This window comes from Oryctolagus cuniculus, unplaced genomic scaffold (assembly GCF_964237555.1).
Source record: "Oryctolagus cuniculus unplaced genomic scaffold, mOryCun1.1 SCAFFOLD_50, whole genome shotgun sequence".
Classification (NCBI taxonomy): Eukaryota; Metazoa; Chordata; class Mammalia; order Lagomorpha; family Leporidae; genus Oryctolagus; species Oryctolagus cuniculus.
The window spans coordinates 198595-270683 of NW_027208298.1; the positions used below are offsets into that span (position 1 = coordinate 198595).

A 72089-nucleotide genomic window follows, 5' to 3' on the forward strand; every position below is an offset into this window, starting at 1 on the left:
AGATGGGGTGGGGGGAGGGCTGGGGAGAAGCCCTCCCCCTGCTGGTTCACTCCAAACATGGCCACAACCTCAAACAGTATTATCTCATGGGTCTTCACTCCATGGTGTCGAGGGACAGGCAATGTCATCTACTCTTTGTCATGTGAACTTTCTTGGGGTCATAGACCAGATTGTGCTGACACATTTCTTAATTGATTTCAAAGAAAGAGTTACTGAGAGCAATTGGAAGAGCAAGCGTGACACCATCTTCCACCTCCCCTTCTCTCCTTCACTCTCTGTGACTCTGCTCTCCAAGAAAAGCAAACCCTGCAACACACAGCTTTGCTTTCTCATCCCCACAAACTGCCCGTGGTCCCCGTGCGCCTGGCTCCAACCTTCTGGATGACAGTGGTGCCCAGTGGGAGGCAGCCTCACCCAGGAGAAGGGGAGGTGGAGGCAGCTGGGACCCCATCCACCGCTGGCGGGCTGCGTCTTCCACCTCACCTCGCTCTGCTTTGCCCACCATTGCAGCAATCTGGCGAGTGAACCAGCAGATGGAAGACCTACCACTTTGGAACTCTACATTTAAGATAAAAGAAATACATCTTTAAAAAAAAAAAAAGGCGTCCCACCTGCTCCTGGCTTCGGTTCGGCACATTACCAGCCCTAGCAGCCATCTGGGGAAGCGAACCAAAGGAGGGAGGACTTTTCTATTTGTCTCTCTCTGTCTCTGTCTGTCTACTCTCTCTCTCTCTCTCTCTCTCTCTCTCTCTCTGTGTGTGTGTGTGTGTGTGTGTGTGTGTCTATAAATCTATCTGTCAAATAAATAAACAAACTCCTCCAGAGGCCGGTGCTGTGGCATAGCGTGCAAAGCCGCCGCCTGCAGTGCCGGCTCCCATATGGGCGCCGGTTTGAGTCCTGGCAGCTCCATTCTGATGCAGCTCTCTGCCATGGCCAGGGCAGGGAATGCAGTACAGGATGGCCCAAATGCTTGGGCCCTGGCATCCTTGTGCGAGACCCAGGAAGGCTCCTGCCATTGGGGAGTAGACCAGCAGATGGAAGATTTTCTCTCTCTCTCTCTCTGTCCCTCTCACCCTCTCTCACCCTCTCTCCCTCCCCCTCACTCTCTTTCTCTCTCTGCGCCTACCTCTCTCTATGTCTGTCAAAGAAATAAAATCACTCTTTGCAAACAATAGGTATCCTTTTTTGGTCATCTGCAAGGTGCCTTTTGAAATGTATGCTTGGGATAGAAAAGAAATAGAACACACACACAACTCATTTTTCTGTTGTATTCCAGCCAAAGTATCCAAGTAGCATCCTGAGAAACTAAGGCATCACACGTTGTGACTCTCTCCCCTTTTTCTGAATGCTCAACCCAGGGTGTAGATCACAAAGAGAGCACATCTCCATAGAACATTTGCATACCAAAATGTGTTGATAGGATTCACAAGAGTTACAAACACGAGAATGATTGTCTATGGGCAAACTGTCTCATGGAGCGGAACATGTTCCAAGGACTGCGTAAGTCTCAGTTCTTGATGGTGGCTTTTCCACAGAGACAATGGCAGCGCACAAAATTCTCATCCAGATACAGCAGAGGAGACAATCCTCCCAGCGGGTCACAGTTGGTGAGTTCTCTCACTGTGGAGTGAACTTGGAGTCTCTTCTTTCAGCCACTAACAAGGCAAGTGCTAGGAGCCTTTCCACCATCTTCCCCAGCCAGCACAACGGGAGGGTCGCTGGCAGCATTCCACCCCCACCCTCTCCCCCACCCCCACTCCAGCGAATCCGGAGCTCCACTTCTCCTCCAAGCATCTCCAGCTGGTGACAGTCTGGCGAGAGCCCACGGCATTTCTCCACAGCCCCCCACACCCACAGTGTCCCCCTCGTTCAGCGGGGCGTGAGGTCAGGGAGGCGGCAATCCCAGAAGGGGCAGGTGTCCATGGTCTTGCTGTCAGCTTGTCTGCAGTTTGTGTGGGGCCTGAGGGCTCCCGGGGGTGGGGGGCATCAGTGTTGGAAGAGACGTCTGCGCGCCTTGCAGCCTGGCCTGGGGCGGGCCTTGATGGGAGGGGCTCTGGGCCCTGGGCTGGGAGAGGGAGAGGGAGGCAGAGGTCTGAGGGCAGAGCAGGCCAGGGGTTCCAGGCCATGGAGACTCAACTGGAACTCAGCTGGCAGAGGATGCCTCTCCGGGTGAGGCTTGGGCATGTGGGAGGAGCCCCGAGGGGCGGCGGCTCTGTAGCTGTAGCGAGGGGTGAGGAAGAGGGTGTTTGGGTGGCCAGAGGAGCGGGCTCCTGGCGCTGCATTGGCTGGGCGTGCCGACGGTGGCTGGGGGCCGTGGGGAGCACCAGCCGCCCTGTCTGCTCCCTGGGGAACGGCAGACCCGTCTTCCATGCTGATCTCCCAGGTGGGGTCAGCACCTGTGAGCAGGAGCCAGCGGGCCTGGGCAGGGAACCAGAACCCCTCTGCTGCTGTCAGGACGTGCTCAGGGACCACCACGACCACCACATGGCCCAGCGTGAGCTGCAGGGCTGTCTGTGGGGCCAGCACCAGGCCCTCAGCTCCCAGGCGAAGCTGCAGCTCTGTTCCTGCTTCCAAGACCACCACGATCATCTGGGCGCTGGCACTCTGCGGGCCCTGGGGAGGAAAAGCCAGCAGTTAGGGCTTGTCGTGCAGTGGCTGGCAGGGCACAGGCCAGGGCACAGCCCCAACTGCAAACCCAGCCCCCAATCCAGCCCTGCATGGCCACCCAGAAACCTCACCGTCCTGACACCCTCAGCGAGCTCAACCAATGGACTTTCCCTACACCTTGGATCCCAACAAGTCACGTGGACCCCAAAACTTACCCTCGAGCTTCCACGGGGCACCGCTACAGCATGGCATGGACACGGCCGCCATTCCTGGGCAGCTTCTGCACCTAGGGGAACACGGAGTGTGTTGAGGGGAGGCGGCTGTCCCACAGGAGTCCCAGTGGAGGGGCATAGTTGCTCCCAGCGCGGAGGTGGCTGCAGGCCTGGGCATCCTAGAGAAAGTCCCTCCCCCGTTCCAGTCAGCCTTGGAAGGGGGAGCCTTTCCTAGTGGGGGCAGTCAGGGGAGAGCATAGAAAATGCCTTACCTGGCCTGGGACCCTGCTGCAGTCTCTGCCGTTTGGGGAGGTTGCCTTGTGTCCCGTGTGGCCTGCAGGAGAATGGGACTCAGTCAGCTGAGACCAGCGAGACCTGTTACACAAAGCCCCTAACTCATTGCAGCCCTGCAGCCCTGAGCCCATCCCAGTCCCCCACATTCAATGCCCAACGCTGGGGCTGCCCGAATCCCTCTTCTCCCCTGAGGGTGGGGACTTCTGATCTGCGAAGACCCATGTGGATATGATGGTAATAATGAGGATACTGAATAAACAAAACTCTCTGCTATCCAAATATGCAAAATATTTAAATATAAATATTTTGAGTGTTAAATTTCTAGTCAAATATTAGTTATAATATTTAACCTGTATAGTAGTATTTTATGTGATATGAATTTTACATGACATTACTTAATGGATTGCTTTTTAATGACTATTATCTTAAGTGTCTATTTCATAAACCATTTTATATTGCTTTTTAAAAATATTTTCTAAAATTAGTCATTAATTATATTGAACAATGATAATATTCTCTAGTGCTTTAATTGCTTTGCTAATGAGTACACTCATCCCAGAATCTTTTACAGTTACACAAATACTAAAACAATTGAATAAAACTTCCGTTGTTCTTAATTGATTAAAGTCTATTAAGATAACCTGATTATCTAAATCATTTTTAGATGTCAATTTATAGAAACAGAGGGAAGCATACTTTTAGAATTCTCTATGTAACGTCTAAAGTAAAACGAACATATATTTTAAATAGAGATGCGGCTCAGGGATATGGATGACCATGGCCTGGGCTTACAGCCTACTTGACTTCCTGTATCCTGTGTGTCCCCAGCTCACTGTGGGAAGGCTCACCTCTGTTGAGACTGGCTACCACTTGTGCCCAGGCATGAGTATGCTCTCGATAACATCTAAATCAGTGTTTACTTTTTCTCAAGGACAGGGATGAGAGTAGATATCCTTCCTGCACACCATGAGGTGGTCAGGGCAAGTCTTGTTCTGACCACACCATGCTCATAATGCCGTGCTGTCTTCCAGAGTTGCCTCCCACTTCACCCACTTATCCTGTCATGTGGTCCCCCAAAGGCCGTCTTGTCATATATCCGGGTCTTTAAAAAGCAAATCCTCTCCAAATCTCTCAGTTCAAGCCCTTTTCCAATAAAAGGTCCTGTGCTCAGAAACTGTTGACCCAGAGAAAGCCCGTTGACAATCATAACTTAGGATATTGGCAGGCAGGAGGCTCCAATACTCAGGTAAGCTCAATAGGAGAGGAATAGAACCCTTGGACCTTGGGTACAGTCAGCCCTTCACACATCCTGGTGAAGAAAAGTCAGAACCATGCACAAGGACAATTCAAATCCTGGCATCAGGAGAGACAATGCACGGATGTTAACCTCCACACATCCTTTACAATTTATTTCCCAGTCACAGTGCAGAGCATCAGGGCTGGGGGTTTCCCTGACTTCCTGGGATGGAGAGGGATATAGCAATAAAAGGACACAGAGTTCTGACCTGCTCTGACCACAGAGACACATAGGCGAGGTCTCAGCACTGTGACTGACTTAGAAATCTCTCCCTTTGGCTTCGAGCTGTGTCCTTGTCTGGATCACCAGACTGTGACATGCATTCTGTAGGCTGTGGACACAGCAATCCTGGGATTGGTTGTGCCCTACACAGAGACTAGTTCTCCCTGCAGAGGGCTGGCCCTGCAGACAGTATCTACCCCATGTTCTCCCCATTTCAGCTGACACTCTGGTCTCTAACTCTATGCTGAGGAGATCTTGACATGTCATCATCTCTGTATTTTCTTTGCCTGCAACTCCAACTCTTGCACACTTCACTGAATATGTCAGTCTGCAGCTACCAAATTTATCTGAGGATAAATGTCTACACAGAAAGTCTACCAATAGAGATACAACCAGACTCTAATGTTCAAACCAGAAAATACAGTGTCCTCATCTTGGTAAGTTCAAGGTTGTGTGTATGTGTTAAGTATCATTGTGACTGCAGGTGAGTGTATCTTTGTGCCTTTGTGTATTCTGTCCCTATTGGCAAATCTGACAAATGTATGGCAGAAAGGCAGATGAATGAAAGCAGAGGTCCTCACCCTTGTTCTGCCTTCCATAGAATTTTGTGTTTGCTCCCCAGCCTTTCAGAGGTAGAAGACAGGCATCAAGATTTTTGGGCTCACCCCATAAGCACATCCCCTGATCCAACTCCAGGGTCTTGGCATGGATGAATTTTGAGACCCAGGACCACTACTGACAATGCGCAGATGTGTCTGGAAAGGTGCCTAGGTATTCTGATGCATGCACTACCTCATTCAACCTTGCTGCCTTGCTTATCATTCCTCCATCTTATATCTGAAATTAATTTCTTATCGGAAGACAAGAACCTCTATTTCACTTTGTCAGCCTTTGGGATGAGCTTCTTTCACTGCCCAATATTTTCATTTTTTACCCATGTTGTACTGTATCAGTGAGAAGTATACTTTTTTCAGAACATATACATGGACTTTTTGTATTAGTATATTTTTGGTTGCTTATAATAAGGTGGGAATTTTACAAGTATTTGTTCTTGAGTCTTTGATTTTTCTTCCAACTTTGTGCACAGTACAGAACTTAATAGATGACAGCTTCATATTTTGGAAAAATATTAAGGTACTCAATATTCAGCTGATTATCAGTGCTATAAATAACCCAGGGGTGAACAAATATACCCATCATAATGGCAAAGTATATCACTAGGGTAAAATGATTTTATTTTATTTTTTAATTTTATTTAATAAATATAAATTTCCAATTACAACTTTTGGATTACAGTGGCATTCCCCCCTCATAACTTCCCTCCCACCCACAACCCTCCCGTCTCCCACTCCCTCTCCCATTCCATTCACATCAAGATTCATTTTACTGCGCCATAAACAAGAGTGTCAACTTGTTAAGTCAACAACAGGAGTCACTGAGCACTTACTCCTCATGTGGGATCTCTGTCCTTAGTGTGCTGTACATTGAGATTTAATGCTATAACTAGTACTCAAACAGTATTTTACAATTTGTGTTTCTGTGTGGGTGCAAACAGTTGAAATCTTTACTTAATATATACTAAACTGCTTTTCTGTATATAAAGATAATTGAAAATGAATCTGGATGCATATGGAATGGGAGAGGGAGCGGGAGATGGGAGCGTTGCTGGTGGGAGAAGTTATGGGGGGGGAGCCATTGTAATCCATAAGCTGTACTTTGGAAATTTATATTTATTAAATAAAAGTTTAAAAAAGATGCATTTTTGATTATCTTTATATACAGAAGATCAATTTAGTACATATTAAGTAAAGATTTCAACAGTTTGCTCCCACACAGAAACACAAAGTGTAAAGTACTGTTTGAGTACTAGTTATAGCATTAATTCACATTGGACAACACATTAAGGACAGAGATCCTAAATGGGGAGTAAGTGCACAGTGACTCCTGTTGTTGACTTAACAATTGACACTCTAGTTTATAGTCTCAGTAATCACCCTAGGCTCTTGTCGTGCATTGCCAAGGCTATGGAAGCCTTTTGAGTTCGCCAACTCTGATCTTATTTACACAAGGTCATAGTCAAAGTGGAAGTTCTCTCCTCCCTTCAGAGGGAGGAGATGGAGGTTTGATGGCTCATTATTTCCACTGTGATCTCACTCGCTGAGATCTTCCATGTGGGTTTTTTTTTTATTTTTTGTGGGTTTTTTTTTTGTTTGTTTGTTTGCTTTTTGCCAGAGTGTCTTGGCTTTCCATGCCTAAAATACTCTCGTGGGCTCTTCAGCCAGATCCAAATGCCTTAAGGGCTGATTCTGAGGCCAGAGTGCTGTTTAGGACATCTGACATTTTTATGAGTCTGCTATGTATCCTGCTTCCCATGTTGGTTCATTCTAGTCTTTTTAATTCTATCAGTAATATTATCAGACACTAGTCTTAGTTATGTGATCCCTTTGACTCTTAATCCTATCATTATGATCAATTGTGAACTGAAACCGATCACTTTGAATAGTGATATGGCACTGGTACAGCAAAATGATTTTAAATAATTTAATTCACCACTCTTATCACTCAATTACTCAATGGATCCACAGCATAATTTTTGCACCAGATATATTTAGTGTCCCACAAGCGAGTCCTCTCTGTGATCAGAAATCCAATTTGGTTCAGGTGTGTATGGAAAAGGAACACTTGTTTATATGTTTATACCACAGGAAAAATTTTAGATTCATGTGGCAGGATAATATATACAATACAGTGTGACAAAATAGAAAAGTACCTTATATTAAAAATGAAACACTGCCATTTTGAAACTGTGAATATACTATATGAAGTAATGAAAGTTTTCTAAAAAAAAAAGAGAAATGTATCCCTTTCTTATTTGATACCATAGCTTACATGTAGAATATATTTAAGACCTTGTATATCCATGTACATGGGACAAACACATTAATTAAATTAGTTGGAGGAATTAAAATCTGGGGAAAAGGCAAATAACCATATGTAAAAATTATCCTGGAAAGTTTCTTTCACCATCTAATTTCTCTTTTTATGTATAGTAATATTGATTGAAATGCTCTGTGTACCAAAGAATCCTTAGAAAAGAATGAATTATGGGGCTGGACTGTGGTGCAGTGGGTTAATGCCCTGGCCTGCAGCACCAGCATCCCATATGGGTGCCAGTTTGAGATGTGGCTGCTCCACTTCCCATCCAGCTCTCTGCTGTGGCCTGGGAAAGCAGTGGAAGATGGCCCAGGTCCTTGGGCCCCTGCACCTGTGTGGGAGACCCAGAAGAAGCTCCTGGCTTCAGATCGGCACAGCTCCAGCCATTGCGGCCAACTGGGTAGTGAACCATCGGATGAAAGACCTCTCTCTCTCTCTCTCTCTCTCTCTGCCTCTCCTCTCTGTGTAACTCTTTCAAAAAATAAGTAAATCTTAAAAAGGACTAAGAGTCAAAGGGAGCACATAAACAAGTCTAGTAACTGCTAATACTAACTGATAGAATAAATAAAGGGGAGAGTGATCCAACATGCGAAACGAGATACTCAGCAGACTCATAGAATGGCAGATGTCCTAAATAGCACTCTGGCCTCAGAATCAGCCCTAAAGGCATTCGGATCTGGCTGAAAAGCCCATGAGAGTATTTCAGGCATGGAAAGCCAAGACACTCTGGCAAAAGATCTCTGCGAGTGAGATCCCAGTGGAAAGAACAGGTCTTCAAAGAAGGAGGTACCTTTCTCTGAAGGGAGGAGAGAACCTCCACTTTGACTATGACCTTGTCTAAACAAGATAAGAATCGGAGAACTCAGAGGGCTTCCATAGCCTTGGAAACTCATGACTGGAGCATAGGGAGACTACTGATGCCATAGACAGGAGTGTCAATTGGTAAAGTCAACAACAGGAGTCACTGTGCACTTACTCCTCATGGAGGATCTCTGTCCTTAATGTGCTGTGTATTGAGATTTAATGCTATAACGAGTGTACTCAAACAATATATTTCACTTTGTGTTTCTATGGGGGTGCAAACTGTTGAAATCTTTACTTAATGTATACTAAACTGATCCTCTGAAAAAAAAAAAAAGAAATTATCAACTCCCAACTTGACTCTCACTGGGATTAACATGACAATAGGTCTGATCTGATTTCATCTTCATTTAAAAAAATCATCTATTATTTTTCACTTTATGTTTCTGTGTGAGAGCAAACTGTTGAAATCCTTACTTAATGTATACTAAGCTGATCTTCTGTATATTAAGATAATAAAAAATGAATCTTGATGTGAATGGAAGGGGAGAGGGAGTGGGAAAGGGGAGGGTAGTGGGTGGGAGGGACAGTATGTGGGGGAAGCCATTGTAATCCATAAATCGTACTTTGGAAATTTATATTCATTAAATAAAAGTTAAAAAAAAAGAAGTGAATTTGTCAAAAGGTTCCAACAATATATTCCTGATATACGCTATATTAAGCATCTTGTGACCCAGAAGACAAGGGTTAGCTAACACTATAGATGATTTCAAAACAATGGGAAGATTTGGAAGTTTTCTTTTTGGTCATACCCTGAACTTATAATACCAAAAGAAATCACATTCTCACAAAATAGTCCAATGGTAGAGACAGAAGAAAACCTGAGTAATATGTATACATAGAATTGCATTTATACATTTTTTGTAAGTTTGGGTCTACCAAGTAATACAAGGTGCCTATAAACAGAAATTGTGAATTCTGAAAAATCTATGGTGGATTTGTAATTGTGGAACAAAAACACAACTTGAATTTCATTTTTTGAACTTAAATAGAATTATTTTAAAAAACTTAATCCTGTATGTACACAGTAGTGCAACCTACCCAAAAATCATACAAACATCTCCATCCATGTTTTGCTTATGTTATTGAAGTACTATAATTAGCTAACATAAAGTTGCAACAAAACCTCCGTGGGATGGGTTCCAGAACAGTCCATACCATAATCACCCTTGCAACTACTTCATAGACTTTTCTTGATTGAGTTAAAGCAATTCCCAATTTGTTGAAAGGATGCATGGACAATCAATTTCTCATCATTTAAACTCATGAGATGGTGGCCACCAAAAACAAAAGACTAAGCTTCTACCCAAATGAAACCTTTAGGATAGGGAGGTTGAGGAAAAATAAGGACTGCTGAGTACACATGCACCTCCCACCTCTCATTTGAGTGCTCTCTCTCTTTCCAATTATGCCTGTCCTACAGCTTCAGCAACTTCCAAGGAAAAGCAAATTTGCAAACAGTGCTGGGGATAACATATTCTTCCATGATTCAGGCACTGTATGACACACTGTGATATCCAGAGTGTGTGTATTTTCCTCTGGGTCTTGGGTTGTTGGCTAAAATTGGAGAGTTCCCCTGCCAAGAGTGTACATGAATAAGTCTTGGTCATCAATGCACAGATGATAGAATGGCCTCCTGCATTCAAGGATGTGTCATTCTATGAGAAGAATTAGAAAGAGAGAGGTGGGAGGAGATGATATGTGAAATTTTAAATATGCATTGAATTCTCATTTCACATGTATGCATAAAGTATGATGTTCCTCACACATGTCCTCAGCCACTGTCTTTCATATGTGCAAGTTTGTATCAGCAGCTGAGAGAACGGTAGGAGCAAAGTTAATACATGGAGAAAGAAGCAACTTAAGAAAACAGAAGCACAAACACACACACACATACACAGATGCTACATATATTTCTTTATACATTCTAAATCATTTAGTCATATATGGTGAGAATCTTTGCTGTATTTTTATATACTTCAAAATCAAGCAGATTACACAAGAAGTTGAGTAAAAGGATTAATTTTGTGGATGTGTCAGTAGGGGGATGAACTTCTGCCCTTCTCTGGATATGCTTACACATTGGTAAATCATGAAGCCCATTTCTCCATTAAAGTTCTGTAGGCCTGAGAGAGATATTAGACAAAGCCATGAAGAGACTTCCTAGGGTACACATAGGGTCATCAGTGGTGAATGTGACCTTTCACCTTCTCGATGAAGGATCATGTGAAATGATGAAACTGGATGTGTTTTTTTTTTAATTCAAACACTAATTCTTTCTACAATTGCCAAATCCCAAATTCCCATTACATCTACTGATGTAATGACCCTTGCCTCTGTGCACGCAGGTTACAGAGTTCTTTTCCAGCAATGCCCTAGGGAGGAATGAGAGTCCAAATCATGTTTTTCCAAAGCTGTTTTTATGCTCATAGAGAGTGGCAGACGCATAGCCTCAGGGCAAGGTGATGCCTACAGTTCCTGGATAGGGCAGAAGTGAAGCAATGAAAATCAGATCAGCTGATCTGATCACAGGGACATTAAGGCAAGGCCTCAACCCTGTGACTTCCTTTGAAATGTCTTCCTAGTGATTCTAGCTGTGTCTCTGTGTGACTCAGTAGATTAGCACACGCTGTCTACTTGTTGAGAGCATACAGCAATACTGGGACCAGCTTTGCCCTACACAGAGATACTCCCCTTGTAGGGAGCTGAGATAGCAGACATAATCCAGTCTATTTTTTCCTAATATCAGTAGAGACTTGGGCTTTTAACTTTATGTTGGGTGGACTTGACCTGTTTTCTGTGATTTTTCTCAAATTACTCTTGAATCCTATATGCAGTTCACAAGACATTCCTCCCTTGATCTGTTATAATTTCATGAGGCCAAGTGTCTACAGAGATGGAGACTTGCTATTGGGTGGGTTCCCCCCCCCTTTACATCCTGGAACGAGAAACAGACATGGTCTGGTTACCTTTTTTATCAGGGCCAAAGTATAAAATGTCAGTTAATTGGTAAGTCCAACATTGAGTTATGTGTCAATTGTGGTTCAGACTGCAAGTGAGTGTGTGCTTGTATTGGTTAATCTGCTTGAGAATTCTAAAAAATGTACACAGAAGTTGCAGCAATGCAGATCAAAGAACTCTGGAGTTCCTTCCTTTCTTTTGCCTTTCACAACGTTCCCTTTCCATTTTATTTTGCTCTCCACTCCTCTAGAAGAGAAGAGAGAGAGATGGACATATTTTATATCCACTCTATTAATCTGATATCCTAATCAGCCTCTGAGAATCTTGAAATGAGTGGACTAGTGGAACTCCAGCCCCCATCCTCGCCCCCACCCTTGTCTGCCACAGACAAAACCCATGGAATAGAGAATGGCCTGAGGTCAGTGTTAGGTCTAAGACACTCACCCTGGGTGTCATTGCTAACAAATATGCCTCATGTAGAAGCTATTATTGTCTGAGATCCACCACCTGAAATAGAGCCTGTCCCCCCATACATTGCATTCTACCTACTGTTCAACTGGCAAACAATGTCCATCTCCATTCTATGCAGAAGAGAGTCAGTCATCATGTGTGTCCATCTGATGTCTCAGGAATTACTGTGCCTAGATGTAGAAAAGTCCTATATGGGCACAAACTGCCAATTCTATGTGTCATTAGACTTCCACATGACGCAATATGCCATGAAAGTATTTCCCCCTAACTGATGGACATTATGTTATGGCCACCAAGTGTCATTTCATATGCATAACTCATACTTGTTTACCCAATATTGAATATTTGGAATGTCACTCATTTCTTGCTTCTCGATGTAATATATTAATGATAATTTTATTTGTATATTTCTCTGACTGAAATAATTGGGGCAAATTCTTGGATCATGAGGTATATTTCTTTATAAAGCTTATGGTACTTCTTGACAAATTCTTGCTGATAAACCCACAGGTTTCCATTACCCTCACAAATCCCCACACCCATTGTCAGTGTGTCCCCATACTCAGGCCTTCCTCCTTCCCAGCACACCCCCAGTTCACCTTGTGTCTCTATGGGTCTGCTTGTTGTGGAGACTGCATATAAACTGATTCATAGCCTTTGTTATCATCTGTTGATTGGCACCTTTCACTGCACAATGTTTTCAAGTCTTTTCCATTTAATGGCTTGTATCAACCTGTAGCATAATTTTCTCATAATATTTTTAAAGATTTATTTATTTATTTGAAAGTCAGAGTTACACACAGAGAGAAGGAGAGGCAGAGGGAGGGAGGGAGAGAGAGAGAGAGAGAGAGAGAGAGAGAGAGAGAGAGAGAGGTCTTCCATCCATTGGTTCATTCCCCAGTTGGCTGCAATGGCCAGAGCTGTGCCAACCTGAAGCCAGGAGCCAGCATCCTCCTCAGGGTCTCCTACACAGGTGCAGAGGCCCAAGGACTTGGGCCATTTTCTATTGCTTTCCCAGGCATAACAGAGAGCTGAATTGGAAGTAGAGAAGCCAGGACCTGAACTGGCACCTATATGGGAATACAGCAGTGTAGGAGGCAGCTTTACCAGGTACGCCACACTATCACCCCCCTTCTCATAATAACTTAATAGATAGGTCTACATTTGCTATCCAGATGCTTGTGTTTACTTATTATTGATATAAAATTAGGAATATATGTTTTTCTTTGTTATCAAAATTCTATTCTTTTTTTTTTACTTACATAACTTATTTCACATGATTTATATCTCACAACTTGGAAAACCTAAACTTTATGAATTTTAGAATATACTGAACAAAATATCGGTTATTCATCAAATAATTTACCGAGTACCTCTCATGTGCCAAACTAAACATGCTATGCATGGTTATAGTACAAATCATGAAATCACTGGATGTCTACATGTGAGACAGATATTTTTTATCTAAAATGATCACACATTCTGGTTTGCTTCCTACAGCCAATTTATGCAAATAATCCTTGAGTATTCATTAATGTCATCCCATCTTGTTGTTAAAAGTGTATCAGCTTGGAATGTCAATTACCTGGTCACTGTAGACTTGGAAGGAGTATGAGAAATGTTTATAGACAGGTAGGAGATATAAATCCTGCCTTTGCCTTCTATCTGTTTATTACATCAAACCTTATATTCTTCATCTGCTAATTAAGAATATTACTACTGCAAAACAAAATTCTTATTATGATAGCATTAAAGGTTTATAAAATGCTTGTCCCCCCTCCCTCAACTGTCCAGCATCCTTGTAGATGAAATGAAATTACTTAATATGTTTTTTGCTAAGAATACATGCTTTTCAATCTTCTGGATAGAAACTTTACCATTGGTGTTATCTATAACTTAAATATTTGGCAAATTGACCAATGAAGCAATCAGAGATCTTGTTCTGCCTCCAGGCTCCAGAGATTGTAGAATCAATCTGCTTACTCAGAAGTGTACCTAGTCATACTGATTTTTGGATATTATTTTTTCTGGCATGTAAAATCTACTCAATTAAGGAAAGACACATGTAAAATAGTCTCAGGCATACACATTCTCAAAATAATTATCAAATAAAAAACTGAATGGCAAAGATTTCAGAGGAAACAATTCAATAAAGAGAGAAATGTTCGGAAGCATATATCTGGTGATGAATGAAATTTAAGCGATCAGGTACCCTCATATTATTTGTTACACAGATGAAAAACCTCTAACGAGCATCATAGAAACTCCAAATTGGGTGCCTAGGTAAAATCAAGGAGATACAGATAAAGATTGGGAAGGACACAGTGATGTCCTTGGGGGTGATGAGGCAAATAGTCATCCTATCACAGTGCCTAATGTCGTGCAAAGCAATCATCATCATTCTCTTTTCTCCACAGACTCCTCAGTCTTTGTGTAGCCAGAGGTGTGGTCCAGGATTCAGGAAAATGACACAGAAAGGAAGACCTGTCTGCTGCTATACTTGTGTTATTTGTCCAGAAAGAGACATTTCCAATCATACAGGTAAAAACCCTAGAACTGACCTATGAGAATCCAGCCTCTGAACTATCTCTTGATAAAAAGGAAACCAAGAATATTTGCATTGGGATCAGAGTGCCCTATTGTTCTCCATGCACACCTTCACTCACTCTTTCCATACCCTTGTTGTATGCTCACTATCACCATCTCATTATGTATAAGCTGTTGTCTGACGGTGCTCATCCTCTCTAGCTCAACTCTGAAACTGATTCTATCTGGTGTCCTTCTTTCCCATCCAGTCCTGGAGGAGACTGTCTCAATCTGAGGCCTAATGTCTAAACAAGAAATATAATATTTATATTTGTTAAGGCTCCCTTTGGATTTCTAAAGGGCTTGAAATCAGAACTTTTCCATACACAACTGATGAGCAGGGCGCTACTTCACATGAATTGTGATGGGAATACTGTGTTATTTTCTGTGCTACATCTTTGACACTGTGCATGGTGTGCAGTACACATAACGAAGGCCACCACTTTGTCCTTTGGATGTATATACTAGAAGAAGAGGAAAATCAATGTGAAATGTAGAGACACAAAATCCTAAAAATGATACAACTTGGTAACCCCAAAAACCATTGCAAAAGGTCAACATTTAAGCAATGTTAAATATTAAAGCCAATCATTTTGAGAAATGTAAAAATGTACTAAGTCTCAATGATAAATATTTCCACTGTTCAATGCTGAATAAATATGTTTATAATAATTTGAATTCTTCCAAAAGTATATTTAATTTCCATAATCTTAGCTCTAGAAATATTTTTATTGCAGTATCTTCAAATAAGGTCTATATAGTTTCCTTTATGAGGAAGATAACAAAAATGACTTCAAGTTTTGTTAAAATATTCAACATGCAGTAAGTTAGTGAAATAAAGAAAACTAAAGTACCATGCATTGACCCATTGTGCAATGTACACTTGCCTATGTGTGTCCAGTGCATCTCTGATACGGGTGCCAGAAGCACCTACATTCTATAAAAAGTAAAGGGTGCACGTTGAAAAGAATTGTAAGAGAGAATTCTTCAAATATTTACAGATGCTTATATTCTCTCTCTCTCTAAAATATTTTATTTCTCTGTTTGAATGTGAGTTACAGAGAGAGGTAGAGCCTAATAGAGAGAGAGAGAGAGAGAGAGAGAGAAGTGAAAGATAAGATCTTCCATCAGGTAGATTCACTCCCAAGAGAACTGCAATGGCTCGAACTGGGCCTGGACAAAGCCAGAAACCAGGAGCTGCTTCCAGGCATCACAGAGGCCCAAGTATTTGGCCTTCCTATGATGGTTTCTCAGGGACATTGGCATGGAGTTGGTTTGGAAGAGGAGCAGCCAGGACGTGAACTGGTGCCTGTATGGGATGCCATCATCCCAGGCTGTGGCTTTTCCTCCTACATCACAACTTCAGTCCCTGAAGCTTGTATTCTTGCATGAACACCAAGGATAAAAACTGAGTAGGACTCTTACTGCAAGTGTAGCCCTACTGATAGCATTTTCTTGATTTTTCAGAAAAGATTTATTTATTTTATTTGAAAATCAGAGATTCAGAGAACAGAGGGGAGAGAGAGAGAGAGAGAGAAAGAGAGAGAGAGAGAGAGAGAGAGAGAAAGAGAGAGAGAGAAAGTATGAATGTAATTGCTCATGCCCCCAGTGAAATCAATGGCACTGGCTGGGCCAGGCAGAAGCCAGGAACCAGGAACTTCATTTGAGTGTCCCACATGGGTTGGGGGTCCCAAGTACTTGGACCACCTTTTGATATATTGTGTTGTTATCTTCATTTACTTTTTGATTTCTCTTTTGATTTTTTTTGTGACCCAGTGTTCATTCAGGAGCATGTTGTTCAGTCTCCATGTGTTTGCATATGCTCTCAGGATTGCTAATTTCCAGATTCATTCCACTGTGCTCTGAGAAGCTTCATGGTATGATTCTAATTCTTTTGAATTTGCTGAGACTTGCTTTATGGCCTAGTATGTGGTCAATCCTAAAGTAGGTTCCATGTACTCCTGAAAAGAATGTGTATTCCTTAAGTGTAGGATGAAAAGTTCTGTAGATATCTGTTAGGTCCATTTGGTTTATAGTGTCGATTAAATATGTTGTTTCTTTGTTGATCGTCTGTCTGGTTGATCTGTCTATTGCTGAATGTGGAGCATTGAAATCCCCCAATTCTATTGTATTGGAGTCTAAGTCTACCTTTAAGTTCCTTACCATATCTTTTAAATAAACCGGTGCCCTGTACTTAGGTGCATATACATTTATAATAGTTACAACTTCCAGTTGAATTGATCCCTTAGTCATTAAATAGTGCCCCTCTTTGTCTCTGTTAACAGTTTTTGTGTTAAAGTTTATTTTGTCTGATATTAAGATGGCTACACCAGCTCTTTTTTGGTTTCTGTTGGCATGGCATATCTTTTTCCAACCTTTCACTTTCAGTCTGCATGCATTTTGTTGGAAAGATGTGTTTCTTGTAGGCAGCAAATAGATGGGTTTTGTTCCTTAATCCATTCAGCCAGCCTGTGTCTTTTAATTGGAGAGTTGAGGCCATTTACATTCAATGTGACTCTTGATAAGTAGTGACTTTGCCCTGCCATTTGCCAAAGATATTTCTAATATATGCTTTGAACTTCTTGTGATCTTTTACTGTGAGGTTTTCTTCCTTCACCTTCTTTCATATTGATGGCTGTGTTTCTGTGTGTAACACATCTTTAAGCATCTTTTGCAGGGATGGATGTGTGTTGACAAATTCTTTCAATTTCTGTTTAATGTGAAAGGTCTTTATTTCACCTTCATTCACCAATGAGAGCCTTGCAGAATATAATATTCTGTGAAATCAGTTTTCCTCTCAGCACCTGGGCTATGCCTCGCCATTCCCTCCTAGCCTGTAGGGTTTCTGATGAGAAGTCTGGGTGAGTCTAATTGGAGATCCTCTGAGAGTAATCTGACGTTTCTCTATTGCACATTTTAGAATCTTTTCTTTATGTTTCACTGTGGTGAGTTTGATTACAATGTGTCCTGATGAGGATTTCCTTTGCTCAGGTTTATTGGGGGTTCTATGTGCTTCCTGTACTTGGATGTCTCTTTCCTTCTCCAAACCCAGGAAGTTTTCTGCTAGTATCTCACTAAAAAGGCCTTCTGAACCTTTCTCTCCCTCCATGCCTTTAGGAACTCTTAGAACTCAAATGTTGGGTTTTTTAATAGTATCCTGTAGATTCCCAACAATATTTTTTAGATTCCTAAATTTCCTCTTCTTTTCTCTGGTTTGACTGTATACTTTCCTGTGCTCTGTCTTCTAAGTCCAATATTCTCTTTCCTGCTTCACTGATTCTGTTTCTAAGGCTCTCAAATGTGTTGTTTATTTGGTCTATTGAATTCTTCATTTCATTTTGGTTTCTCTTCAATATCTCAATTTCATGTTCTACTAAATTCCTCATTTCATTTTGATTCCTCCTTATGATTTCATTTTCATGAGAGAGATTCTCTGTCCTGTCCTGTATGGATTTCTGTAGTTCATGCATTTGTTTTTGAAAACTCCTAAATGTTCTTATCATAAATTTTTTGAATTCCATATCTTGTATTTCTTTGATCTCATCGTCTTCATAATCTTGTATTGGAGTGTCATGAAGTCTTCCTTGTTCTTGTTTCCTCAGTTTCTGCATTTGTTGTTTGGCATTGTGGAGATATTCTTTGGTTTCTTCTTCTTTTTTTCTGTGGTGGCTTTTCTCATTATACTATGACTCTAGATTAAGTGGACTGTCTGCTTTTGGTGAATCTCTAGAGGCTTGTGGTGGGTGTGGCCAGAGAGCTCTATACAGTTCTTCAGGGTTAAGGCTGTGCCAAAGGAGACACACCCAGGTTTGGAGTGGTAACTCTCTCTCTCTCTTATCCAGAAGGGAAGTAATTCCACTCAGCTGAGCTCTTCTCCTCGATGGCAATCAATGCCTGAGCACTAGCCACAGTGGGTATAATCTTCATCTGCTCTGTCCCAAGGACCACACAAAGGATCTGTTCAGTCCTCAGTGTAAGCTCAGATTCCCCTGCAATGTCTCTCACTGGGTAGCCAAGGCCACTCAAGTTTGTGGCTTCTCCCAACGAGACTGTGGTGGAATGAGAAGGCCATGCCAAGATGGCTGCTGGGAAGTGAGTATCAGTTACTCAGGAATTGCTTCAAAACCCACCTGGCAATGGAGCCTGCCTGGAACAGGCTGTGATTGGTTAGGGCATAAACCACCCCTTGACTGGATTGGCTGCCTTGGCTGCCTTGGCTGCTGTACCAACTGAAATAAACAAGTCTACAGGATGCTCACCTCTGGCCTGCTTTCACCAGACTCCCGGGGTCTGTGTGGTGACTCCGCACCTCCTGAACCCACCACGCTCCTCCTCTCAGAACAAATCCACAGCAACATGAGGCTACTCACATCTCAGCCGCACTGTGATTTCTCCCACACACTGTCAATTTTTTTTTCCACAGTCCCGGTTCATAAGCTCCACACATTCACCTAAGTCTTAGTCTCCTGTTATTACTCCCAACCTGAGTTAGGTTTTTCTGCTTGCTTGAGGGTGGGTGCAGCCTTGAGCTGGTGCAGATGATATGTATGTCCAAAATGGTGCCTGTTCTATTGTCTTGCACACCTTTGTAAGGTGTGTGGAGAGAGAGAATCATGTCCGTACCACCCCTTTTACTTTTTTCTTTCCTCTAGTTAGGCTGGTGTACTTTCTCCCATGGGGATTCAAGCCTCATTCCCTCTAGGCTCTTCCTGCCATTTTTCTGCCAGTGTCTCAGGCTACTGTGGTTTTGCCTCACCTCTCTTTCCAGTGCTGGTGCGAAGGAGAAGATTCTCAGCAGCTGGGCTCCTGAGCTGTGGGCGCCCATGTCCTCCACATAGATCTACCATGTCCCTCTAATTCTGTAAGGGTTTCCTCTGCAGTTGTTTTTCCCCTAACTCTTCTCTGAGACTTCACTATCTCCACTTTTATTAAACTATCTTTCTTGGGCCCTGCACCCACATGGGAGACCAGGAGAAGCACCTGGCTCCTGGCTTCGGATCAGCATGATGTGCCAGCCGCAGTGGCCATTGGGGGGTGAACCAACGGCAAAAAGGAAGACCTTTCTCTCTGTCTCTCTCTGTCACTCTCTGCTCTGCCTGTCAAAAAAATTAAACTATCTTTCCCTGGACTATCAATGAACTCCCTCCTTCTATTCCACCATCTTGGAGCCCCTCTATTTCTTTTTCATTCTCCTCTTCTCTTGTTATTGTTTCTGATACTATACTAAGAGTGTTGAAACTGAATGTCTTTGTCTTCTTCCAGATCTGAGGGGAAATGATTTCAGATTTTCCTCATTCAATATGATATTGGCTATTTTTTAAAATGTAGTCATTGCAATTTTGGTGTATGTTCTTTCTGTACCTAGTTTGGTACGTTTTTTAAAAATTGTGAATGAATGTTGAATATTATCAAATAATTTTCTGCAGCCAGCACCGTGGCTCACTTGGCTAATCCTCCACCTGTGGCACTGGCACCCCGGGTTCTAGTCCCAGATGGGGCACTGCGTTCTGGTCCTGGTTGTTCTTCTTCCAGTCCAGCTCTCTGCTGTGTCCTGGGAAGGCAGTGGAGGATGGCCCAGGTGCTTGGGCCCTGCACCCACATGGGAGACCAGGAGGAAGCACCTGGTTCCTGGCTTTGGATTGGCCAAGCACACTGGCCGTGGAGGCCAATTTGTGAGTGAACCAATGGAAGGAAGACCTTTCTCTCTGTCTCTCTCTCTCTCTCTCACTGTCTAACTCTGCCTAAGTTAAAAAAAAATTCTGCATCCATTGAGATGATCATGTGATTTTTTTTCCTTCATTCTGTTGATGTGATTTACTACAATATGTGATTTGTGAATTTTAAACCCAGTTGGCATTCCTGGGTTAAATCTCACTTCATCACAATGTATGGTATTTTGTTGTAGTGTTAAATTCACCTTGCTAACATTTTTTTGGGAATTTTTGCACTTGGGGTTTTTAAGTATATTGATCAGTATTTTTTTTTTCTGTTGTGTCTGTTTCATTTGGTATCTGAGTGATGCTGGTAGAGTTCCATCCTTTTCAATATTTTGAAACAGTTATAGAAGAATCAGAGTTATTTCTGTAGAATTCAGTTTTGAAGCCACTGGGCCCTGGATTTTTCTTTGATGGGATATTTCATTACTGCTTTAGTGTTATTAGGTTAGGTTTTATATATCTTCTTTTTTTAAAAAAATTATTTATTTGAAAGGCAGAGTTATAGAGAGGCAGAGGTAGAGGCAGAGAGAGACAGAGAGGACTTTCATCTGTTGGTTCACTCCTCAGATGGCTGCAATGGCTGGAGCTGTGTCAATCCAAAGCCAGGGATAGGAGCTTCTTCTGAGTCTCCCACATGGGTACAGGGGCCCAAGGACTTGGGCCATCTTCCACTGCTTTCCCAGGCCATAGCAGAGAGCTGGATCAGAAGTGGAGCAGCCAGGACTAAAACCAATGCCTATATGGGATGCTGGTACTTCAGGCAGTGGCCTTACCCGCTGCACCACCGTGCCAGCCCCCTATACATCTTCTTGATGTAATTTTGACAAGTTGCATGTATCTAGGTTCCTTTCCATTTCTGCAAAGTTTTCTATTTTGCTTACATACAGTGGTTTGTAGTAATTTCTTATGGTTCTCTGTGTTTCTGTGATATCAGTTATGATGTTTCCACTTTCATCCCTAATTTTATTCAAATTTTTCTTTGTTGTCCTGAGTAAAGTTTTGTCTATTTTGTTTATCTGTACATAGTACCAGTTTTTTGTTTTGTTGATCTTTTTCATTTTTTAATTTCAATTTTATTTATGTTTGTTCAGTCCCTTTCATTTCTCACCTCCTTCTAATTTGGAGTTTCATTTGTTCTTGCTTTTTTAAGTCCTTGAAAATGCATTGTTATACTGTTTTATCTGAAATATTTCTGTATTTTAGTGTATGCATTTATTTCTGAAATTTCTTAATTCTACTTTTGGTAGAATAGATAAATACACTTGACATGCTGTGTTTTCATTTTTTGTTTCAAGGAATTTTTAAAAACTGTAGTTGATTTTTAGATTTAATAAGTCTTAACAGTTTGACAAATTCCTTTCATATGTAGATATTATATATGTACACATACTATATTTATAAAAACCAGTATATTAATATGACATAATGCAGGACTCATGACAATGATCATAAACTGAGGAAATAAGGGTATATTATATTGATGTTATAATTTAGTGAAGACAATATTTATAACTTTTATACACCAAACAATATAACACACATACATTTTTTATACTCTACATGTATTAACTTTCACATATGAGAGAATATGTGATATTTCTCTTTCTGTGTCTAGCTTAGTCAGCCTATGAAAGAGATACATGAACTCTGTTTATTGAAGCACAATCCATAATAGTAACAATGAGTAAATGAAGAAAATGTTGAATATGTAAATTCTGAGACCTGATTGTCACCCAATGTATGATTTATCCTGGACATTGTTTGGTGTGCTAATGAGGAGAATGTGTATTCTTCTGGTTTTTAATTAAAATGTTCTGTCAATGCCTGTGTTGTTCATTTGCTCCATGGTTTGGCTCTCTTATATACCTTTGTGGAGTTTCTGCATAGACAATGTGTCCATTAATGACAGTGAGATATTGAAGTACATCACTATTATTGTATTGCAATCTATCTCTCCATTTATTTATAATAATATTTGCTTTATATATTTGGGGTTTTGTATTATATATGTATATATATATAGTTATGTCTTCTTTCTAAATGAATTCTCTTATTAATATATAATCTTCTTTGTCTCTTTTTAATTTCTGGATTGAAATCTGTTTTTACCTGATATGAGTACATCTACTCCTGATCATTTTTTCTCTCTATTTGTATCTAATATTTTTTGCAATCCTTTACTCTCAGTGAATGTGTATCTTAACCTGTGAAGTGAGTTTTTTATGGATAATGTAGGCTTGGGTATAGTTTATTTAAAATATTATTTACTTATTTGAGAGGTAGAGTTACAGACAGTGAGAGGAAGAGACAGGGAGAAAGGTCTTCCTTCTGTTGGTTCACTCCCCAAATGGCTTCAATAGCCGAGGCTGTGCTGATCCAAAGCCAGGAGCCAGGAGCTTATTCCAGGTCTCCCACATGGGTGCAGGACCCAAGCACTTGGGCCATCTTCTACTGCTTTCCCAGCAGGGAGCTGAATCGGAAGAGGAGCAGCTGGGACAACAATCAGCACCAATTTGGGATTCCAGAGCTTCAGGCCAGGGATTTACCCCACTGTGCCACAGCACCGGCCCACTATTATTACCTTTTGACAATTTGACTGCAACATTCCTTATGGAACATCTTTATTGGTTGAGTCTGTAAGGGGTTGAACGTCCGTTATCTGAATGTTCATATCTCTTTCAAGAACTAAGAAGCTTCCAGTTATTATTGCATTCAGGAAGTTCTCCATAGCCTTTTCCTTCAATTATTCCTGTAACAACAAATGTTTGTTTACTTATTGATATGCCATATATCACACTGTCCTTTTCATTATTATTATTATTATTATTATTCCAAAAATCTATTCTCAAGAACAGCAGTTTTGTTTCCCCTCTGTCTTGGTTTATCTGTTCTTGAAGCTCTAAACTGTATTTAATTCATTGATTTAATTTTAAATTGCTCCTCTTCCAGTCCATCTCTGATTCTGGTTCCAGAAAGTAAAGAGGGAAAAACCCACCCAGTACCAGGTCTCCATCTCTGTAGACACTTGGCCTCATGGAATTATAACAGTTCCTGGGAGGTATTTCCTGCGAACTGTATGAAAAATTCAGGAGTAGGTTGAGAAACATCATAGAAAATAGCATGTCAAGACAACCCACCATAAAGTTAAAGGCCCGAATCTCTGTTGATATTAGGTAAAAATGGTCTGGATTATATCTGCTATCTCAGCTCCCTGCAGGGAGAATAGAGCTCTGTGTAGGGCACAGCTGATCCCAGTAGCTGTATGTTCTCAACCTGTGGACAGTGTGTGCTAGTCTACTGAGTCACACAGGGACACAGCTAGAATCACAAGGAAGACATTTCAAAGGGAGTCACAGGGCTGAGGCCTTGCCTTAATGTCCCTGTGATTAGATCAGCTCTGGCTTCTATATATTTCCATTGCTTCATTTCTGTCCCATCCGGGAACTCAGGGCATCATCCCTCCCTGAGGCCAAGCACCTGCCACTCTCCATTAGGAGGAAAAACAGTTTTGGAAAAACATGCTTTGGACTCTCATTCCTCCCTAGGGCATTGCCAGGACAGAGCTCTGTAAATCTGCGTGCACAGGGGCCAAGAGTTATTAGGTCAGTCAACTGTTTTGAGGGATTTGGCAATTGTAGAAATAATTAGTTTGGAGCTAAAAAAAATATTCAATTTCATCATGTCACAAAATCCTTCATCAAGAAGGTGAAAGGTCATCTTCACCACTGATGACCCTATGTGTACCTCCAGGAAGTCTCTTCATGGCTGTGTCTAACATCTCTCCCAGTCCTGTAGTACTCTAATGGAGAAATAGGCTTCATAAACTGGAAATAGTATGTACATCCAGAGAAGGGCAGTAGTTTATCCATATACTTACCCTTTTACATCACTTTGTGTAATCTAATTGTCTTTGCAGTACATAAAAATACAGTAAAGATGCTCACCATATATAATTAAGCCTTTCAGAATGTATACAGGAATATACATAGCGTCTGTGTTTGTGTGTGTGTGTGTGCTTGTTTCTTCTTAATTTGCTTCTAGCACATGTATTAGCTTTGTTCCTAATATTCTCTCAGCTGCTGATAGAAAGCTGCACAATTGAAAGACATTTGCTGATGACACGTGTGAGAAACATAGATGTTTCAGAATTCACAATTTCTCCTTAAAGACACCTTGTGTTATCTGGTAGGCCCAAAGTTACAAAACGTTCACATTCTATAAATCTAAACATATGTATACATACTACTTATGTTATGTTCTATCTCTACCCTTGGACTATTTTATGAGACTGTGATTTTCCTTTGAAATTAAGGATCAGGGTGTGACCAAAAAGAAAGCTTCCAAATCTCCACAAAATATTGCAACTATTCATAGTCTGAGCTAAACTTTATCTTCTGTGCTTATGATGCCTAATATATGGCATATTAGGCATACACCTTTGAGACCCATTGACAAATTCACTGTAAATTATTCCAAGTTACTAACTGTAAATAAGAACACAGACTATTTCAAGAACTCTAACTACAAGTAAAAAATGAAATTAGATGCTGAAATAAACTCTCTGAGATTTTTTTTACATATGGTTATTTGCCTTTTTCCTAGACTTTAATCTCTTCAACTAATTTAATCTTTTATGTCCCATGAGTTAATAAATATAAGTGTGGGTTCAGATAATGTGGTAGTAAAATCCACACAAATCCAGCTATAATTCAGGAAGAAAAGGCATCCTCAGTATCCAGTGATATTGCTTTCAAGAGGAGAACAAGAGTTTCTTCTGCAAATGTGCACATGCTACACAGTGATGTAGAGTCTTGTCAGTGTATACATTGTAGAAAAATGCTTCTTCATGTGGGGAAGGTGTGGATCATGGCAGCAACGTGGGGCATGGTTGTGGATGAGGCCATCCCCATGCTGCACTCTGTCATTCTGAGCATAGAGAAGATGACATTTCACATGCACATTGCTTTAAGGAGAATGACTTTTGCTCACAGAAGGAATGAAAATAGGCAAGATACCCAGAGGCTCTATGCTTTGAAATTCCAAGTGAGGAAAGCATGAACATTCGGTGCAGCATCATCAGGACAGTGGTCTTTCCCTCATTTTATCTCCATGTCTCTGGGGAGCACAGCCCCCTCTCTCAGCAACCACTGTTATATATTTACTCTGAGACTAATGTAAATCTTTACTGCATTGATGTCTTACAACTTTGGGGTTCATATGTTACCAAAGCATGACCTGAGTTACCTTGGAAATAAAATCAATTTCTAGCCCAGAATCCTCCAGAGCTATGTTCTGTGTTTGGCAGTGATATGTGTGAAAGAATCTGGGATGGGTGTACTCATTAGCAAAGGCTTTAAATTGCTTTGGTATTTTATCATCATTCTGAATTATTTTTTGAAATATTTTTATTTATTTATTTTAGAGATGGAGCTACAAACAGTGAGTGTGAAAGAATCTGGGATGGGTGTACTCATTAGCAAAGCCTTTAAATTGCTTCAGTATTTTATCATCATTCTGTATTATTTTTTGAAAGATTTTTATTTATTGATTTTAGAGATAGAGTTACAAACAGTGAGAGGGAGAGACAGAGAGAAAGGTCTTCCGTCCATTGGTTCACTCCCCAAATGGTCGCAATGGCTGGAGCTGCGCTGATCCAAAGCCAGGAGACCCATTGTGCCGCAGTGCCGGCCTCATCATTCTTCATCTAAAGAACATAATTACCTACTTTTAGGAAACATTATTTAAATATTTAATATAAAATAAATAAATGAATTATGAAATGGATATTTAAGAAAATAGCAAAACATAAGAAATGTCATGAAAATTCAGATCACATAGAATACTACTGTAATGGTTACACACTTATAAGTTATATTTGCCTAGAATTTTAAAACTCAACTTATTTATGTTTATGTATGTGTTATGTTTGGATAACAGAGAGTTTTGTTTCTTCAGTATCTTCATTAATTTCAAAAACTTTTCACTTAGAAGTCACTTCTTTTGGGGGGTGTTTTTTTAGTTGTTTTAAGTTTTAGAAACTCGCTTAAAACATGAATAAATAAAAACTAAATTTTTCACTAAAATAAACATATATATTCACTGCATTTTCCTCAGAACCATTTGAAATATCCTGTGCACTCAAACAGTTGGAGGTACATACCCAAACATATATTTTTAAAAGAATAGTCAGGATAATCTGTTCATAACACTGGAAGTGTGGAAACAACACAAATCATCGCCTGTGAATGATTCAATAAGTTGAATATGGCAGATCCATAAGATTGAATGTTCTACAGCTATAAAAATAATGAAGGAAACTGAAAGACAGCAGACCATCAACTTATTTTATATATATATATATATATATATATATATATATATATATGTCATTTTATATGGTAGGGTTATCCCTGAAAATATGTACACTAATTAATTTCCTTTTTGTTTATCAATTTAGATGCTATAAATGTTTATATTTGAAAACATGTCTCAGTTATACCTGTTTTATCTTGCTTTCCTCGAGGTCTTGAATTTATCCTTTTGTTGTTATAATTTAGTGGAATTTATTTCCCAAACACAAGAGTCAACTAATCCTTGAGCATTCTTCACTTTGGACACTGTATTGTTCACAAACATCTTAGTCAATAATTACTGTCTAGTTATTTGGACAGCATATCTTTATCACAACTATCGGTAGATTCCACGATTATAGACATTATTCTGTAATTGTGTCCTCCATCATTTGACTGCTTTCTCTTTTTGCCTTTGCTTAGTGTTCATATTCCAGGAGACAATGATGCTATTATTCCAATGAAATTCACATACCCTGTGGGAACCACTGAAGTAATGTACAAATATGTTGTATTACAGTACTTTTACATTCAAATTCTGCATTGACTTTTTATAAAGTATGTTCACAGGGTTGCACAATTATCATGTCTATGTAGATTGAAGCCTTTTTTTTTTTTCCTTTGCCTTCACAACTTGGCTAAGTGATGCAAGAGGCTTAGCTTTTGGCCTGTCTTGGCTTTCAGCATGCTTTCTTCACAGAGCTTAGGGCAATTACATAACATCAGTCATCCTGGTCAGGCATCAATAAACATGGGGGCAAGACCTTCCCCTAGCAAAATGATTACAACTTACTGGGGGCCCAGGTGATCATTAGCATTTTTAGTAATAAATTCTTTTTTTTATCTTTTATTTAATGAATATAAATTTCCAAAGTACGACTCATGGATTACAATGGCTTCCCCCCCATAACGTCCCTCCCACCCACAACCCTCCCCTTTCCCACTCCCTCTCCCCTTCCATTCACATCAAGATTCATTTTCGATTATCTTAATATACAGAAGATCAGCTTAGTATACCTTAAGTAAGTATTTCAACAGTTTGCTCCCACACAGAAACATAAAGTGAAAAATAATAGATGATTTTTTTAAATGATGATGAAATCAGATCAGATAATTGTACAATTATCATGTCTATGTAGATTGAAGCCTTTTGCATCATCCCATAATCAAAGCCTTTGTCCACTAAGCAGCCACTTGCAAACTTGCATGAACTTGGTTCATGCAACCATTCATCTCTTTATTTGCTATGTGTTTACCTACTCTGGACAGTTCCTGGCAATGGAATGAGGTAATATGAGACCTCTTAGATTTAGCTTCTTTAACATGGCATTACATTTTCAATTTATCCAAATCATATCAGATATATGAAAATATTTCTAGACTGCCTTGTATTTTTTGAGAGGAAGATAGAAAAACTGAGAGAAAGGGAGAGATGGTTGAGAGACAAACCTTTCAGTGCTTCACCTCACAATGTCTGCAGTGGCTGAGCCTGGATTGAAGACAGAGCAAGGAGCCAGGAAAAAAAATAACTGACAAGGATCCAATAGCTTGAGTTGTTACCACTCACTCAATGGTTTTTTTTTTTTTGGGGGGGGGTGGAACTGGGGTCAGGAGTCAGAACCAAATTAGTAACTGAGATACTATTATGGAATGCAAGGTCATCTTAATTGCAAAGCCAAATGCCTAACCAACAATGGCTTTTAGTTTTGCTTATCTGACAAAGTTGAAAGGCTACTTCACTTTGGATTTTGCTTACAAATGTAGAAATGTGAAGAAAATCTTGGGAAAAATAATTTAGGGTCTTCTAAAACTACTCTGATTCTTTAAAGCTTTCAAAGAATTTTTATCAGGTTTTATGAGAATAACATAGCATTTGGGGGCAAAGATGCAGCCCAGGAGCCCTGCACTGGAGGCCAAGATGGAGAAGACCTCCACGGCCACCATGACCTTCCCCTTGGTTCTGTGGTAGACAGGAAGAAAGGTCACCCAGACACTGCAGAACACCAGCATGCTGAATGTCAGGAACTTGGCTTCATTGAATGTGTCAGGCAGATTCCTGACTAGGAAAGCCACAGTGAAGCTCGCCAGGGCCAAGGAACCCAGGTAGCCCAGGACACAGTAGAAGGCAGTGACCGAGCCCTTATTGCACACCAGGATGATGTGGTCAGGCTCAGAATGTGCATCTAACTCAATAAATGGAGGAGAAATTCCCAACCAGATGCCACAGAGAGCCAGTTGGATCAAGGAGCAGATGGGAATGATGAAGTTAGAAGCTCCTATTACCAGCAATCGCCTCATTGTTCTTCCAGGTCTCAGAGCTTTGAAGGCCAGAATCACAGTGATGGTCTTGGCCAGCACAGTAGAAACAGCCACTGTGAACACAAGGCCAAATGCTATTTGCTGGAGGAGGCAGGTGGCTGTGTTGGGATGGCCAAGGAAGAGTAAGGAGCAGAGGAAGCACAGGAGGAGGGCGATGAGCAGGATGTAGCTGAGGGTCCTGTTATTGGCCTTGACGATGGGAGTGTTTCGGTGCTTCACAAAGACCCAGAGGACGGCAGCTGTGAGGACAGAGAAGCACAGAGCCATGCAGGCCAGAGCCATCCCCAGAAATTCCTCAAAGCCTAAGAAGGTCACCAGCTTGGGGAGGCAGTGGTTTCTCTCCAGGTTTGGGTACTCATGATCTGCACTGGGGATGCACTGCTCTGCATCTGTGGGGAAAAGCAAGATCCACGTTTCCATTTCACAATTTGCTCCTTTTTCCCTGTTCAGGAAAAGGGTCCCTTCTTCAATATCATGTTGAGTCCATCCTGCTCTGATGTATACCAAGAAACACTAAAGGATATTTCTGCACTCCTGACCCAGGGACAATGCTTGACTCCCATAGGAGAAACTGGTTCAAAGAAGCTCCTTTGCACGTGGGGCTCTGTGGTCTCATCCTGTCACTCAGACTTTTTTTCAGTGTTTTAATTTCTATAAAATGGTGAATTTCCTGTAATTCATATGGGCTTGGATTCTTCCAAGCCCTCTTCTCTACAGTCCCCAGTGTCTTTCTCAGGAGAAGCCTTTTGTTCACATGGGGTAGAATATTATTCTGGGGTCATCAGTGTTAAGGTTTTTCTCACTTATCCTCAAATGGAGATGACCAATATAAATCATGTGTCATTCCTGGGACCGCCATACATTTTTCTCTACTCTAATTCCTACATGGACTCGTCTTGTCAGTATTTCCATATAACTGCTGTGATACTGCGGTTGAATAGAAGAGAATTGTAGCTGTTTGTCTTTATGAGGGTATATGGTAGTAAGTGGTATTTTCATCATGTTACTGAACAACAACTAGGCACTCTTGTTAACCTGAAAGCATGACGTGTTCACCATTTTACCTCCTGTGAACACCACATTGGACACCACATTGTCTCACTTGAAATAATGCACTTCTGCTGCTACAGCATGAGAGAAGTCATTAAGAACAGGCCAGTTGGTGAATATGTCTCTCTTTCAATCATATGTCAAACAAACAAAAATAGGGCCAGTATTCTGGCAAAGCCACCACCGACAATGCCAGCATCTCTTATGGACATTGTTTTGTGTTCCAGTTGATCACTTCCCAATACAGGTCCCTGCTAATTGCCTAGAAAGTACAGCAGAAGATGGCCAAAGTACTTTGAACCCCACACCCATGTGGGAAATGCAAATGAAGCTCCTGGTTCCTGGATTGTGCCTGGTCCAGCCCAGGCCACTCTTTCTTTCCATCTGGGTAGTGAACAATTAGATTTTCTCTCTCTCTCTCTCTCTCTCTCTCTCTCCATCTCTGAATCTATGATTTTCAAAGTCATTAAGAACCAGTCAGCTGGTAAATCTCTTTCAAACAAATGTCCATTAAATAAACAAAACTAGTGGGGTCAGTGTTTGCAATAGTAGGTAAAGCCATTACCTGCAATGCTAGCATCCCATATGGACATTGTTTTGTGCTCCAGTTCATAAATTTCCAACCCAGCTTCCTGTGAATAACCTACAGAAAGCAGCAGAAGGTGGTCCAAGTATTTGGGGCCCCCAAATCCATGTGGGAAACTCAAATGAAGCTCCTGGTTCATGACTTCTGCCTGGCCCATCCCAGGCCATTGTTTTCATCTGGGGCATGAGCAATTCTCTCTCTCTCTCTCACTCACTCTTGCTCTCACTCTCTCTCTCTCCTGTTCTCTGAATCTCTGATTTTCAAATAAAATAAATAAATCTTTTCTGAAAAATCAAGAAAATGCTATCAGTAGGGCTACACTTGCAGTAAGAGTCCTACTCAGTTTTTATCCTTGGTGTTCATGCAAGAATACAAGCTTCAGGGACTGAAGTTGTGATGTAGGAGGAAAAGCCACAGCCTGGGATGATGGCATCCCATACAGGCACCAGTTCGTGTCCTGGCTGCTCCTCTTCCAAACCAACTCCATGCCAATGTGCCTAAGAAACCATTATAGGAAGGCCAAATAGGTGGGCCTCTGCAATGCCTGGAAGTAGTTCCTGGTTTCTGGCTTTGGCCAGGCCAAGTTCAGGCCATTGCAGCTATCTGGGGAGTGAAACTACCAGATGGAATGTCTTCTCTTTCACTTCTCTCTCTCTCTATTAGGCTCTCCCTCTCTCTGTAACTCACATTCAAAGAAATAAACATATTTGGTTAAAAAAAAGGACAGAGTGAAAGAATATAAGCATCTGTAAATATTTGAAGAATTTTCTCTTACAATTCTTTTCAATGTGCATCCTTTACTTTTGATAGAATCTCTAGGTGCTTCTGGCACCCGTATCAGAGATGCACTGGACACACATAGGCAAGTGTACATTGTACAATGAGTCAATGCATGATACTTTAGTTTTCTTTCTTTAACTTAATGCATGTTGAATATTCTCACAAAACTTGAAGTCATTTTTGTTATCTTCTTCATAAAGGGAACTATATAGACCTTATTTGAAGATACTGAAATAAAATATTTCTAGAACTAAGATTATGGGAATTTAAACAACCTTTTGAAAGAATTCAATTTATTATAAAGATATTGACTTGATCAGCATAGCTCTGACTGTTAATGAACAACTTAATACATTATCCCCCTTAGTAGTTTTTTCTGTCTGTTCCACTTAATATGACTGGGTTAATTCTGTAATTAATACACAGTTATTCTTAAGTGTTAAAATTTAACTGAAATGTGATCCCTGTTAAACATAAGAGTGGGAATAAGAGAGGGAAGAGATGCACAATTTGGGACATGCTCAAGCTGACTTGCCCCAAATGGTAGAGTTAGAAACATACCAGGGGAATCCAATTTAATCCCATCAAGGTGGCATGTACCAATGCCATCTCACTAGTCCAAGTGATCAATTTCAGTTCACAATTGATCATAATGAAAGGACTAAGAGTCAAAGGGAGCACATAAACAAGTCTAGTACCTGCTAATACTAACCGATAGAATAAAGGGGAGAGTGATCCAACATGGGAAGCGAGATACTCAGCAGACTCATAGAATGGCAGATGTCCTAAACAACACTCTGGCCTCAGAATCAGCCCTAAAGGCATTCCAATCTGGCTGAAAAGCCCATGAGAGTATTTCAGGCATGGAAAGCCAAGACACTCTGCCAAAAAAAAAAAAAAAAAAAAAAAAGAAAAAAAAAAAAAAAACACTAAATGAAAGATCTCTGTGAGTGAGATCCCAGTGGAAAGAACAGGTCTTCAAAGATGGAGGTACCTTTCTCTGAAGGGAGGAGAGAACCTCCACTTTGACTATGACCTTGTCTAAACAAGATAAGAGTCGGAGAACTCAAGGGGCTCATAGCCTTGGAAACTCATGACTGGTGCATAGGGAGATTACTGATGCCATAAACAGGAGTGTCAATTTGTAAAGTCAACAAAAGGAGTCACTGTGCACTTACTCCTCATGTAGGATCTCTGTCCTTAATGTGCTGTACAATGAGGCTTAATGCTATAATGAGTACTCAAGCAGTATATTTCACTTTGTGTTTCTATGGGGGTGCAAACTGTTGAAATCTTTACTTAATGTATACTAAACTGATCTTCTGTAAAAAAATAAATAAATAAAAGAAATCATCAATTCCCAACTTGACTCTCACTGGGATTAAACATGACAATAGGTCTGATCTGATTTCATCATCATTAAAAAAAAATCATCTATTATTTTTCACTTTATGTTTCTGTATGGGAGCAAACTGCTGAAATCTTTACTTAATGTATGCTAAACTGATCTTCTGTATATAAAGCGAATCGAAAATGAATCCTCATGTGAATGGAAGGGGAGAGGGAATGGGAAAGTGGAGGCTTGCGGGTGGGAGGGACGTTATGGGGGGGAAGCCATTGTAATCCATAAGCTGTACTTTGGAAATTTATATTCATTAAATAAAAGTTAAAAAAAGATATTTATTCTACATTGAACAGTGGAACTATTTACCAATGAGACTTAGTACATTTTTACATTTCTCAAAATGATTGACTGTGATATTTAACATTGCTTAAAAGTTGACCTTTTGCAATGGTTTTTGGGGTTACCAAGTTGTATCATTTTTAGGATTTTGTGTCTCTACATTTCACATTGATTTTCTCTTACTCTATTATATACATCCAAAGGACAAAGTGTTAGCTTTTGTTATGTGTACTGCACACCATGCACAGTGTCAAAGATGTAGCACAGAAAATAACACAGTATTCCCATCACAATTCATGTGAAGTAGCGCCCTGCTCGTCAGTTGTGTATGGAAAAGTTTTGATTTGAAGCCCTTTAGATCCAAAGTGAGCCTTAACAAATATAAATATTATATTTCTTGTTTAGACATTAGGTCTCAGATTGAGACAGTCTCCTCCAGGACTGGATGGGAAAGAAGGAAACCAGTGTCAGAGAAGAGCTAGAGAGGATGAGCACTGTCAGACAACAGCTTATACATAATGAGATGGTGATAGTGAGCATACAACAAGGATATGGAAAGAGTGAGTGAAGGTGTGCATGGAGAACAATAGGGCACTCTGATCCCAATGCAAATATTCTTGATTTCCTTTTTATCAAGAGATAGTTCAGAGGCTGGATTCTCATAGGTCAATTCTAGGGTTTTTACCTGTATGATTGGAAATGTCTCTTTCTGAACAAACAGCACAAGTATAGCAGCAGACAGGTCTTCCTTCCTGTGGTATTTTCCTGAATCCTGGACCACACCTCTGGCTACACAAAGACTGAGGAGTCTGTGGAGAAAAGAGAATGATGATGATTGCTTTGCACGACATTAGGCACTGTGATAGGATGACTATTTACCTCATCACCCCCAAGGACATCACTGTGTCCTTCCCAATCTTTATCTGTATCTCCTTGATTTTTCCTGGAAACCAATTTGGAGTTTCTATGATGCTCGTTAGAGGTTTTTCATCTGTGTAACAAATAATATGAGGGTACCTGATCGCTTAAATTTCATTCATCACCAGATATATGCTTCTGAACATTTCTCTCTTTATTGAAGTGTTTCCTCTGAAATCTTTGCTGTTCAGCTTTTTATTTGATAATTATTTTGAGAATGTGTATGCCTGAGACTATTTGACATGTGTCTTTCCTTAATTGAGTAGATTTTACATGCCAGAAAAATAATATCCAAAAATCAGAATGACTAGGTACACTTCTGAGTAACTACTCAGGAAAAGACAAGCCCACACAGAAAAGATGAGCAAATATTCTAAAACGTAGATTGCCCATTGATCTACTTCTAGACTTCTAGACCCAGGGAGAGAATCAATTCCTAATACACCAATGCATTTGCAGTATAACAAACAATAGTTATAAAATCACCCAAAAAATTGGGTATTTCACAGCTCAGTGATGATAAAATTTTTGATCACAGTTTTGAGGTTCTACTCCAAAGAAAAACTGAACTGATTGGCAAGCACAATGAAAATATAAATAATGGAAATGGTTTCTACAAATAGGTGATGGATAAGTCCACTCATAATTTACTTGTGTTCATACTGCATCAAACATAATTACGACTCTCACCAAAAGATTAAAATATCACTATGCTTATAGATATATATCTAATACATGAAGTTTTTCACATTATATGAATAAAAAGTTGAAATAAAATTTTGGAATTTGTGTAGACATGCATTTAGTAATTTTATGTCTACATATTGATCTCTATCTCTATTCCTTAACATTGCTCTTTCTAGTCACTCAAACTCGGGATGCATAAATATGCCCAGAGTAAAAACATCAATATCTAACACAAACGTGCACTTTTAATATACACTGGCTCCTATATGTGTAAGCACCACCATATCTTTTGAAGCCAAGTTGTGAAATGAGAACTGAATGGTTATTTAAACTTTCACACATTGTATTCTCTCAGACTCTCCTCAGACCCTCTGTATGTATCCAACATTCCACACCTCCTTGAATGCTACAGGCCATTCTATCATTTCTTCATTGAGGTCCAAGCTTTGATCATGTTTACTCTCAGAGGAAAACTCCCCGATTTTAATCAGCAACCGAAATCCAGCAGGAAAGTTCACAATGTTGTGGATATCATAGTGTGCCACACGGTGTCTCATTTCATGGAAGGAAACATCCTCCCCAGCACTGTTGGTAAATTGGATTTCCCTCAGAAGTGGATGAAGCTGGAGGGGAGGCACAATTGGAAAGAGGGAGAACATTCAGATTGGAGGTGGGAGGTGCACACGACTAAGAAATCCTTCTATTCCCTCCTTCTAACATCAGAGAGTGTATTTGCTTTACTTTTGCCTGAATGGTCTCCATATTGTGGGTTCAAGTAAGGGGAATTCTGCCTCTCCCCTATTAGAATGATGGGGAGTATCAGATTCCAAACAGAGAAATCACAGAATGTGTCCCACAGAGTGGCTGACCATGAATGATTGGTTAGAGGTTTAGGAAAGCTCATCTTAGTTCTTCCACATGAGAACAACATGGCTTTATATGTGAAATATCTTGATTGTTGTGATGGTTCCACAGGGTAGTACATTCATGTGCACTTTTAAAAGTTTAACTCATTCCCCAAAAAGGAATTAAATCTGTTCTTTGGCAAAAAGTGGTTTTTGCTGGATACCATTATGCATAGTGAAATATACCCATTCCATAAAGAAAATATCATATAAGTTTTTTGGTAATATGTACTACATAATATAGATTGGAAAAAAACACAATGTATAAAAATGAAACTGACATCTCTGGATTTGATTTTTGTTTATCACCCTTGTGTAAATTCCTGTGGAGCAGTGGTATTTCTACATTTCACTTGTGGAACATTATGATTAGTGCAGTATTAAACCTGTGAGTTAACGTAAATTGAAGTTAAAAAGAAAAAGGAAAGGAATTAGAGGAGATTGAGAAAGAAAAGGAAGACACGATGGTTATCTTCTTAGAATTGTATGAATGAATACATGAAATCTGTTCTTTTATATCAGTAAATTTCTCTTTAATTTAACAAAAATTAGGTTGACCTTGTGGTTCAGCAGGTAAAGCTGCTGTCCACAGTGCCCAGCATCCCTGTGAATGCCGGTTCAAATCCCAGTTGTTCTACTGCTGATTCAGTTTTCTGCTAATGTGCCTGGGAAAGCAGCAGATGAGGGTCCCAGTGCTTGGGCCCCTGCACTCATATGGGAGACGTGGTTGAAGCTCCTGCATCCTGGCTTGGCTTGGCCTATTCCAGGTCTTTACAGCCATTGGTGAGTGAATCAGCAGATGCAAGATCTGTTCTCTTTCTCTCTCTATCTCTCCCTCCCAGTAACTCTGATTTTCAAATAATTTTTTAAAGTTTAACAAAACTGAATGAAATATCTGTTGATTTTGGTTAAATGAATTAGAAATCCAAGCATAATTTTTCTTAAAAAACATTTTGCAAAATCTGCTTGTACATCCCTGGCTGCACCTGGTAGTTAAACTTATAAAAATGTGTATGCTGTGTATGTACAGGTCTATTTGTATAGCATTTTCACCTCAATAGAGTTTAACAGAAATATGCATGACTTTTATTTGACTCTCTGCACTTTGACTTTTTTTTGGGAATAAAGGTACCTTTTGAGATGATAGGGGAAATATTGTATAACCAAAAAGATAATTAAGAATACCCTGATGGTAGTTAGGATCTGAACAGTGTGTACTAGCCCTGACTTTTGGAGTCACTTGATGCCTTTGTGGGATGACCAGTTCTTTAAACAACTGTCATCATATCTTCACTAACTTGAAACAAGAACTTCATAAATATCAATAATCTTATCTTTGTAAACATACTTGGCCAAGATACTTACTTTTCTCATTATGAGGCTACCAAATCACATCTGTCTGTCAACTATTACTGTACATAAACACAGAAGTTACATAGTCAAGTAAACATGCTGATGTCCATTTCCATATATGCATATATAGATTATATATTTTATAATATAATATACAATATATATTATATAATATATTAATATATAATTTTTATATATTATATATAGATTATATGTATTTCTACTGTGACATTAAATTTATTTGAAGTGCCAATAAAAACTACAGTGAGATTTCACTCCAACCCACATAGCTTGACTATTATCCAAAATGTGAAAAATAACAAAGTCTGGTGAGGATATGGAAAAGAAGTACCCCAATACGTTGATGATGGGAAAGATTGTAAGCTGGTACAACCATAATGGAAGTTAGTAGAGTGAAACCTCAGAAAACCAATACTAGTTGTAACTTATGGTCCAGCTGTCCACACCTGGGAATGTATTCAAAGGAAATATTCGTGTCCTTGTAATGAGCTGTATTAAGATATTTGACAGCTCACAAATTTATATTAATACAGCTCATTACAAGGACAGCTTGTATTCATGTGAAATCAGCACATGAAGGAATCACCCATACTCCCATGTTTAAAGCAGCTCAACGCACATTAGCTAAGATGTGGAATCATCTAAATGTCCATCAACTGATGACTGGATGAAGGAAATGTGACATATATACATATATATACATACAAATATATATGTACATATATATATATATATATATATATGCACACCAAGCATATATAGTGGAATGTTACTCAGCCATGAGAAAGAATGAATATTTGACATTTAAAACTGGAGATCATTACATTATATTATATAAGCCAGACATAAAAAATAGTAAGTTTTCTCTTATTTGTGCTAGTTAATGCATAGAGTATAAAATTGTGTGGATGTCAGATCATTGACTATGCAATATTAATACTGCTTCACTGAATCATAGCATGCTAATGACAATATTCTCCTCCTTCACATATTGAAAAAATTGAGTTGGGGATACAGAGCTCCTTAGCGATACTAGTAATACTATAAGCTTGCTGAATTTGGGTGTTGATTATGAGTGTGATGCAAAAACAAAAACTCATTTATCTGTAGACTTATGTGCATTTCTTAGTATATATACTGTTTTTAAATATTTTCAACATGTCCATAGCAGAAAATGTTTTCTGAAATGTTCAATAGTAGATAACAAATCCTCCACACATAGATAACTATTACAGATGTATCCATGCCCAGTGAAATGTTAAAGAGCCCACTTTCCAACATGCGTGATCATGCTAGTTTTTTCAAAATGAAAACCTGGTTATGTGGAACTACAATAAACACCTGAGGATGCCAACAGGTGTTCAGTGCATGTCCTGTTATGGGAGATGTTTACCTGCCATGGAAGAATCCTAGGTTGAGCTGCATCTCCTGGAGATCCCTTTTCTAGTTGCTCTGAAAGCATCTTATGGAGGGCATGGGCCACTGCATACACAGCATTGTAGATGAAATAGCTGGAGTCAGATATGGTCAGCATGTCAATGTGTCCTGGGAAAAACTCAAAGGAAGCATTTGGTGGGCAGACTCCAATTGTTCTGCAGTGTGACCCAGGAGGTAAGCAGTGAAGAGCATGAAGCCATAGTTGACTGAGGAAGAAATCTTCTGGGTAGTGGGAAGGGTCCACTGTCTTGACAAAGTGGTTGAGGCCAGGGATTTCCCCCTTGTGATGTGAAAATGAGAAGCCTCCATGGAAAGAGTGCAGTATATGATGTGTCTCATGCACAACAATCTCCCACTTTGTAGCCATGATCCACACTTTCCCCAGGGTTAAATAGTATTTGCTTAGAAATTCCATGGTATAGAGACTCCTCGCATCACCATACAGAATATGCACATTTGCTGATGAAATGTGAAGATCAGCTAAGAAAGACATGTGAGTGTTTTCATACCTTTTCTTAGTGTCAGGGAGCTTTAATACATAGGCCAAGCAGACACCTTTCTTTACCATCTCGGCTAAAATATCCTGAAGGAACTGCTCTCCTTTCAGATCATTAGATACAAAGATTGCCACCCAAATCCAGCCAAAATGGAGCAGCAATGAGAGCATTCCGCAGGCCAGAGAGCTGTCACTTGTGGCCATCTGATAGAGCGATGGAAACTTGTCTCTCTCACTTAGCATGGGATCAAAGGGACCATATGTGATCTGAATGGAAAGAAAACAATCATGATCTGACTTTTGTGGGTAAAGAAGGTCAATTTCTATCAACTGGGCTCAGAGAAACCCATGCTTCAATGCCTATTGCTTTCAGGAGGAGAAATACATATCCTCATTCATAGCATGAAAGAAAATGTGTAAGACACCCATATATCTTCCTATTCATCCAAGGGAAGAAGAGTACATGGATTTTGGACCAGGACATTGGACTTCCCCACTTCTCACCCCATTTCACATGTGGAGAGCAGCCCACACTGCAACTGATGTTAAATGTTACCTCTGAGACAAACAACCCCTTACTCTGTTAATCACTTCATAGTTTGAATTACATATGTTTTCACAGCATAACCTATATTGCCTTGAAGGATACATTCACCTACCACCTCTGAGTTTTGGTGAAGTTGCTTTTCAGACCAGAATCTTCCTATGCTATTCCAGTCTAGCTTGATATTAATCTGTGCAGATTGCTACCTGTTTGAAGTGGGTCTCTTTCAGAATCCTGAAACCGTGAATTCAGACCCTTGGAGGAAGCTTGATCGAATTCTTTAATTGGTTCCTGAGACTTTCTTATGAGATTTCAATTGAGTGCTAGTCCCTCATTCTCACCACAGAGCGTCAGCACCAGCACCATAGTGGGTATTTGATGACTCAACTAGTGAATGTGTGTACACTGTCTTCCTCTCTTTGTTTCTCAGTCTATCAACCACACTCTAAGATTAAATCACTGTGCTGACATGGAAAGTGATCTGGGAGCCCTGTGAATGAATCTGCTGAATGTGATGAAGTCAGGATTGGGATAGGGAGAGGGTAAAATCTCACCTAAATGCAACTCAGCATCAAACACTCTTTGATGATCATTGGGACTCTCATGGTCCTCATGTGCTCCAAATGAAAGTACAGGCCGATGACTTATATACCCATGTCTAACATGGAGTCATCATAGGACATGTCTGTGCTATGAGTATTTCCTGTGAGTAGTCAACAATCAACATTCCCAGCAGGTGGGGATGGATACATTGGCCCAAGCTGGATCTGGGTGGAGGCTCTCAGCTTCCACTGCTCCTTCCCTTTCTCACAGCCAAAAGAGATCTCTGGAGATCTCTTTCAACTAACAGTGGTATATGTCACGTGGCTTCCAATGACCCTTGCTTCAGATGTGGCTGATCTGCTGGCAGATGGAAATATTTCTCACCAGAATTCACAACCCATTTACCTGTGGGGTTTTGTACAGCTCCAACATCATTCCAATTTCAGCCGAAAATGCTGATGTGGTTCCAGCAATGATGGCAACTGTCTTGCCTTGTGTTTGGCAGGTGTAGTTAGGGATGAGATGATGCTTTCCAGTCAGCCAGTGCAGAGTGCTCCTCAGGGTGAAGTGACCACTGGTAACAGAATTGTAGAGCTGGAAACCCAGGGTCAGGTTGGGGAGGAGCTGAGGCTCCTTATTGATCTCCTGGATGGCAAAATGGAAGGCCAGCACATATTGGTAGTTCTTCCACAGCCACCTAAAGAGAGGGGCAGTATCAGGGAGAAGGGAGAGACCATGGAATTCAGAGCAACAACACAGCCGTGCCCTGAGGCAGCAATGGTCAGACTCAGGCTGCCACTCTGGGGTGCCTCAGCTCTGGCACATGGAGGAGGTGTAAGTGAGATTCTAAGGGCTCTAGAAGATCATGGAATGGCCCTTGGACTCCTCTGAAGCAAACTGTGCCGATGATCACACTCACCTTCCCGAACCCTTCAGGAAAGCCTTGATGTGCCCCAACATGGGATTTCACTTCTACATAGGGATGGTACCCAAGAGGCAAACATCTCTATTTTCAGCAACTTCTAAAATAGTTTAACACCATCTGACTTGTCAGGTATATTAGCATTTGGGAGCACCTCTAATCTATTCACCAAGGCCATTTTCATGAGTCTTTTCTGTAATTTCCCTCTTAATATACCAACACTCACAGAAGCAATTTTGTTCAAATATATTTGCCTTGAAAATGAGCATTTTATTCAGAAGGTCAAATTCTCAGAAGATTTACGAGGTTCACTTTATTTTTATTCATTGTTTTCCTTATGCACTGAAATGTCTTTTAACATTTCACTTTTTATTCCTGAACATTCTCTGCATGTTTCTATAAAGCTTAAGCAAAATTATGAGTTCTTGGGATTTAGTAATGGCTCTCAAATGTTACCTGTCCAAGAGTGTGGATGTTTTGTTTTCACACAATGGATATCTTTGCTTCTCTTCTTGGAATTTTCTTTCTTATTTTTACAATTCATCCATAATTTGAATGTCAAGCAAACACATACTTGTCAATAGATTATGTGGGATTTAATAAATTTATGCAATCATCTGTTGTTTAGGTGCATTGATTCATGTGTTTAAATGCTGAGCTTAATAGGTTGTCATTTCAATATGTGTTCAATTCATGACATATGTTTATGCATTTTCTAAAATGCAGTGTTTGATTCAAGGTTAGTACATTTTTTCTCAAATTTCACACAATTTTGTATTATACTTACATACAGAATTTCAAAGTTTATTTTTCCATAAAAATAGTTAAATTTTGTTCCTTATAGTAAAAGGTTGATTCAAAATGTTTACCTCAGAAACAATGTTTATTTCTTATACATTAAGTAGACCTATCAAAAAATATGCTACTGAAGACTGTTCAATACTAAGTTTTACTTACTTGAATGGAAATTCAGAGCATTCAATTGAAATGTTTCTTGCTTTTAATCATTTTGCATAATTGCAATTATCATCATCTTGTGCAATTTTATTCACTGCTGGGTTACTTACAGTACTTGCTGTCAGCTGCAAGCTGACAAATTTACTTCTTCTATCCCTGAGTACAAGGTTGCCAGCTCTTAAGTTCTGACCTGCACATTCATTTCAGGACTCTTGGAGGCTGATCAGGAAGTAAGATCAATAAAGTACATACAAAATGTCCATCTCACACTCTGTGCAGGAGTGGAGAGCAAGCAGAAAATGGAAAGGGAAGGTTGTGAATGGTGAAAGAAGGGAAAAAACTCCAGCCTTCATTGATCTGCAATCCTGAAACTTCTGTATATGTTCTTTTTTGGAAAATTCTCAAGTGCAATTAACCACTCAAAGAAACAAGCACACTCTCACAGTCTGAACCACAGTTGACACATAACTCAATGTGGCACTTACCAATCTATCTCCATTTTATCCTTTGGCCTGGATAAAAAAGATAACAGGATCATGTCTGATTCTGGTTCTAGAAAGTAAAGGGGGAAAAACCCACCCAGTACCAGGTCTCCATCTCTGTAGACACTTGGTCTCATGGAATTATAACAGTTCCTGGGAGGTATCTCCTGTGAACTGTTTGAAAAATTCAGGAGTAGGTTGAGAAACATCATAGAAAATAGCATGTCAAGTCAACCCACCATAAAGTTAAAGGCCCAAATCCCTGTTGATATTAGGTGAAAATGGCCTGGATTATATCTGCTATCTCAGCTCCCTGAAGGGAGAATAGAGCTCTGTGTAGGGCACAGCTGATCCCAGTATAGCTGTATGTTCTCAATCAGTGGACAGTGTGTGCTAGTTTACTGAGTCACACAGGGACACAGCTAGAATCACAAGGAAGACATTTCAAAGGGAGTCACAGGGCTGAGGCCTTGCCTTAATGTCCCTGTGATCAGATCAGCTCTGGCTTCTATATATTTCCATTGCTTCATTTCTGTCCCATCCGGGAACTCAGGGCATCATCCCGCCCTGAGGCCAAGCACCTGCCACTCTCCATTAGGAGGAAAAACAGTTTTGGAAAAACATGCTTTGGACTCTCATTCCTCCCTAGGGCATTGCCAGGATAGAGTTCTGTAAACCTGAGAGCACAGGGGCCAAGAGTTGTTAGGTCAGTTAACTGTTTTGAGGGATTTGGCAATTGTAGAAATAATTAGTTTGGGAAATAAAAAAATTCAGTTTCATCATGTCACAAAATCCTTTATCAAGAAGGTAAAAGAGGCCGGTGCCGAAGCTCACTAGGCTAATCCTCCACCTTGCGGTGCCGGTACACTGGGTTCTAGTCCTGGTTGGGGTGCCGGATTCTGTCCTGGTAGCCCCTCTTCCAGTCCAGCTCTCTGCTATGGCCTGGGAGTGCAGTTGAGGATGGCCCAAGTGCTTGTGCCCTGCACCCCATGGGAGACCAGGAGGAGCACCTGGCTCCTGCCTTCGGATCAGTGCGGTGTGCTGGCTGCGGTGGCCATTGGAGGGTGAACCAACGGCAAAGGAAGACCTTTCTCTCTGTCTCTGTCTCTCTCTCTCTCTTTCTTACTGTCCACTCTGCCTATCAAAAAAAAAAAAAAGGTGAAAGGTCACCTTCACCACTGATGACCCTATGTGTACCTCCAGGAAGTCTCTTCATGGCTGTGCCTAACATCTCTCCCAGTCCTGTAGTACTCTAATGGAGAAATAGGCTTCATAAATTGGAAATAGTATGTACATCCAGAGAAGGGCAGTAGTTCATCCATGCACTTACCCTTTTACATCATCTTGTGTAATCTAATTGTCTTTGTAGTATATCAAAATACAGTAAAGATGCTCACCATATATAATTAAGCCTTTCAGAATGTATACAGGAATATATATAGCATCTGTGTGTGTGCATGCATGTGTGTGTGTGTGCTTGTTTCTTCTTAATTTGCTTATAACACATAATTAGCTTTGTTCTTAATATTCTCTCCACTGCTGATAGAAAGTTGCACATTTGAAAGACATTTGCTGATGACTTGTGTGAGGAACATCATATTTAACGCATACATGTGAAATAAGAATTGAATGCATATTTAAAATTTCACACGTCATCTATTCTCACCTCCCTCTGTTTCGAATTCTACTCATGGAACGACACCTCCTTGAATGCAGTAGGCCTTTCTATCTGTCTGCATGGATGACCAAGCCTTGGTCATGTGCACTCTTGTAGGGAAACTCCAATTTGAGCCAACAACCCAAGACCCAGAGGAAAGTCCACACACTATGGATATTGGGGTGTGCTGTATGGTGACTTGATGATTGGGAAATTTTTCAACCCCAGCACTGTTTGTAAGTGGGCTTTTCCTTGGAAGTTGCTGAAGCTGTACAATAGGCATAATTGGAAAGAGAGAGAGCACTCAAATGAGAGGTGGGAGGTGCATGTGTACTCAGCAGTCCTTATTTTTTCCTCAACATCCCTATCCCCAGTGCTTCTTTTTGGTAGAAATTAGTTTTTGTGGACAGCATGTCATAGGTTCAAATGATGAGAAATTTTTTTCTATGAACCCTTCCACCAAATTGAGAATTTTCTTAACACACTCAAGATAGGTGTATGATGTAGTTCAAGGTTGGCTAGGGTATGGGCACTTTGGAACTCATCCCAAAGATTCGGCTACAACTGTGTGGAAGCTAAACCTAGTTCTTCAATAACATAAGCAAAACATGGGTGGACAGGTCACTATGATTTTGTGTAGGTCAAACAAAAAGTGGTAGGTTTATTTAAAATTCTATGTAAGTTCAACAAATGAAATCCAAGCTCAATTTTGGTTCAACAAATACAAATTGATCCATAGACTTTTCAGAATTCACAAGTTCTCCTTAAAGACACCTTGTGTTATCTGGTAGGCTCAAAGTAACAAAAATGTGCACATTCTATAAATTTAAACCTATGTATACATACTGCTTATGTTATGTTCTATCTCTACCCTTGGACTACTTTATGAGACTGTGATTTTCCTTTGAAATTAAGGATCAGTGTGTGACCAAAAAGAAAGCTTCCAAATCTCCACACGATATTGTAACTATTCATATTCTGAGCTAAACCTTATCTTCTGGGCTTATGATGCCTAATATAAGGCATATTAGGCATACATCTTTGAGACCCTTTGACAAATTCACTGTAAATTATTCCAAGTTACTAACTGTAAATAAGAACACAGACTATTTCAAGAACTCTTACTAAAAGTTAAAAAAAATGAATTAGGTGGTGAAATAAACTCTCTGAGATTTTTCTTACATATGGTTATTTGCCTTTTTCCTAGACTTCAATCTCTTCAACTAATTTAATCTTTTTGTCCCATGAGTTAATAAATATAAGTTTGGGTTCAGATAATATAGTAGTAAAGTCCAGAGAAATCCAGCTATAATTCAGGAAGAAAAGGCATCCTCAGTATCTAGTGATATTGCTTTCAAGAGGAGCATAAGAGTTTCTTCTGCAAATGTGCACATGCTACACAGTGATGTAGAGTCTTGTCAGTGTATACATTGTAGAAAAATGCTTCTTCATGTGGGGAAGGTGTGGATCATGGCAGCAACGTGGGGCATGGTTGTGGATGAGGCCATCCCCATGCTGCACTCTGTCATTCTGGACATAGAGAAGATGACATTTCACATGCACATTGCTTTAAGGAGAATGACTTTTGCTCACAGAAGGAATGAAAATAGGCAAGATACCCAGAGGCTCTATGCTTTGAAATTTCTGGACACATGCACCTACCTTAATTGAACCAGGAAGACTTAGAAAACCTAAACAGACCCATAACTGAGACAGAAATTGATACAATAATAAGGGCCCTCCCATCTAAACAAAGCCCAGGGCCAGATGGATTCACTGCTGAATTCTACCAGACATTTAAAGAAGAACTAACTCCAATTCTCCTCAAACTACAGAACAATCGAAAAAGAGGGGATCCTCCCAAATTCTTTCTATGAAGCCAGCATCACCTTAATTCCTAAGCCAGAAAATGATGCAGCATTGAAGGAGAATTACAGACCAATATCCCTGATGAACCTAGATGCAAAAATCCTCAATAAAATTCTTGCCAATAGAATGCAACAACACATCAGAAAGATCATCCACCCAGACCAGGTGGTATTTATCCCTGGTATGCAGGGATGGTTCAATATTTGCAAATCAATCAATACACCACATTAACAGACTGCAGAAGAAAAAAACATGTGAATATCTCAATAAAGGCAGAGAAAGCATTCAAAAAAAAATACAACACCCTTTCATGATGAAAACTCTAAGCAAACTGGATATGGAAGGAACATTCCTCAATGCAATCAAAGCAATTTATAAAAACCCATGGCCAGCATCCTATTGAATGGGGTAAAGTTGGAAGCTGAGATTTGGTACCAGAGAGAGATGCCCACTCTCACCACTGCTATTCAATATAGTTATGGAAATTTTAGCCAGAGCCATCAGGCAAGAAAAAGAAATGAAAGGGATAAAAATTGGGAAGGAAGAACTCAAACTATTCCTCTTTGCAGATGATATGATTCATTATTAGGGGACCCAAAGAACTCTATTAAGAGACTATTGGCACTCATAGAAGAGTTGGGCAAAGTAGCAGGATATAAAAGCAATGTGCAAAAATCAACAGCCTTTGTATACACAGGCAATGCTACAGCTGAGAAAGAACTGCTAAGATCAATCCCATTCACAATAGCTACAAAAACAATCAAATACCTTGGAATAAACATAACCAAGGACGTTAAAGATCTCTATGATGAGAATTACGGAATCTTAAAGAAAGAAATAGAAGAAGATTCCAAAAAATGGAAAAATCTTCCATGCTCATGGATTGGAAGAATCAATATTATCAAAATGTCCATTCTCCCAAAAGCAATTTACAGATTCAATGCGATACCAATCAAGATACCGAAGACATTCTTCACAGATCTAGAAAAAATGATGCTGAAATTAATATGTAGCCACAGGAGACCTTCAATAGCTAAAGCAATCTTGTACAACACAAACAAAGCCGGAGGCATCACAATACCAGATTTCAGGACATACTACAGGGCAGTTATAGTCAAAACAGCATGGTACTGGTACAGAAACAGATGGATAGACCAATGGAACAGAATAGAAACACCAGAAATCAATCCAAACAACTACAGCCAACTTATATTTGATCAAGGATCTAAAACCAATCCCTGTAGTAAGGACAGTCTATTCAATAAATGGTTCTGGGAAAACTGGATTTCCACGTGCAGAAGCATGAAGCAAGACCCCTACCTTTCACCTTACAGAAAATTCCACTCAACATGGATTAAAGACCTAAATCTATGACCCGACACCATCAAATTATTAGAGAGCATTGGAGAAACTCTGCAAGATATAGGCACAGGGAAATACTTCTTGGAAAAAAAACCAGGAGGCCCAGGCAATGAAAGCCAATATTAACTATCGGAATTGCATCAAATTGAGAAGTTCCTGTACTTCAAAAGAAACAGGGAAGTGAAGAGGCAACCGACAGAATGGGAAAAAATATTTGCAAACTATGCTATAGATAACGGATGAATAAAAAGAATCTACAAAGAAATCAAGAAACTCCACAACAACAAAACAAACAACCCACTTGAGAGATGGTTCAAGGACATCAGTAGACATTTTTCAAAAGAGGAAATTTAAATGGCTAACAGGCACATGAAAAAATGTCCAAGATCACTAGCAATGGGGGAAATGCAAATGAAAACCACAATGAGGTTTCACCTCACTCCAGTTAGAATGGCTCACATACAGAAATCTACCAAGAACAGATGCTACTTAGGATGTGGAGAAAAAGGGACACTAACCCACTGTTGGTGGGAATGCAAACTGGTTAAACCACTATGGAAGTCAGTCTGGAGATTCCTCAGAAAGCTGAATATAACCCTACCATTCAACCCAGCCATCACACTCCTTGGAATTTACTGAAAGGAAATGAAATTGGCAAACAAAAAAGCTGTCTGCACATTAATGTTTATTGCAGCTCACTTCACAATAGATGTGGAACCAACCCAAATGCCCATCAACAGTAGACTGGATAAAGAAATTATGGGATATGTACTCTACAGAATACTATACAGCATACTATACAATGAAACCCAGTCATTTGCAACAAAATGTAGGAATCTGGAAAACATCATGCTGAGTGAAATAAGCCATCCCAGAGGGACAAATATCATATGTTCTCCCTGATTGGTGACAGCTAACTGAGCACCAACAAGGAAACCTGTTGAAGTGAAAGGGGCACTATGAGAAACAGTGACTTGATCAGCCCTTGTCCTGACTGTTGATGTACAATGTAATACTTTATCCATTTTAGTATTTTTTTTGTTCTAGTTAACACTAGTGGTTGAACTCTATAATTAGCACACATTTAGTCTTAGGTATTGAAATTTAACTGAAAAGTGATCCCTGTTAAATATAAGAGTAGGAATAAGAGAGGGAGGAGATGTACAATCTGGGATATGCTCAATCGGACTTGCCCCAAATGGTAGAGGTAGAAACTTACCAGGGGATTCCATTACAATCCCATCAAGATTGCATGTACTGAGTCCATCTCACTAGTCCAAGTGATCAATTTCAGTTCACAATTGATCACACTGATAGGTCTAAGAGTCAAAGGGATCACACAAACGAGACTAGTGTCTGCGAATACTAACTGATAGAATAATAAAGGAAGAGAATGATCCAACATGAGAAGTGGGTTACACAGCAGACTCATAGAATGGCAGATGTCCTAAACAGCACTCTAGCCTCAGAATCAACCCTTAAGGCATTCAGATCTGGCTGAAGATCCCATGAGAGTATTACAGGCATGGAAAGGCAAGACACTCTGGAAAAAAAAAAAAAAAAAAAAAAAAAAAACTAAATGAAAGATCTCTGCAAGTGGGATCCCATTGGAAAAAAACAGTGCCATCAAAGAAGGAGGCACCTTTCTCTGAAGGGAGGAGAAAACTTCCACTTTGACTATGACCTTGTCTAAATAAGATCGAAGTTGGCGAACTCAAAAGGCTTCCATAGCCTTGGCAACTCTTGACTAGATCCTAGGGAGATTACTGACGCCATAAACAAGAGTGTCAAATTGTTAAGTCAACAACCGGAGTCACTGTGTAATTCCTCCTCATGTGGGATCTCCATCCTTAATGTGTTTTCCACTGTGAATTAATGCTATAACTGTACTGAAAGAGTATTTTCACTTTATGTTCTGTGTGGGTGCAAACTGATAAAATCTTTACTTAATATATACTAAATCGATCTGTATATAAAGATAATTGAAAATGAATCTTGATTTGAATGGAATGGATAGGGAGCGGGAGATGGGATGGGTGCAAGTGGGAGCAAAGGTATGGGGGGGAGCCATTGTAATCCACAAACTGTATATTGGAAATTTATATTTACTAAATAAAAGTTTTAAAAAATAGTAAGTTTGCCCTTCCATTTTCCCAAAGATATTTCTAATGTATGCTTTGAACTTCCTGTGATCTTTTCCTGGGATGTGTTCTTCCTTGACCTTCTTTCATACTGATGGCTGTGTTTCTGTGTGTAATACATCTTTAAGCATCTTTTGCAGGGCTGGACGAGTGGTGACATATTCTTTCAATTTGTTTGCTATGAAAGGTCTTGATTTCACCTTCATTCACAAATGAGAGCTTAGCAGGATATAATATTCTGGGCTGGCATTTTTTTTTCTCTTAATACGTTGGCTGTATCTGGCCATTCCCTTCTATTCTGTAGGGTTTCTGATAAGAAGTCTGCTGTCAGTCTAATTGGAGATCCTCTGAGAGTAATCTGACATTTCTCTCTTGCACATTTTAGAATTTTTTCTTTATGTTTCATTGTGGTGAGTTTGATGCCAATGTTTCATGGTGAGGATCTCTTTCGGTGAGTTTATTGGGGATTCTATGAGCTTCCTGTACTTGGATGTCTCTGGCCCTCTTCATACCATGTATGTTTTCTGTTAGTATCTCACTAAAAAGGCCTTCTAATCCTTTTTCTCTCTCTATGCCTTCATGAACTCCTAGAACCCGAATGTTGGGTTTTTAAGTTCTAATCTGTAGATTCCCAAGAATATTTTTTAGATTTCTAATTTCCTCTCCTTTTCTTCGGTTTGACTGTATACTTCCCTGTGCTCCGTCTTCTAAGTCTGATATTCTTTTTCTACTTCACTGACTCTGTTTTTAAGGCTCTCAAATGTGTTTGTCATTTGATCTATTGTATTCCTCATTTCATTTTGCTTTCTCTTCAATATCACCATTTCTTGTTCTACTAGATTCTTCTCCTTTCATTTTGATTTCTCCTTAAGGTTTCATTTTTTTACTGTGTTTTTTTTTTTAAATTTTTGTATTTATATTTTATTTAATGAACATAAATTTCCAAAGTACAGCTATGGATTACAATAGCTTCCCCCCCCCATAACTTCCCTCCCACCCACTTGAGAGAGATTTTCTATCCTGTCCAGTAAGGATTTATGTAGCTCAAGCATTTGTTTTTGAGAATTTCTAAATGTTTTTATGATAAATTTTTTGAAACCCATATCTTGCATCCCTTCTATCTCATCATCTTCATAATCTTGAATTGGAGTGTCATGTTCATTTGGGGGCATCATAATGTCTTCATTGTTCTTGTTTCCTCAGTTTCTGTGTTTGTTGCTTGGCATTGTGGAGATATTATTTGGTTTCTTCATTTTTTTTCCTTGCTGTGGTGGCTTTTCTCGTTATACTTTGACTCTAGATTAAGCAGACTGTCTGCTTTTGGTGGATCTTTGGAGGCCTGTGATGGGTGTGGCCAAAGAGCTCTGTTCAGTTCTTCAGGGTTAAGGGTGTATCAAAGTTGACACACCCATTTTTGGTGTGGTAAATCTTTCTTTCTTTCTTTCTTTCTTTCTTTCTTTCTTTCTTTCTTTCTTTCTTTCTTTCTTTCTTTCTTTCTTCCTCTATCTCTCTCTCTCTCTCTCTCTCTCTCTCTCTCTCTCACTTTTTATTCAGAAGTGAAGTAATTCCACACAGCTGAACTATTCTCCTTGAAGGCAGTCAGTGTCTGAGCACTGGCCCCAGCTGGTATAATAATCATCTGCTTTGTCCCAAGAACCACACAAAGGATCTGTGCAGTCCTCAGTGTAAGCTCAGATTCCCCTGCAATCTCCCACTGGTTTGCCAAGGTTACCGAGTTTGTGCATCTCCCACTGAGTACTCACATCTCAGGCACTCCATGAGTTCCTTCACACACCCTCAGTTCATAAGCTCCACACATTCACTAGATTGTAACCTCCTGTTATTTCTCCCCACCAGAGTCAGGTTTTTTGTTTGGCTGAGGGTGGTTGCAGCCCTGAAGTTGGGCAGCTGTTACATATGTCCAAAATGGCACCTGCTGTTTGTTTTGCTCACCTTTGTAAAGTTATTGGAGAGAGAGAATCGTGTCCATACCGGTCTCCCCCTTTTTTCCCTCTCTAGTTAGCCTGGTGAACTTTCCCCCAAGGGGCTTCAAGCCTCGTACCCTCTAGGCTCTTCCTGCTGCTTTCCCACCAGTGTCCCAGGCTACTGAGGTTTTGCCTTACCTTCCTTTCCAGTGCTGGTGCATAGACTAGGCGGCTGGGTACCCGAGCCATGGGCGCCTATGCCCTCCACATAGGTCCACCGTGTCCCACTGGTTCCAGACATGTTTCCTTTGCAGTTTTTTCCCCTAACTCTTCCCTGAAACTACAATATCTCCACTTTTATTAAACTATCTTTTCCCGGACTATCAGTGCGCTCCCTACCTCTTCCACCATCTTTGAGCACCTCCAAGAAATATTTTTTCATAATGCTATGTTCTTAATTTGGGTGTTGGTTATGAGTGTGTTCAAATGAACAAAACTCATTTATCTGTAGATTTATGTGCAATTCTTAGCATATATAGCATTTTAAAATGCTTTTATCATGTCCCATAGCAAGAAGTGTATTTTAAAATGTTCCATATCAAATCCTCCTCACACAGATAACAATTACAGATATATCTATGCCCAGTGTGTTGTGAAAGAATCCACTTTCCATTGTACCTGATCATGCTAATTTCAACATGAAAACATGGTCACGTGGTACTGCAATAAAAATAACTGAGGATGCAAACAGATGTTCAACGCATGTCCTCTTCTGGGAGATGTTACCTGCCATGGAAGAATCCTAGGTTGAGCTGCATCTCCTGGAGATCCCTTTTCTAGTTGCTCTGAAAGCATCTTATGGAGGGCATGGCCACTGCATACACAGCATTGTAGATGAAATAGCTGGAGTCAGATATGGTCAGCATGTCAATGTGTCCTGGGAAAAACTCAAAGGAAGCATTTGGTGGGCAGACTCCAATTGTTCCACAAAGTGACCCAGGAGGTAAGCAGTGAAAAGCATGAAGCCATAGTTGACTGAGGAAGAAATCTTCTGGGTAGTGGGAAGGGTCCACCGTCTTGACAAAGTGGTTGAGGCCAGGGATTTCTTCCTTGTGGTGTGAAAATGAGAAGCCTCCATGGAAAGAGTGCAGCATGCTGTGTGTCTCCTTCACAATATCCCACCTTGCAGCCATGATCCACACCTTCCCCAGGGTTAAATAGAATTCACTTAGAAATTCCATGATATGGAGGCTCCATACATCACCATATAGAATATGCACATTTGCTGATGAAATTCAAAGCCCTGCTGAGGAGGATATTTCCATTTCTTCATACTTTGACCTAGTGTCTGGGAGCTTTATTATATTGGCCATTCAGTCACCTTTGTTTATCATCTCGGTTTCAATATCCTCAAGGAACTTCTCTCCTTTCATATCATTAGATACAAAGATCGCCACCCAAATCCATCCAAAATGTAGCAGCAAGGAGAGCATTCCACAGGCCAGAGAGCTGTCACTGGTGGCCCTCTGACAGAGTGATGGTAACTTTTTTCTATCACTTAGCATGGGATCGAAAGAGCCATATGTGATCTGAATGGAAAGAAAACCACCATGATCTGACTTTTGTGGGATATGAGTTTTCTGTTTTGGCAAGTGAGAATAAAAAGTGATTTCCAGAGTGGACATGACCATGTTCTATCATCTAGGTTCAGAGAAGACCAAGCTTCAATGCCTATTGCTTTAGGAGGAGAAATGTAAATCTTTATTCATAGAATGAAAGTTGTAAGATATCCAAGTATCTTCATTTCCAGTTGTGGGGAGAAGGCGGCATGGATTTTGGATGCAGCATCACCAGGACATTGGTCTTCCCACCTCTCACCCCATATCACATGTGGAGAACAGCTCCCACTGCAACTGGTATTAGATGTTACCTCAGGGACAAACAACTGTTTCATGTGTTGATCTCTTAATACTTTGAATTTCATTTGTTTTCAGAGCATAACCTAAATTGTTTTGAAGAATACAATCACCTACCATCTCTGAGTTTTTGAAAATTGCTTTTCAAACCAGAATTCCCCTATGCTGTTGCACTCTGAGTTTGTTGGTAATGTGTGCAGAACACTACCTGTTTCAAGTGGGTCTCCTTTCAGAATCCTGGAATTGCGAATGCAGCCCCTGGTAGTCCGCTTGATTGGTCATGTGATTGGGTTCCTGACACCTACTTGGGAGATTTGAATTGAGTGCTAGACTCTGAGGCTTCACCACAGTTAGTCAGCACCAGCACCAAAGTTTGTATTTGGTGACTAAACCAGTGAATGTGTGTACACTGCCTGCCTCTCTTTGTTTCTCAGGCAATCAAACACACACTAAGATTTAAATCTCTGAGTTTCACATGCAAAGTGAACTGGGAACCCTGTGAAGGAATCTGCTGAATGTGACGAGGTCAGAATTGGGCATAGGAAGAGGGTGAAATCTCATCTAAGTATAACTGAGGCCCAAATACTCCTTAATGATCTTTGGGACTGTCATCATTTCAGTGGGTTTCCAAATGGAAAATTCAGGACAAGATCTTTATATCCCCACATCTAACATGGAGTCATCCTAGGACATCTCTGTGCTGTGGATATTCCCTGTCAATAGTCAGCAATCAACAGTCCAAGCAGATGGGGATGCATACATCTGCCCTAGACAGGGATCTCAGATGAGGCTCTCAGGATCCACTGCTCCTTCTCTTTCTCACAGCCCAAGGAATTCTGTGGAATCTGTTTAAACTAATAGTAGTATAAGTGCAACTGGCTTCCACATGACCCTTGCATTAGACGTGACAGATCTGGTGGGAGATGGAAATATTTCTCACCAGAAGTCACAACCCATTTACCTGTGGGGTTTTGTACAGCTCTAGCATTGTTCCAATTTCAGCCGAAAATGCTGATGTGGTTCCAGCAGTGATGGCAAAATGTCTCCCTTGTGCCTAGCAGATGTAGTTAGGGATGAGATGATGATTTCCAGTCAGCCAGTGCAGAGTGCTTCTCAGGGTGAACTGACCACTGGTAACAGAATTGTAGAGTTGGAAACCGAAGGTCAGGTTGGGGAGGAGCTGGGTGTACTTATTGTTCTCCTGGATGGCAAAATGGAAGGCCAGCCCATATCGGTAGTTCTTCCACAGCCATCTAAAGAGAGGGGCAACAGCAGGGAGAAGTGTGAGAACAAGGATTTCAGAGCAACAACGGAACTATGTTTTTCAGACTTTCATTCAGCGGTGCCTCAGCTCTGGCATATGGAGGAGGTGTGAGTGAGGTTCCAACGGCTCAAGAAGATCATGGAATGGCCCATGGACTCCTCTGAAGAAAACGGTGTCCATGATCATACTCACCTTCCCGAGCCCTTCAGGAAAGCCTTGGTGTGTGCCAACATGGGATTTCACTTCTACTTAGGGATGGAACCCAAGAGGGAAGCATTTTTTTTCAGTACCTTCTGAAATAGTTGAACACATCTGACCTGTCAGTTATCCAAGTGTTTGGGAGCATCTGTAATCTATTCACCAAAGGGATTTTCATGAGCCCTTTCTGTAATTTTCCCATATAATATACTAACACTCACAGAGGTAATTTCATTCAATTATGTTTGCTTTTTCATTCAGAACATCAATATGTCAGAATATTCACAACATTCACTTTTTATTCACTGTTTTCTTCAAGCACTGAATTCTATTTTATCATATCACATTTGAGTCTTGAACATTCTCATTTTTCTACATATCTTAAGCAAAAGTATGAGTCTTGGTATTTCATAATAGCTCTCAAATGTTTCATGTCCAAGAGAGTAGATGTTTTGTTTTCTCACAATGGATACTTTTGCTCCTCTTCCTAGGAAATTTTTCTTATTTTTATATTTCATCCATAATTTGAGAGTTAAGGAAGTTCATACTTGTCAATAGATTACGTGGGATATAATAAGTCTATGTAATCATCTTCTGTTGGGGTGCATTGATTCACGTGTTTAAATGTTGAGGTTGAGATATTGTCATTTTAATGTGTTAAATTCAGGAAATAATTTTATACCATTTCTAAAAGTCAATATTGATTTTATGTTAAGTGCATTTTTCTTAGTTTCACAGTTTTCTATTAGTCTTACATGCAGAATTTGAAATTCTGAGATTTTGCCTAAAATAGTCAAATTTTGTTTCTTTTCCTTAAACAGTTGAGGAAAAAAATCTTTTTACTTCAGAAGTAGCATTTACTTTTAGTTTACTAAGTAGATCTATCAAAAAATGTGCTTCTGAAATCTGTTCAATACTTCATTTTACTTGTTGTAATGATACATTAAGGGCATTACATTGAGATGTTTCTTGCTTTTAATCATTTTGCTTAATTGCAGTTAATTTCCCTGAAAAGGTCATTTTTATTCACTGCTGGGTTACTTACAGCACTTGCTGTCAGCTGCATGCTGATGGATTTAATTCTTCTTTTTCCAAATACAAGGCAGCCCAGTGTTTCCTTCAGACCCTGCACAAAGTTTGTAGAAAATATGCAGAGATCTTAAGTATCAAAGGTACATGTATAAACTTATTAACCACATGCCACTCCAAAACCAAATCTTTACCAATGGTCTTAACTTTCCAGCATCTACATTAAACTGCGATCAAGTAATAAAGTAGAGAACTCTCCAAACTATTTCTGAGAACCCCATAACCTTGAAAAAAATTTAGGATATAAGAAATGATTTTCCTTTGATTACACTAGGTATTCTTGATGCTATATTACAAAACACAGGGCACATGAAGCAGTCTAGAAGGGTGTGATTTGATGCAGCATACATGTTTTGAAATATGGCCCTGTCTCACAAAGAAGTGCATAAAATTGCTTATGTGTCAAACATTTTTTAACTTTAATATAATGAATATAAATTTCCAAAGTACAGCTTATGGATTACAATGGCTTCCCCCCATAACTTCCCTCACACCCACAACCCTCCCCTTTCCCTCTCCCTCCCCCTTCCATTCACATCAAGATTCATTTTCAATTCTCTTTATATACAGATCAGTTTAGCATATATTAAGTAAAGATTTCAACAGTTTGCACCCACGTAGAAAAACAAGGTGAAAAATATTGTTTGAGTACTCGTTATAGCATTTAATCTCAATGTACAGCACACTAAGGACAGAGATCCTACATGAGGAGTAAGTGCACAGTGACTCCTGTTGTTGACTTAACAAATTGACACTCTTGTTTATGGCATCAGTAATCACCCTAGGCTCTGTCATGAGTCGCCAAGGCTATGGAAGCCTTTTGAGTTCACCAACTCTGATCGTATTTAGACAAGGCCATGGTCAAAGTGGAAGTTCTCTCCTCACTTCAGAGAAAGGTACCTCCTTCTTTGATGACCCGTTCTTTCCACTGGGATCTCACTTGTAGAGATCTTTCATTTAGTTTTGTTTTTCCCCCAGAGTGTCTTGGCTTTCCACGCCTGAAATACTCTCATGGGCTTTTCAGCCGGATCTGCATGCCTTAAGGGCTGATTCTGAGGCCAGAGTGCTGTTTAGGACATCTGCCACTCTATGGGTCTGCTGTGTATCTCACTTCCCATGTTGGATCGTTCTCTCCCTTTTTTATTCTATCAGCTACTATTTGCAGACACTAATCGTGTTTATGTGCTCCCTTTGGCTCTTAGTCCTATCATTATGATCAACTGTGAACAGAAATTGATCACCGGGACTAGTGAGATGGCATTGGTACATGCCACCTTGATGGGGTTGAATTGGAATCCCTTGGTATGTTTCTAACTCTACCGTTTGCAGTAAGTCAGCTTGAGCATGTCCCGAATTGCACATCTCTTCCCTCTCTTACTACCACTCTTATATTTAACAGCCATCACTTTTGGGTTATGTTTCAACACTTCAGAAAAACTGTGTGTTGATTATAGTATTCAACGAAAAGTATTAAGTAGAACAAACAAACAAAAATACTAAGAGGGATAACGTATTAAGTTGTTCATCAACAGTCAGGGCACGGGCTGACCAAGTCACCGTTTCTCATAGTGTTCATTTCACTTTAACAGGTTTCCTTTTTCATGCTCAGTTAGTTGTCACCAATCAGGGAGAATATATGGTATTTGTCCCTTTGGGACTGGCTTATTTCACTCAGCATAATGCTTTCCAGATTCCTAACAGGGATCACTTTTCAGTTAAAATTTAATCACGTAAGAATAATTGTATGTTACTAACAGAGTTCAACCAATAGTACTAGAACAAAAAAAATACTAAAATGGATAAAGTATTACATTGTACATCAACAGTCAGCAGAAGAGCTGATCAGGTCACTGTTTCTCATAGTGTCCATTTCACTTCAACAAGTATCCCCTTTGGTGCTCAGTTAGTTGTCGCCGATTAGGGAGAACATATGATATTTGTCCCTTTGGGACTGGCTTAATTCACTCAGCATGATGTTTTCCAAATTCCTCCATCTTGTTGCAAATACCGGATTTCGTTGTTTTTGACTGCTGTATAGTATTCTATGGAGTACATGTCCCATAATTTCTTTTTTTTTAACTTTTATTTAATGAATATAAATTTCCAAAGTACAGCTTATGGATTACAATGGCTTCCCCCACATAACGTCCCTCCCACCCGCAACCCCCCCTCTCCCACTCCCTCTCCCCTTCCATTCACATCAAGATTCATTTTCGATTCTCTTTATATACAGAAGATCAGGTTAGCATATATTAAGTAAAGATTTCAACAGTTTGTGCCCACACAGAAGCATAAAGTGAAAAATAATAGATGATTTTTTAAATGATGATGAAATTAGATCAGACCTATTGTCATGTTTAATCCCAGTTAGAGTCAAGTTGGGAATTGATAATTTCTTCTTCTTCTTCTTCTTCTTCTTCTTCTTCTTCTTCTTCTTCTTCTTCTTCTTCTTCTTCTTCTTTTTTTAGAGAAGATCAGTTTAGTATACATTAAGTAAAGATTTCAACAGTTTGCACCCCCATAGAAACACAAAGTGAAATATACTGCTTGAGTACTCGTTATAGCATTAAGCCTCAATGTACAACACATTAAGGACAGAGATCCTACATGAGGAGTAAGTGCACAGTGACTCCTGTTGTTGACTTTACAAATTCACACTCTTGTTTGTGGCCTCAGTAATCTCCCTATGCACCAGTCATGAGTTTCCAAGGATATGGAAACCACTTGAGTTCTCCGACTCTTATCTTGTTTAGACAAGGTCATAGTCAAAGTGGAGGTTCTTTCCTCCCTTCAGAGAAAGGTACCTCCTTCTTTGAAGACCTGTTCTTTCCACTGGGATCTCACTCACAGAGGTCTTTCATTTAGATTTTTTTTTTTGCCAGAGTGTCTTGGCTTTCCATGCCTGAAATACTCTCATGGGCTTTTCAGCCGGATCCGCATGCCTTTAGGGTTGATTCTGAGGCCAGAGTGCTGTTTAGAACATCCGCCATTCTATGAGTCTGCTGAGTATCTCGCTTCCCATGTTGGATCACTCTCCGCTTTATTTATTCTATTGGTTAGTATTAGGAGGTACTAGACTTGTTTATGTGCTCCCTTTGACTCTTAGTCCTTTCATTATGATCAATTGTGAACTGAAATTGATCACTTGGACTAGTGAGATGGCATTGGTACATGCCACCTTGATGGGATTGAATTGGAGTCCCCTGGTATGTTTCTAACTCTACCATATGGGGCAAGTCAGCCTGAGCATGTCCCAGATTGTACATTCTTCCCTCTCTTATTCCCACTCTTATGTTTAACAGGGATCACATTTCAGTTAAATTTCAACACTTAAGAATAACTGTGTATTAATTACAGAATTAAACCAGTCATATTAAGTAGAACAGACAGAAAAAAAACTACTAAGAGGGATAATGTATTAAGTTGTTCATTAACAGTCAGGGCTATGCTGATCAAGTAACCGTTTCCCATAGTGTCCATTTCACTTCAACAGGTTTCCTTTTTGGTGTTCAGTCAGTTGTCACCAATCAGGGAGAACATATGGTATTTGTCCCTTTGGGACTGGCTTATTTCACTCAGCATGATGTGTTCCAGATTCCTCCATTTTGTTGCAAATGACTGGGTTTCGTTGTTTCCTACTGTGGTATAGTATTCTAAAGAGTACATATACCATAATTACTTTATCCATTCTACTGATGATTAGCATTTGGGTTGGTTCCAGGTCTTGGCTATTGTGAATTGAGCTGCAATAAACATTAATGTGCAGACAGCTTTTGTTTGCCAATTTAATTTCTTTTGAATAAATTCCAAGGAGTGTGATGGCTGAGTTGAATGGTAGGGTAATATTCAGATTTCTGAGGAATCTCCAGACTGACTTCCACAGTGGCTTGACCAGTTTGCATTCCCACCAACAGTGGGTTAGTGTCCCTTTTTCCCCACATCCTTGCCAGCATCTGTTCTTGGTAGATTTCTGTATGTGAGCCATTCTCACCGGGGTGAGGTGAAACCTCATTGTGGTTTTGATTTGCATTTCCCTGATTGCTAGTGATCTTGAACATTTTTTCATGTGCCTGCTGGCCATTTGGATTTCCTCTTTTGAAAAATGTCTATTGAGGTCCTTGGCCCATCTCTTACGTGGGTTGTTTGTTTTGATCTTGTGGAGTTTCGCGATTTCTTTGTAGATTCTGGTTATTAACCATTTATCTGTTGCATAGTTTGCAAATATTTTTTTACTCATATTTAATGAATATAAATTTCCAAAGTACAGCTTATGGATTACAATGGCTTCCCCCCCATAATGTCCCTCCCACCCACAACCCTCCTCTTTCCCACTCCCTCTCCCCTTCCATTCACATCAAGATTCATTTTCAATTCTCTTTATATACAGAAGATCACTTTAGCATACATTATGTAAAGATTTCAACTGTTTGTTCCCACACAGAAGCATAAAGTGAAAAATACTGTTTGAGTGCTAGTTATAGCATTATATCTCAATGTACAGCACACTAAGGACAGAGATCCTACATGAGGAGTAAGTGCACAGTGACTCCTGTTGTTGACTTTACAAATTGACACTCTTGTTTATGGCATCAGTAATCACCCTAGGCTCTTGTCATGAGCTGCCAAGGCTATGGAAGCCCCCTGAGTTCACCGACTCTGATCATATTTAGACAAGGCCATGGTCAAATGGAAGTTCTCTCCTCACTTCAGAGAAAAGTACCTCCTTCTTTGATGACCCGTTCTTTCCACTGGGATCTCACTTGCAGAGATCTTTCATTTAGGTTTTTTTTTCGCACAGAGTGTCTTTGTTTTCCATTCCTGAAATACTCTCATGGGTTTTTCAGCCAGATCCGCATGCCTTAAGGGCTGATTCTGAGGCCAGAGTGCTGTTTAGGACATCTGCCATTCTATGGGTCTGCTGTGTATCTCACTTCCCATGTTGGATCGTTCTCTCCCTTTTTTATTCTATCAGCTACTATTTGCAGACACTAATCATGTTTATGTGATCCCTTTGGCTCTTAGTCCTATCATTATGATCAACTGTGAACAGAAATTGATCACCGGGACTAGTGAGATGGCATTGGTACATGCCACCTTGATGGGATTGAATTGGAATCCCCTGGTATGTTTCTAACTCTGCCATTTGCATTAAGTCAGCTGGAGCATGTCCTGAATTGCACATCTCTTCCCTCTCTTGTTCCCACTCTTTTATTAGTTTGCAAATATTTTTTCCCATTCTGTCTGTTGTGTCTTCACTTTCCTGACTGTTTCTTTTGAAGTTCAGAAACTTCTCAATTTTATGCAATCCCAAATGTTAATTTTGGTTTTAACTGCCTGTGTCAAACATTTTTAACACTTGGAAGATTTTAAAAAATTTGATGACAAAGTAAGATTGATTCAAGAATCTGGTATCTGGAGGCAGAACAAGATCTATGATTGCTCAAAGTTTTTTGCCAGATGTGTAAGTTTTAGATGACACCAATGGTATAGTTTATATCCAGAAGATTAAAATTATATATTCTTAATATTCTTAACCTATAATAGCTAACCAGATGTATCTTGATACCTATTTATACCTAGTTATTAAGATATTATGTGAAAAGTATGCTACATGTTGGTACAAACCACAAAATGGATAGAGCATGAAAACATTGTGCAGTGAAAGGTGCCAGTCAACAGAGGTTTATTTGAATCAATTTATATGAAGTCCCCACAACAGGCAGATCCATAGAGACACAAGGTATGCAAGAGGATGAACTGAAGAATGGGGAGACAATGGGTATGGGAATTTGTGAGGTAACAGAAATGAGTAGTTTTATCAGCAAGGATTTGTCAAGAAGTATCAAAAGCTTTATAAGGGAACATACTTCATGATCCAAGAATTTTCCCTAATTATTTTCATCAGAGAAATATGCAAATAAAATGATCATCAGTATAATACATATAGTTGCACAAAATGCATGGCATTCCAAATATCTAATATTGAGTAAACAAGTGAGGGTTATGCATACAAAATGACACTTGGTGGTCATGGAAACAATAACATAATGTCCATCAGTTATGAGGAAATACTTTCATAACATATAGCTTCATGTGGAAGTCTAATGACACATAGAATTGGCAGACTGTGCCCATAAAGGAATTTTCTACATCTAGGAATAGTAAATTCTGGGACATGACAAGTACACACATGATGGCAGGCTCTCTTCTGCATAGAATGGAGATGGACAGACATTTGCCAGTTGGAAAACAGAAAGTAGAATGCAGAATTTGGCCTCCACACTTGTCTCATGGGCTCCTGAACAAGGCAGGCCCTGACTTTTCCCATATAGAATACCAGTGATTAAGGATTGCCCCTTATTTTCAGGATCTAATGCCCAAAAGACTTCTATGGAGTAGATTTCAAATGCTGATATATGGGGGGACAGGCTGTATTTTGAGTGGTGGATCTCAGGCATGAACAGCTTCTCTACAGACACACTTGTTAGCAATGACACCCAGCGTGAGTGCCTTAGACCTAACACTGACTTCAGTCCCTTCTCTCTTCCATGTGTCTGCTGGTGCAGGCAGGTGATGGGGGCAGGTATGGGAGCTGGAGTTCCATTAGTCTCACTCATTTTAAGATCTTCAGAAGCTGATCAGGAGATGAGAACAATAGAGTGGTACAGAAAATGTCTATCTGTCTCTGAATGGAGAGAAAAATAAAATGGAAAGAGAAGCTGGTAAAAGGAAAAAGAAGGGAAGGACCTCCATCCTTCATTGATCTGCTTTCTTGCTACTTCTGTGTACAGTTTTTAGAATTCTTAAGCAGGTTAACCAGTGAAAGCACACACTTACGTGCATTCTGAACAATAGTTAACACATAACTTGATGTTGAACTTACCAATTAACTGCATAAAAATACAAGAAAGATTCTCACCATATATGATTAAGTGATTTAGAATGTATACAGAAATATATGTAGTATCTATAAGTTTCTGTGTATGTGTGTGTGTACTTCTGTCTTCTTAGTTTGCTTCTTTCTCCATGTATTAATTTTTTTTCCTACCATTTACTCAGCTGTTGGTACAAACTTGCACATCTGATAGATATTGGCTGAGGATGAGGACGTGTATGAGGAACATCATATTTTATGCCTATATGTGAAATGAGAATTGAATGCATATTTAAAAGTTTCATACTTCATCTCCTCTCACCTCTCTTTGTTTCTAATTCATCTCATGGGCCTACAATTTCTTGAATGCAGTAGGCCATTCTATCATCTGCATTGGTGACCAAGGCTTGGTCATGTACACTCTTGCAGGGAAGTTCTCCAATTTTAGCCAACAACCCAAGGTCCAGAGGAAAATCCACACACTATGGATATCATAGTGTGTCATATGATGCCTTGATCGTGGAAGGATACATCACCCCCAGCATTGTTTGCAAATTGGCTTTTCCTTGGAAGTTACTGAAGCTATAGAAAGGCATAATTGGAAAGAAAGAGCACTCAAATGAGAGGTGGGAGGTGCATGTGTACTCAGCAGTCCTTATTTTTCCTCACCCTCCCTATCCTCTAGGTGTCTTTTGGTTGAAATACATTTTTTTTTGGTGGCCACCATCTCATGAGTTCAAATGGTGAGAAATTATTTGTCCATGTACCCTTCCAGCAAATCATGGAGTATTTTATTCAGTGTAGGCGTATGATATAGTTCAAGGGTGCCTAGGATGTGACTTCTTGTTTAACCTATCTCACAAAGGTTTGGTTGCAAGTTTATGGAAGCTAATCATAGTACTTCAATAACATAACAGAGAGGCCGGCGCTGTGGCTCACTTGGTTAATCCTCTGCCTGTGGCACTGGTATCCCATATGGGTGCCAATTCTACTCCCGGTTGCACTTCTTCCAGTCCAGCTCTCTGCTGTAGCCCAGGAATGCAGTGGAGGATGGCTGAAGTGCTTTGGCCCTGCACCCCCACGGGAGACCAGGAAGAAGCACCTGGGTCCTGGCTTTGGATCAGTGCAGTGCTGGCTGTGGTGGCCATTTGGGGGGGTGAACCAACAGAAGGAAGACCTTTCTCTCTGTCTCTCTCTCTCTGTCTATAACTCTACCTGGATGGAAATGTTACTATGCTTTTTGTGTAGGTTGGACAAATGACAAGTATGTACATACAGGGAGAGGTTTTTTTTTTTAAATTCTATTCAAGTTCAAAAAATGAAATTCAAGCTACTTTTTTTTGTTCAACAATTACAAATGCACACATAGATTATTCAGAATTCACAATTTCTGTTTTTATGCACCTTGTATCATCTGGTAGGCCCAAGCTTACAAAAATGTATACATTATATAAGTGCAATTCTTTGTATACATATTACTTAAGTTATTTTCTGTCTCTACCATTGGACTATTTTATGATAACGGCATTTCTTTCATATTATAAGAAAAAGAGTATGACCAAAAAGAAAACTTCCAAACTTTCTGACTATATTTAAATTATCTATATTGTGAGCTAACCCTTGTCTTCTGGGTCACATGTTACCTAATGTAGTGTATATTAGAAATATATCTTTGTAATCCATTGACAAATTCATTTCTTTTCTAAGAACTGACTAAATAAGAACACAGGGTATTTCTAATCCTATTGCTATACGTACAAATAGAAATTAGATGGTGATATGAATTTTCTGTGATTAAATTTTACAGATGGTTTTTTGCCTTTTTCTTATACTTTAATTTCTCCAGCTAATTTATTTAATGTGTTTGTCCCATGTACAGGCATATATGAGTCCTAAATATATTGTACATGTTAGTGGTGTATTCCGATAACAAATGGATAAAATAAAGACAAATCCATCTATCACTGAGGAAGAAAAGGCATGCTCAGAATATAGTTATATTGCTTTCAAGATGAGCACAATAATTTCCTCTGCAAATGTGCACATACTATGTGGTGATTGTTTTTAACTTTTATTTAATGAATATAAATTTCCAAAGTACGGCTTATGGATTACAATGGCTTCCCCCCCTTACAACCCTCCCACCCACAACCCTACCCTTTTCCACTCCCTCTCCCCTTCAATTCACATCAAAATACATTTTTGATTCTCTTTATATACAGAAGATCAATTTAGCATACCTTAAGTAAAGAATTCAATAGTTTGCTCCCACACAGAAACATAAAGTGAAAAATAATAGATGATTTTTTTTAATGATGATGAAATCAGATCAGACCTATTGTCATGTTTAATCCCAGTGAGAGTCAAGTTGGGAATTGATAATTTTTTTTTTTTACAGAAGATCAGTTTAGTATACATTAAGTAAAGATTTCAACAGTTTGCACCCCCATAGAAACACAAAGTGAAATATACTGTTTGAGTACTCGTTATAGCATTAAGTCTCAATAACAGCACGCTAAGGACAGAGATCCTACATGAGGAGTAAGTGCACAGTGACTCCTGTTGTTGACTCAACAAATTGACACTCTTGTTTATGGCATCAGTAATCAACCTAGGCTCTTGTCATGAGCTGCCAAGGCGATGGAAGCCCCCTGAGTTCACTGACTCTGATAATTTTAGACAAGGCCATGGTCAAAGTGGAAGTTCTCTCCTCCCTTCAGAGAAAGGTACCTCCTTCTTTGATGACCAGTTCTTTCCACTGGGATCTCACTCACGGAGATCTTTCATTTAGGTTTTTTTTTTTTTTTTCCCAAGAGTGTCTTGGCTTTCCATGCCTGAAATACTCTCATGGGCTTTTCAGCCAGATCTGAATGCCTTTAGGGCTGATTCTGAGGCCAGAGTGCTGTTTAGGACATCTGCCATTCTATGAGTCTGCTGAGTATCTCGCTTCCCTTGTTGGATCACTCTCCCCTTTATTTAATCTATTGGTTAGTATTAGCAGGTACTAGACTTGTTTATGTGCTCCCTTTGAATCTTAGTCCTTTCATTATGATCAATTGTGAACTGAAATTGATCACTGGGACTAGTGAGATGGCATTGGTACATGCCACCTTGATGGGATTAAATTGGAGTCCCCTGGTGTGTTTCTAACTCTACCATTTGGGGCAAGTCAGCTTGAGCATGTCCCAAATTGTACATCTCTTCCCTCTCTGATTCCCACTCTTATGTTTAGCAGGGATCACATTTCAGTTAAATGTCAACACTTAAGAATAACTGTGTATTAATTGCAGAATTAAACCAGTCATATTAAGTAGAACAACAAAAAAAAACTACTAAGAGGGATAATGAATTAAATTGTTCATTAACAGTCAGGGCTATGCTGCTCATAGTGTCCATTTCACTTCAACAGGTTTCCTTTTTGGTGTTCAGTCAGTTGTCACCGATCAGGGAGAACATATGGTATTTGTCCCTTTGGGACTGGCTTACTTCACTCAGCATGATGTGTTCCAGATTCCTCCATTTTGTTGCAAATGACTGGATTTCATTGTTTCTTACTGCGATATAGTATTTTAAAGAGTACATTTCCCATAATTTCTTTATCCAGTCTACCATTGATGGGCATTTGGGTTGGTTCCAGGTCTTGGCTATTGTGAATTGAGCTGCAATAAACATTAATGTGCAGACAGCTTTTTTGTTTGCCAATTTCATTTCCTTTGGGTAAATTCCAAGGAGTGGGATGGCTGGGTCGAACGGTAGGGTTATCTTCAGGTTTCTGAGGAATCTCCAGACTGACTTCTATAGTGGCTTGACCAGTTTGCATTCCCACCAACAGTGGGTTAGTGTCCCTTTTTCCCCACATCCTCGCCAGCATCTGTTGTTGGTAGATTTCTGTATGTGAGCCATTCTCACTGGGGTGAGGTGAAACCTCATTGTGGTTTTGATTTGCATTTCCGTGATTGCTAGTGCCCTTGAACATTTTTTCATGTGCCTGTTGGCCATTTGGATTTCCTCTTTCGATAAATGACTGTTGAGGTCCTTGGCCCATCTCTTAAGTGGGTCGTTTGTTTTGATGTTGTGGAATTTCTTGATCTCTTTGTAGATTCTGGTTATTAACCCTTTATCTGTTGCACAGTTTGCAAATATTTTTTCCCATTTTTTCGGTTGTCTCTTCACTCTCCTGACTGTTTCTTTTGAAGTACAGGAACTTCTCAATTTGATGCAATCCCAATATTTGATTTTGGCTTTGACTGCTTGTGCTCCCGGGTCTTTTCCAGAAACTCTTTGCCTGTGCCAATATCTTGAAGGGTTTCTCCAATGTTCTTTAATAACTTGATGGTGTCAGGTCGTAGATTTAGGTCTTTAATCCATGTTGAGAGGATTTTTGTTTAAGGTGTAAGGTAGGGGTCTTGCTTCATGCTTCTGCACGTGGAAATCCAGTTTTCCCAGCACCATTTATTGAATAGACTGTCCTTGCTCCAGGAATTGGTTTTAGATCCTTGATCAAATATAAGTTGGCTATAGATGTTTGGGTTGATTTCTGGTGTTTGAATTCTGTTCCATTGGTCTATCCATCTGTTTCTGTACCAGTACCATGCTGTTTTGATTACAACTGCCCTGTAGTATGTCCTGAAATCTGGTATTGTGATGCCTCCGGCTTTGTTTTTGTTGTACAAGATTGCTTTAGCTATTCGAGGTCTCTTGTGCCTCCATATGAATTTCAGCATCATTTTTTCTAGATCTGAGAAGAAGGTCTTTGGTATCTTGATTTGGATTGCATTGAATCTGTAAATTGCTTTTGGGAGTATGGACATTTTGATGATGTTGATTCTTCCAATCCATGAGCATGGCAGATTTTTCCATTTTTGGTATCCTCTTCTATTTCTTTCTTTAAGATTTTGTAATTCTCATCGTAGAGATCTTTAATGTCCTTGGTTAAGTTTATTCCAAGGTATTTGATTGTTTTGTAGCTATTGTGAATGGGATTGATCTTAGCAGTTCTTTCTCAGCTGTGGTATTGCTTGTGTATACAAAGGCTGTTGATTTTTGTGCATTGATTTTATATCCTGCCACTTTGCCAAACTCCTCTATGAGTTCTAATAGTCTCTTAGTAGAGTTCTTTGGATCCTCTAAGTAAAGAATCATATCGTCTGCAAAGAGGGATAGTTTGACTTCTTCCTTCTCAGTTTGTATTCCTTTAATTTCTTTTTCTTGTCTGATGGCTCTGGCTAAAACTTCCAGAACTATGTTAAATAGCAGTGGTGAGAGTGGGCATCCTTGCCTGGTGCCAGATTTCAGTGGAAATGCTTCCAACTTTTCCCCATTCAATAGGATGCTGGCCGTGGGTTTTTCATAAATTGCTTTGATTATATTGAGGAATGTTCGTTCTATACCCAATTTGCTTAGAGTTTTCATCATGAAAGGGTGTTGAATTTTATCGAATGCTTTCTCTGCACCTATTGAGATAATCATATGGTTTTTCTTCTGCAGTCTGTTAATGTGGTGTATCACATTGATTGATTTGCGAATGTTGAACCAACCCTGCATACCAGGGATAAATCCCACTTGGTCTGGGTGGATGATTTACCTGATGTGTTGTTGCATTCTTTTTTTTTTCACTTTTGAGGTTACATTTATTTAAAGGTTAACTGCTCTATAAATCATAGACTCAAAATACTTAGGGAAGGTTACACAAAAAATTAATCAAGTATAAAAAATTGAAAGATGTATATTGTAGCAGTGCAACCAAAGTAGATTCTGACATTTTAAGGAAACAAATGTAATTCAAAGGCAAGAGGCAAACATAAACTGTGGACAGTGGATCAGAGCTCATAGACAGTTCTCTGGATTATGTTGAACAGATTGATTACACGGGTCTTCAATGACTCCAAAGAGAAATAATAATATACCAGATAATTATCAAAATTTACATTATATGAATGAAGAACAACAGTGATAACTTTACCTTTTAAAAAACTATCTGAAAAATAAAATTTGGGAAGAATCCAACAGCATCTTTAAGCAATGCAACTTGGACTTTTGATGTCAAAGGATTTGCATTCTAAATCCTCCCTAGTTAGGTGATTTCATAGAAAGAAACCTCATTCCTACTTCTGAACTAGAGCCCCACATCCTGTTGTGGTACAGTCTGATGGAGAAATGTAACATAGTATCTAATACAAATGATTTTAAGTGGACAAAAAGTTACAAACAACAGAACAAACAAAAACCTCAGAAGTCTTGGTATTCTCAGAAATATTGGAAGTCGATAAACTAATTACAGATTGTAGCAGTAACACAAATTGAAACTATCAAAACAGCTAATAATTAGTCACTGAGGGGAGGGGGGCACTGTGGCGCAGGTTAATCCGCTGACTGTGGTGTCAGCACCCCATATGGGCGCTGGTTCTAGTCCTGGCTGCCCCACCTCCAATCCAGCTCTCTGCTTTGGCATGGGAAAGCTGTGGAAGACGGTCCAAGTCTTTGGGTCCTGCACCTGTGTGAGAGACCTGAGAGAAGCTCCTGACTTTGGATAGGCCCAGCTCCAGCCATTGCCGGCATCTTTGAAGTGAACCAGCGAATGGAAGACCTTTCTCTCTGTCTCTGCCTCTGACTGTGTGTAACTCTACCTCTCAAATAAATAAAAAAAATAGTCACTGGATATTGAGTACATCTCAACAATAAAATAAAAGGGTCATTTATAAATAGCATTTGATCATGAGTAGAAACAGCTAATGTGAAATAATATTTATGACTTAGAAATATATATATGTGTATTGAACCATCCCTGCATACCAGGGATAAATACCACCTGGTCTGGGTGGATGATCTTTCTGATGTGTTGTTGCATTCTATTGGCAAGAATTTTATTGAGGATTTTTGCATCTAGGTTCATCAGGGATATTGGTCAATAATTTTCTTTCAGTGCTGCGTCTTTCTATGGCTTAGGGACTAATGTGATGCTGGCTTCCTAGAAAGAATTTGGGAGGATTCCCTCTTTTTAGATTGTTCTGAATAGTTTGAGAAGAAATGGGATCACTTTTTCTTTAAATGTCTGGTAGAATTCAGCAGTGAATCCATCTGGTCCTGGGCTTTTCTTTGTTGGGAGGGCCTTTATTACTGTTTCAGTTTCTGTCTCAGTTATGGGTCTGTTTAGGTTTTCGATGTCTTCCTGGTTCAATTTAGGTAGATTGCATGTGTCCAGGAATCTATCCATTTCTGATAGATTTTCTTGTTTGCTGGCATACAAGTCCTTGTAGTACTTTCTGATGATTCTTTTTATTTCTGTGGTTTCTGTTGGTATGTTTCCATTTTCATCTCTGATTTTATTGATTTGGGTCTTTTCTTTTTTTAGTTAGTTGGGCCAATGGGGTGTCAATTTTGTTTATTTTTTCAAAAAACCAGCTCTTCGCTTGGCTGATTTTGTGTAATGTTTTTTTGGATTCAATCCTGTTAATTTCTTCTCTGATTTTAATTATTTCTTTTTTCCTACTAGATTTGTACTGGTTTGCTGCAGTTTTTCTAGGTCTGTGAGATGTGCTGAAAGCTCATTTATTTGGTGCCTTTCCAATTTCTTGATATAGGCCCCTATTGCTATAATCTTGCCTCTCAATACTGCTTCTGCTGTATCCCATGAGTTTTGATATGTTGTGTTGTTATCCTCATTTACTTCCAGGAAGTTTTTGATTTCTCTTTTGATTTCTTGAATGACCCAGTGTTCATTCAGGAGCATGTTGTTCAGTCTCCATGTGTTTGCATACTTTCTGGGGTTTCCTGAGTTGCTTATTTCCAGCTTCATTCCGCTGTGGTCTGAGAAGCTGCATGATATGATTCTAATTCTTTTAAATTTGCTGAGACTTGCTTCTTGACGTAGTATGTGATTAATCCTACAGAAGGTTCCATGCACTGCTGAGAAGAATGTAAAGTCTTGAGATGTAGGATTGAAAGTTCTGTAGATATCTGTTAGATCCATTTGGGCAATAGTGTCGATTAAACCTGCTGTTTCCTTGTTGATCTTCTGTCCGGATGATCTATTTCTGAGAGTGGAATATTGAAGTCCCCCAGTACTATTGTATTGGAATCTAAGTCTCCCTTTGAGTCCCTTAACATATCTTTTTTTTTTAACTTTTATTTAATGAATATAAATTTCCAAAGTACGATTTATGGGTTACAATGCCTTCCCCCCCATACCGTCCCTCCCACCCACAGCCCTCCCCTTTCCCACTCCCTCTCCCCTTCCATTCACATCAAGATTCATTTTCGATTATCTGAACATACAGAAGATCAGCTTAGTATACATTAAGTAAGGATTTCAACAGTTTGCTCCCACACAGAAACATAAAGTGAGGAATAATAGATGATTTTTTTTAATGATGATGAAATCAGATCAGACCTATTGTCATGTTTAATCCCAGTGAGAGTCAAGTTGGGAGTTGATAGTTTCTTTTCTTTTTTTTTTACAGAGGATCAGTTTAGTATGCATTAAGTAAAGATTTCAACAGTTTGCACCCCCAAAGAAACACAAAGTGAAATATTTTGTTTGAGTACTCATTATAGCATTAAATCTCAATGTACAGCACATTAAGGACAGAGATCCTACATGAGGAGTAAGTGCACAGTGACTCCTGTTGTTGACTTTACAAATTGACACTCCTGTCTATAGCATCAGTAATCTCCCTATGCTCCAGTCATGAGTTCCCAAGGCTATGGAAGCCCTCTGAGTTCTCCGATTCTTATCTTGTTTAGACAAGGTCATAGTCAAAGTGGAGGTTCTCTCCTCCCTTCAGAGAAAGGTACCTCCTTCTTTGAAGACCTGTTCTTTCCACTGAGATCTCACTCACAGAGATCTTTTGCCAGAGTGTCTTGGCTTTCCATGCCTGAAATACTCTCATGGTCTTTTCAGCCAGATCCGAATGCCTTTAGGGCTGATTCTGAGGCCAGAGTGCTATTTAGGACATCTGCCATTCTATGAGTCTGCTGAGTATCTCACTTCCCATGTTGGATCACTCTCCCCTTTATTTATTCTATCGGTTAGTGTTAGCAGGTACTAGACTTGCTTATGTGCTCCCTTTGAATCTTAGTCCTTGCATTATGATCAATTGTGAACTGAAATTGATCACTTGGAATTGTGAGATGGCATTGGTACATGCCACCTTGATGGGATTGAATTGGAGTCCCCTGGTATGTTTCTAACTCTAATTTGGGGCAAGTCAGCTTGAGCATGTCCCAAATTATATATCTCTTCCCTCTCTTACTCCTACTCTTATGTTTAACAGGGATCACATTTCAGTTAAATTTCAACACTTAAGAATAACTGTGTATTAATTACAGAATTAAACCAGTCATATTAAGTAGAACAGACAAAACAACTACTAAGAGGGATAATGTATTAAGTTGTTCATTAACAGTCAGGGCTATGCTGATCAAGTCACCGTTTCCCATAGTGTCCATTCCACTTCAACAGGTTACCAGATTTCAGGACATACTACAGGCCAGTTGTAATCAAAACAGCATGGTACTGGTACAGAAACAGATGGATAGGCCAATGGAACAGAATTGAAACACCAGAAATCAACCCAAACATCTACAACCAACTTATATT

At 39.7% G+C, this 72089-nt stretch overlaps 1 protein-coding gene across 1 annotated transcript; it reads right to left on the minus strand.

The window, feature by feature from the left end:
* Positions 1 to 28306: 28306 nt before the first annotated feature.
* On the minus strand, positions 28307 to 51451 carry LOC138848177 (vomeronasal type-2 receptor 116-like). Its single transcript, XM_070067751.1, has 7 exons — positions 51349 to 51451; positions 42200 to 42266; positions 40241 to 40532; positions 38209 to 39015; positions 34932 to 35159; positions 33617 to 33740; positions 28307 to 29220 (listed from the first exon to the last, which is right to left on the minus strand). Exons 1-7 carry the CDS (start codon positions 51449 to 51451, stop codon positions 28307 to 28309), a joined length of 2535 nt encoding a protein of 844 aa, XP_069923852.1.
* Positions 51452 to 72089: the final 20638 nt, after the last annotated feature.

Excerpts from the sequence above, each read along its gene's own strand:
- LOC138848177 (XM_070067751.1), bottom strand. The coding sequence starts at position 51,451 with ATGTCTGGAACCAGTGGGACACGGTGGACCTATGTGGAGGGCATAGGC. Across the intron at positions 39,016-40,240 it reads AGCTGTACAAAACCCCACAG|ATCACATATGGTCCCTTTGA; the intron begins GTAAATGGGTTG and ends CTTTCCATTCAG. Across the intron at positions 35,160-38,208 it reads CTAGGATTCTTCCATGGCAG|CTTCATCCACTTCTGAGGGA; the intron begins GTAAACATCTCC and ends CCTCCCCTCCAG.